General features: G+C 40.2%; 2 protein-coding genes, 1 long non-coding RNA gene and 1 pseudogene across 4 annotated transcripts in view; 1 reads left to right on the forward strand and 3 right to left on the reverse strand.

Moving 5' to 3' along the window:
• Positions 1-3960: 3960 nt before the first annotated feature.
• Positions 3961-15303, forward strand: NUDT15 (nudix hydrolase 15). The gene is made up of 3 exons (XM_027589851.2): positions 3961-4183; positions 8309-8505; positions 15022-15303. Exons 1-3 carry the CDS (start codon positions 4026-4028, stop codon positions 15180-15182), a joined length of 516 nt encoding a protein of 171 aa, XP_027445652.1. The 5' UTR covers positions 3961-4025; the 3' UTR covers positions 15183-15303.
• Positions 15304-24243: 8940 nt separating this feature from the next.
• MED4 (mediator complex subunit 4) lies at positions 24244-43735 on the reverse strand. Its single transcript, XM_027590084.2, has 7 exons — positions 43570-43735; positions 39319-39385; positions 33167-33337; positions 30659-30716; positions 29359-29445; positions 27165-27296; positions 24244-25338 (listed from the first exon to the last, which is right to left on the reverse strand). The coding sequence occupies exons 1-7, from the start codon at positions 43692-43694 to the stop codon at positions 25166-25168; spliced, it is 813 nt and encodes a 270-aa protein (XP_027445885.1). The 5' UTR covers positions 43695-43735; the 3' UTR covers positions 24244-25165.
• Positions 33344-35949, reverse strand: LOC113919996 (annotated as a pseudogene).
• Positions 43736-71117: 27382 nt separating the features above from the next.
• LOC113920230 overlaps positions 71118-72089 on the reverse strand; it is a 2497-nt gene continuing 1525 nt past the window's right edge. For both annotated transcript variants that reach the window (XR_003519265.1, XR_003519264.1), the window contains exon 3: positions 71118-71889. This is a non-coding gene — a long non-coding RNA (uncharacterized LOC113920230). The remainder of the gene's footprint in view (positions 71890-72089) is intronic.

Below are 72089 nucleotides of genomic sequence, written 5' to 3' on the forward strand. Positions count from 1 at the left end.
AGATCATGCCTTTGGTGTCCTATCTAGGAAATCTATGCCTAACCCAGATCACAAAGATATTCTCTTATATTTTCTTATAGAAAATTTATACTTTTAGGAGTTTTTATTTAGGAATAGTCTATTTTGAATGAAATGTTGTATGTGGCATCAAGTATAAATGATCTTTTGTTTTTGTTGCTCTAGCACCATCTGTTATAAAGTCTATTTCTGGCTTCTCCATTCTGTTCCACTGATTTATGTGTCTATGCTTTAATAAATACCACACTCTCCAGGTGCCTGGGTGGCTCAGTTGGTTGGACGTCTGACTCTTGGTTTCAGCTCAGGTCATGATCTCAGGGTCCTGGGATCAAGCCCCATGTCAGGCTTTATGCTGGGCATGAACCCTGCTTAGAAGTCTCTCTCTCCCTTTCCCCCTGCTCTTCCCCACTTGTGCTTGCTCTCTCTCTCTCTAAAATAAATACATACATACATACATGCCACAGTCTCTTGATTAGTGTGGCATTATCCTGGGTCTTGAATCAGGTAGTATGAATCCCCCAAGTTTTTCTTTTTTCAAAATTGTTTTGATTATTCTATTCCTTTGCATTTCTATGTACATTTTTAAATTGGTCTGTCAATTTCTACTGGGAAAAAAAAAGCCTTCTGGTATTTTGGGTGGGATATCATTGAATCCATATAAATCAATTCGAAGAGACTTGACAGTTTAATAATATGTAGTCTTCTGATCCATAATCATGGTATTTCTCTCTTTTTATTTAATTTCCCTCAGTAACTTTTAATAGTTTCCAGTGTACAGGTTTTAACATCTTTTGCTAAATGTATCCCTTAATATTTTATATTTTCCATGATAGTTTTTTAAATTCAGTTTCTGAATTTATTAAATATTATTTACTATTACTTATTTTACAGTAAAGCATTGAAGATCTCCTGTAATTTCTTGAATACTGTACTGGAAGTGAAAAGCAGAATGGTTGTATACGGACTGGGAGCTGTATCTCACTGCCACCGACCAGCATCATAAGAGAGTACCACATTGCATGTTGCTACCCTGGGAAAACATAAAAATTCAAAATTCAAATTATGGTTTTTATTGAATGTGTACTGTTTTCACAGTATCATAAAGTCAAAACACTGTAAATAGAACCATCGTAAGTTGGGGACTATCTGTATATGGAAATATAATTGATTTTATATATTGACCTAGAATCCTATGAACTTGCTAAATTCACTTATTTGTTTTAGTAGCTTTTTTGTGGATTCCTTAAGATTGTCTGTGATTAAAGACAGTTACTTCTTCCTTTCCGATTTAACTATCTTTTACTATTTCTTGATTTTATTGGTTGCACTAACTAGGACCTCAAGCAATGTGATGACTTAAAGTGATATCTTTGCTTTTCTCAAATCTTAGTCTTTCACCATTGTCTTAGTCTGCTAAGGCTGCCATAAGGAAGTACCACAAACTAACTGGCTTAAATAACATTTATTTTCACACAATTCTGGAATCTAGAAGTCTAAAATCAAGGGGGGGTTGGCTTTTTCTGAGGCCTCTCTCCTTAGCTTGCAGATGTCTGTCTTCTCCCTGTGTTTTTACATGGATTTTCCTCTGTCTACGTTTGCCTTAATCTCCTCTTAAGGACACAAGTTATATTGGATCAGGATTCACCCTAATGACCTCCTTTTAACTTAATTACCTCTTTAAAGGCCCTATTCTCTAAATACAGTTATATTCTGAGGTATTGCAGGTTAGGACTTCAATATACAAATGGGGGGGGGCCATGACTCAGCCCATAACAACCATTAAATATGATGTTAGTTGTAAGTCTTTGTAAATGCCCTATATCAGGTTGTTAAATTTTTCTTTTTTTTTTTTTTAAGATTTTATTTATTTATTTGAGAGAGAGAATGAGATAGAGAGAGAGCATGAGAGGCGGGAGGGTCCGAGGGAGAAGCAGACTCCCTGCTGAGCAGGGAGTCTGATGCCGGACTCGATCCCGGGACTCCAGGATCATGACCTGAGCCAAAGGCAGTCGCTTAACCAACTGAGCCACTCAGGCACCCTAAATTTTTCTTTAATTCTAGTTTGCTTAACTCTTTAAAAAATCATTAATAAGTACTGAATTTTCTCAAGTTTTTTTCTGCATCTATTAAGATGATTGTATGTGTTGGGGCACCTGGGTGGCTCAGTGGATAAAGCAGGTGACTTCCACTCAGGTCATGATCCCAACATCCTAGGATTGAGCCCCACATCGGGCTCCCGGCTCATTGGGGACTCTGCTTCTCCCTCCCCATGCTCTTGTGCTCTTGCTTGCTCTCTCTCTCTCTCTCTCTCTCTCTCTCTCCCCCTCTCAAATAAACTCTTAAAAAAATGATTATATGTGTTTACTTTTTCTCTTTTAATATCGTAAATTACATGGATTGATTTTTCAAATATTAAGCCCACCTTGTATTTCTGGGAATAACTCCATTCAGTTATGATACGTTATCCTTTCTATATGTTGCCAATTTTTATTTGGGAAAATATTATAGAACATCTTTGTGGTGCATAACATATTAAAGGGTGTATTTGTGGGTGGAAGGAAACATGCTGTACAAATGTTTAGTCATTTATCAGAACATGAAGAATAAACATATTACTTGAAATATGTAGACAAATATCAGGAATAATAGTTCAAAGAGCTAAAAGTGAAGGAAAGCAGGACTAGTGGATAAAGTCATCCCTACTCATCCTTACTTGTTTTTCTACCATTTGAGTTTTTAAATCATATGCACATTACTTTGGTAGAAGTAAAACCTGATTTATATTAATGAAGAAAAGTAAATCCTCCCCATCCAGAGACTAGTCATTTGTTCATTTTTAGTTCGTTTTCATTACAACTCTGATTCAGCTGCGATTTTTTTGGTCGGTGCATGGTGTGTGAACACCTGGAACAGGTTCTCTCTTTCCTCCCAAATAACTAGCTACTCCCAGCACAATTTATTGATTGCCCTTAATTTTTTTTCCATGTTAATTCTCTCAATAATTTATACCAGGTTGTTTCTATACCATTTGTCCTTGCCCTGGTACCATATTGACTTGAGCTATAGCTAGAATGAATTTACTGTGGTGGAGAAGCTCATCCAAACAAAAAAAGGAATAGGATGTGCACGGCACAGAGGTTTATAGAAGCAGGTGCCTGGTAAAAGCATAGTTTGGAGGAATCTGAGAGTAGATACTGATGTAGAAACTGGAGTTCAGAGCAAATGGTCAAAAAAGAACTCTTGGTAAGTCTTTGGTGGTTTTATTAAAGCAGGAGGACAGGACCTATGGGCAGAAGGAGCTATACTGGGGTTGTGAGGTGTGACTGATTATATACTTTCAAATTGGGAGGTTAGGGACAGCACAAACCTCCAAGATATTTTGCAAACAAGGTTTCCAGGATCCTGAGGGGGCTTGTTAGGGAAAGGTCATTTACTATGGTTTAGTAAAAACTCTGTCATGAGACCCTTCAGAAGCCTACCGGTGGGCCATATGCTCGGGGGATGATTACCAACATACATCTAGGGGGACAGAGATAAACGAAATTTCCAAAGGAATTTTTGTATCTTAAAGAAGACTTACAGGATGGCGGGCAGGGGGGAATCCTCAGGCTAAGAATGCCTCTTGCCCTTAGCAAAGTATTAACATTGAAGAAATTGAGTTCCTAGAGGAAAGTCACTCTGCCTGTTTCAAGGACTATCAGTGGCCTGTAAGTAGTACGGAAATTTCATTTTTCTTTTGCCTTGGTTTCCCATATCAGATATGTTTCGTAAATGTTGAAAGTGCAACAGTAAGTAGCATTACTTAAAACAAAGCCTTGAAAGGCAATCCTAGAAGAGGAATCACTAGCTTCATAAGCTGAGACCACCGAGTGAAGCACAGACAGGACACAAACGCAAGCCCCTGGACTCTGGCTTCGATTTTGCGCCAGCGCAGTCTCACCGAGATAGTGCCGGCGGCCCAGGGGGCGGTACAAACGTCACTTCCCCTGGCCTCTGGCGCTGGCGCGATGACGGCTCGCCTGGGGCCTCCCCAGCGGCGTCCTGGAGTCGGGATAGGAGTAGTGGTGACTAGCAGTCGGCATCCTCGTTGTGTCCTCCTGGGCAAGAGGAAAGGGTCAGTTGGAGCGGGCAGTTTTCAACTTCCTGGAGGTCATCTGGAGTTCGGGTGAGCAGCTACAGGGGTCACCCAGGGAAAGCCCAACGTGCAGGGGAAGGATGCACTCTTTGCGTGCGTCCGTGCGTCTTTGCGTGCGCGCTGACGCTGCGTCTTCTCGCGCGTTCCTCTGCTCTCCCCCTCTGGCTGATAAACCCCGCCCACCCCAGGTGCACGCTGGGAGCGGGGCCCTGAGCTAGGGAGGCTGGGGAAGTAGCTGGCTTAGGTGTTGCGTCCCGCCCGCACAGTCGTCTATTTTTCTGGTGTCTGCTTATAGTCACGGTTGCGGGCTGGTGTGTGCGGTGCGTTTTTCTAGTTTTTGCACGTAAGGGACGGAAAGTGGGTCTTTCTAACCCTCGAGCAGTCCAGTTTTGCCAGTGAAGGTATTTGCATGGTTTGGCTGTGCTTTAAACTTCCACACATGGACGATCTGTTTCCTGCCCCGAGCAGGTTTACTTGCACCCTGACCAAGCAGATGGGCTAGTCGAACTCTCTGGGCCTCTGTCTTCATCTTTCCACTGGGGAAGTTGGAACAAAGCCCTTTTTAATGTCCCTTTCTGCTTTGGCATTCTGTGGTTTGATAATGGATCAGACCAACAAAAGAAGTCGGGTAGTTAAGGGTCAAGTCTACCCAAGGGGGCAGAAAGCCGGGGATTGTGCTGAAAGGTGGGTTCTGAAGGGAGAATGGGGTTAAAGTCAACAGCAGATAAACAGCATCTAAAGCCTTCAGAGCCGGCACTTGTTTTTCCATTAGTGTAAAAGTTCGAAACATGCATAAAAGAGAAAATAGTTGGTGAATCCTCATATACGTGTTGCTAAGCTTGTTCTTGTTTCATCTTTATTGCTCCCTCTCAACAGACACACACATTGTTTTCTAGACTCTTCTAAAGGAAAACTCATTTGTTATACCACCCCTAAATAATTCATTATGTATCTGCAATAGGCTTTTTAAGAGACGTAAACACGGTTCCCACCTTAACAAAATACCATTTTCATACCTTAAAGTAATTCTTTAATAACCTGTGATACCCAGTCTGTACCATTTTCCCCAGTTGGCTTGAAAATGTCTTTTTATTGTTTTGTACCAATCAAGATCAAAGGAAGAGTACATATTACATGGACTTTAGGATTGATACATTTTCTTAAGTCTCCAAATCCAACAGTAATTCCCCCCCCTTCCCTTTCTTTCCGTGCTATGTTGAAGAATTTGGGTCATTTGGAGAATTTCATACATTCTGACTATATTCTTCTAATCCACCTATGTGTTATAAAGTGCTAGTTAGAAGTAGAGGCTTGATCCTGGTTCCCTTTAATCCGACTTTGTCTTTTATGATACATGGAATTCTTATGTTGTAGCACATGGAATTTTTTAAATAGTCTTCAGGATTTTAAAAAGCATCAATAAGGGCTCCTGGGTGGCTCAGTCATTAAGCGTCTGCCTTCGGCTCAGGTCATGATCCCAGAATCCTGGAAACGAGTCCCGCATCAGGCTCCTTTGCTCGGCGGGAAGCCTGCTTCTCCCTCTCCCACTGCCCCTGCTTGTTTTCGCACTCTCACTGTCTCTCTCTCTGTCAAACAAATAAATAAAATCTTAAATAAAATAAAAAGCATCAATAAGTTTATCATTTTTAGATAATTAAGCCATCAGTTAATAACGAAAAATTTCGGGCACACTATATTGTACTTGGTCAATTGTTGTAGGCATTAGGTCACAAACGAAGCACTAGTTAGAATGTATAATTAGTGGAGCAATGGCTAAAGATAGCTTAATAATAACACAATAAAGTATTGGAATCTTTACTCAGATACCAATGATAATAGCCAGAATTGAACTTTAATGAGCTTTTTACTAAGTGCTAGATATTATGCTAAGCTCTTCACATGTATGCTTTCACTTATCTTTATATGACTGGTACACTGGGCTAAGTTTGATGGGAAACAGATAGGAAATGGCTTTATTTTCTCCTTCCATTGTCTTTAAACATGATTTGTCTTTCCCTTCTCTGCTGCTCCAAGACATTTCCTGCAAATTCTATTGTTTTCCTATCACTTGATTATAAAAATAAATCACACTTCGGTCATTATGATCCACTTCCAAGCATTTCTGTCTCCCGTGTAGTGAGGAAAAGGAGAGAGGACAGGGGCCTCCTCCTCTTCTCACTGTTTCTGGTTTCCTTCCTTCTCCAGGATGTTGGGGAAGAAGGGAGGGGGCCAGACTTTTTACATTACTAGTGCTGCTGTGATCCACCCATGGGTACGCATGCTCCGGATGCAGTATTCACAGGTGTGCTCTCTTTCTCAGCATATATTTGTTCGTTGTTTGGAAGTCCTATAAGGATATCTATACTGCACAGTTCTCTGACATAGGTGACCAATTTAGCTTTTGCTTAGCACACTATCTTGCATTTTCTTTATGCTGGGGTCCCCAGTTGTCTCTTGTAGCATCTCTTGGGCCCAGAGGAAATTCGCAATGGAAAATAATGCCTTCACTGTCACCCTTTTTCCTTGCTCATTCATCATGGGCTTCTCTAGCCAGTCTCCTGCTTTCCAGATTCTCAAGGTGGGAATAAGCCTCAGTCTCTGTCTTCACATGCATCCCTAAACATCAAGGGACACATTTTAGACTTGCCGAAGAGCTCTTACCTTTCTACCACCCCTGCTCTGATGCACAGCCTGTGAGTTTCAGCAGCCCCATATGTCTTTAGGAGGGGAGTAACACACCAGTGTCTCCTTGGAAGTCACACCCAATCTCTGTGAACAGTTTTCTTGGAGCACCTCTCACTTGGCTTTGGGGCAGCATTGTCCCCTCATCAGGAGGAAGGGAAACATTGCTCCTATGCTTGAAAATTCCTAACTTTGGGGTACCTGGGCGGCTCAGTCGCTAAGTGTCTGCCTTTGGCTCAGGTCATGATCCCAGGGTCCTGGGATCGAGCCCCACATCGGGCTCCCTGCTCAGCGGGAAGCCTGCTTCTCCCACTCCCACTCCCCCTGCTTGTGTTCCTTGTCTCGCTGTGTCTCTGTCAAATAAAATCTTAAAAAAAGAAAATTTATAACTTTCCTTCCTCCCAAGAATCTCCTCTCTTTCTTATTATGTAGACTGGGTGGGGTGAAGGTCAAACGACTACTCTTTGGAAACCTTTGAGTTTAGAGGGCATCTGTTTGGTCTTTTGCCATACTCTTTAGAATTTAGAGGTGGGGGCGCCTGGGTGGCTCAGTCGTTAAGCGTCTGCCTTCGGCTCAGGTCATGATCCCAGGGTCCTGGGATCGAGCCCCGCATCGGGCTACCTGCTCAGCGGGGAGTCTGCTTCTCCCCCTTCCTCTCCCACTCCCCCTGCTTGTGTTCCCTCTCTCGCTGTGTCTCTCTGTCAAATAAATAAATAAAATCTTAAAAAAAAAATAGAATTTAGAGGTGTTTATTGCCTATTGTCCTCAGTTTTGAGGCTTAATCAAAAATTCTGAGACTGCAGGAAAAGACATCATCCACTTCTTGACACACCTACAACAACCCGGTGAGAGAGTGGCATTGTCTCTTTATTTGTCCAAGATAGAAAGTAATGGACTTTGAAATCAAACCTAGGTCTAGCTGACTCCAAAGTCTGTGCTCTTTTTTTTTCTTTTTTAAAGATTTTATTTATTTTATCAGAGAGAGAGACAGAGACAGAGCACAAGCAGGGGGAGCTGCAGGCAGAGGGGGAAGCGGGCTTCCCATGAGTAAGGAGCCCGATGATGCAGGACTCGATCCCAGGATCCTGGGATCATGACCTGAGCTGAAGGCAGATGCTTAACTGACTGAGACACCCAGGCATCCCAGCCTGTACTCTTAACTGGTATACCAAACTGTCTCCTGATTGCATTCAGCTTCCAGGCATGTGAACTAGTGCTGAATTGGCTAAATGTTCTTTTTTTTTTTTTTTTTTTGCTCAATATGAAGTCCTTTTGGTCTTCAGATAACTTCAAATACCTTATATTTCAGATGAAGAGAATGTCAAAGGCAGGGTTGTTGATTGATTATTTTAAAGCATGAGCCAATTACAGTTCTTTTTGCTTTACACTAGAAATTCCTAGCTAAGAATTTCATGGCAAAAAAGTAAATTACATAAACAGAATTGAATACAGTGGTATGCTTCTGTTTTCTAGTGAAACGTGGGAAGAATGTGCTCAAAGGGAAACCTGGGAAGAAGCAGCTCTTCACCTGAAAAATGTTGGCTTTGCCTCAGTGGTGAATTCCTTTGTTGAGAAAGAAAATTACCATTATGTGACCATACTAATGAAAGGAGAGGTGGATATGACTCATGACCCGGAACCCAAGAACACAGAGCCTGAAAAAAATGAAAGTAAGAGAATTATAATATAATCATGCATCTTCTGAGAGAAGCATATCATCTGAGTATTACAGTATGTTGCCATGGGAAGAGACTTAGAGTCTCTTCGTACAGAAATGTATATATACTTAAATCCTGAGACCATAAGGACACAGCAGGACAGAGACCTGGCTCCCGAGCCATACTACTTGACTTGCATCCCGGTTTTTCCACTTACAGGTTTGCAGCCTTGGGCAAGTTGTTTAAAGTCTCTGGGGCCTCTTTTTTCCTCTGTGATAAGAGTAACCACCTCAGATGGGTTGTTGTAAGGATAAAATGAGTTAATACGCATAAAGAACCAAGTGAACACCCTAAGTACTCAGTAAATCTTAGTTTTATTATTAGTGTTTTATTATATTTACTTCATTACTTCAATAAAATATTTATTTTATTTATTTTACTTCAGACTGATTTTAAGGAAAACATTTAAGGTGCCATTGTCAGTGTTCTCATCTGTAGAAAGGTATAAATTTCCTTGTATAGAGAGGGACTAACCCAGACAAAACAGTTATCATCCGTGTTGAGTCGAGTGCTCTGAAAGCTGTAACAGCAATTGATACTATTTACTGTGTGCTAAGCGTTGTTTTAAGGGCTTTGCATGTATCACCTCTCTTCAAGTTTCATAAAACTCCGCGACAAAGAGTAAAATATTGAACTTATCAAATATATTATTTGCCATATGAAACCTGATCCAAGTGGTCTTGTGCCCTGAACCTCCCCTGTAAACATTTAATTTATTCTCTAATATGGAAGAATCTTTTCATTCAATAAATAGTTCCTGAGTACTGTGTGCCCGTTAGGTACTGTTCTACGCACTAAAGAAGCAGCGGTGGGCAGAACAAAGTCCCTGCCCTCTCAGACGTGACATTTCACTGGGGGGGTGGGGGGAAGGCAACAAATTGGCAGGTGTTTTACAATGTAATTGTAAGAAATAAGAAGGCTAGGGACACATGGGGGCTGCATCAGATAGGGTGGTCAGGGAGGGCTCTGAGAAGGGGGCATATATGCAGAGGCCTGGAGGAAGTGATATTTCCAGGGTGAATAAATCATCACTGAAGTGTTTTGCAGATTGAATGGTTGCCCACCCAAAGGCCTGTTGAGTCATATATGATTTTTTCTTTATTTTTTATTTTATTTTTTAAAGATTTTATTTATTTATTTGACAGAGAGAGACACAGCGAGAGAGGGAACACAAGCAGGGGGAGTGGGAGAGGGAGAAGCAGGCTTCCCGCTGAGCAGGGAGCCTGATGCAGGACTCAATCCCAGGACCCTGGGATCATGACCTGAGCAGAAGGTAGACGCTTGACAGCTGAGCCACCCAGGCGCCCCTGACTTTTTTTTTTTTTAATAAAACAGATAACTACTGGAAATCATCTAAAGTGAATTAGTAAAGTCTGAGCCATTTTTACTCACTATACCCTAACACCAAATGTGTGGCTTTTCTGCTCACACCAAATAATTCTCCAGATATCAGTTGGGTGTCTTACAATTCAGTTTAATTCTTTTTTTTTATTTTTTTATTGTTATGTTAATCACCATACATTACATCAGTGTTGTTGTACAGGGTGTTGTACAGGGTACACCCCCCAGTGAAATGTCACGTCTGAGAGGGCAGGGACTTTGTTCTGCCCACCGCTGCTTCTTTAGCGCGTAGAACAGTACCTAACGGGCACACAGTACTCAGGAACTATTTATTGAATGAAAAGATTCTTCCATATTAGAGAATAAATTAAATGTTTACAGGGGAGATTCAGGGCACAAGGCCACTTGGATCAGGTTTCATATGGCAAATAATATATTTGATAAGTTCAATATTTTACTCTTTGTCACGGAGTTTTATGAAACTTGAAGAGAGGTGATACATGCAAAGCCCTTAAAACAACGCTTAGCACACAGTAAATAGTATCAATTGCTGTTACAGCTTTCAGAGCACTCGACTCAACACGGAAGATAACTGTTTTGTCTGGGTTAGTCCCTCTCTATACAAGGAAATTTATACCTTTCTACAGATGAGAACACTGACAACATTGATGTACAACATGTTCTTGATACAATTCAGTTGAATTCTTACACTGTCTAGAGTTAGTATCAGATCCCAAAAGTTAAGGAGCTCAGTCCCACAAGACTGCCCCCAGTCACTTGTCCTGGCCTCCTGTATTTATTTTTTTTTTTAATTTTTTTATTTATTCATGAGAGATAGAGAGAGAGAGGCAGAGGGAGAAGCAGGCTTCAAAGGAGCAGAGAGCCCGATGCGGGACTCGATCCCAGGACTCTGGGATCATGACCTGAATCGAAGGCAGATGCTTAACCATCTGAGCCACCCAGGCGCCCCGGCCTCCTGTATTTCTGACTGCCTGGCTACAATGGGCTTCCCATAACCTCCTCCTCAGGTTCAGTAATTTGCTAGAATGGCCTGTAGAACTCAGGAAAACACTTTCCTTACATTACCAGTTTATGATAAAGGAAACAACTCAGAACAGCCAAATAGAAGTGAGGCACTGGGCCAGGTAGGTGGGGAGAGGGAGGCTGAGCTTCCATACTCTCAAGGAGCGTGATACCCTCCTGGCACCTTGATGTGTTCACCAACCGGGAAGCTCTCTGAATTTGTTGTGTAGGGTTTTCTTGGAGGTTTCTGTGTAATGGGACTATTGCATATTATTATTGCTACAACTGATTAAATTATTGTCTGCTGGTGATTAACTCAATCTCCAGCTCCTCCCCCCTCACCTCAGGTGGGATGTGGGTGGTGGGTGGGAAGTCTTTCTGGTCACCAGCCCCCATCCTGAAGCTATCTAGGGACCTCCAGCGACCCATCATCTTATTAGCATAAACTCAGGTATGGTTGAAAGGGGTTTATTATGGATAACAAAAGTTGTTCCTCTCATCCCTATCACTTAGGAAATGACAAAGGTTTCAGGAACTCTGTGCCAGGAAACAGGGAGGAAGCCCAGATATGTATTTCTTATATCACAGTAACACACGCAAAAACACCCAAAAAGTGTCCAAAGGCCTCTGGTTGGCCTAGGGCACAACTAAAATCATTCATGTTTTAAGAAGGGAAAGCAGGACAGGTAGATGAGAAATGTACCAGGTTCCCTGGGGGAGCTCTCTACAAGTTCTGCTCTCTCTCCCAACCTAATTATCCTGGACAAATTGAGGACTAGGAGAGAGGACAGTCCAGGACAGTAACAGTGGGAACAAAACTCAATAGTCCAGATATCCTGAAGCTGTGGGGAGGAGCAGTTGATTACTTGGCTTTTTAACATCAACTTGAAGTGTGAATATGCGTATTTCCACATTAAAACTTTTTGTAGGACTCCATTTCCTACAAGCAGCATGTATTTCATATCCCTGAAGCAAAATATATTTCATATAACTGAATTTTTAAAATGAGTTTGAGGCATCATTTATTCAGGTAATAAATAAGCACAGATCACTGTTATCTAAAAACAGAACCCTCGACTTGGAAGAAGTGACCATTTCCTTTATTTTTATCTCTGCTACAGGCAAAAAAAAAACACCTGAGACAAGATGAGACGAAACAATGAAATAGTGGGCTTTTGCATACTTAGTGTCCTTCATAAGAAGCAGACATAGAAAGTATTCATTTGTAGAGAAGGGCCGAGGAGAAGACACCGGAGTGACTGACTGTCCCACCGGCTCTGACCAGTCGACAGTCAGCTGCCTGTGTCTCTCAGGCCCCCACCCCGCCTGGCCACCCTGCCCAGTCCCTGCAGGGATCTGCGCAGCTGAGCCCCCTGGTGCAGAGTGCTGGCCGCCTCTATTTCTAGTTACCTTCCCCTGACATCCAGAAGGTATCTCAGGTTCAAGTGTTCAGCTTCAAATCGTACTTAATGTTTTTCCTTTACTGAACTGTGCATACATAAAGGGCAGAATTTGGGCTTATTCACCTTTGCCTGGCTCCTATTCAGAGTACATTGTTCAGAATATGTTGAAGGAAGACGGGAACGAGGGAATGAGGTTCCCAAATAACAGTACCTAGACTGGCCTACTTTTTAACAACTTCTAAAATACTATTCTACTTTATTAAGTGCATTATTAGGGTTTTTGTTACTCTACTATTGTATGTATTGTTTTTCTCCTCCTAGGATATGGTAGTTTTGAGTCCTTTTTACATGCTTTGTGATTTTTTTTAAATTCATTTATATAACTTTTTTTTTGAGTTTGTCTCCCTTCATTTGGTTGACCCTCTCACATGCTAGTAATCTGAAATCAAACAGCATGATTTTATAAGGCCCAAGGTTACTAGCACCAAGTCAGATTTGACCAGAACCACTCATTCCACCCTATCCCTTAGTAACAATATAGCGGACATTATTTTCACTTTTTTCCCAGTTGAGAGCCCTTGCTGAGAACCAGCTGCAGCACAGCCAAGGTGCAGTGGTTCGGTGGTGGTGGTGGTTTTATTTATAGTATAAACATGCAGTCTCTCTTCCATGTTCACCAGATCCTGGATCTGGATTGCCTGCTTCAGGTTACAAGTTAGAGCATCTTTCCTCCAGCCAGTTATAATTAGGAGGATCAGCCAGATGCTTCATTTTCTCCAAGACAAGAGAAACTTTACAGACAGCTCTCTTGAGACTGTTAATCTGGCATCTTGCAGACCATTGCTGGATGACACCTCTCTGTCTCTCTCCTTCCCTCCCTCTCTCTCTCCCTTTCCTTCCTTCCTTCCCTCTTTCTTTTAGTCTGTGGTCACAGCAGCTGATCACTCCTTTCTGAACTTGTTCTAACTTTATGGATTCTCTGTCCCCTGCTTTCTCAGAGTGAAAGTACATACCTGTATTTTATAGGCAGAGAAATACTTAGTGGAAGTAACTGCACTTAAACATGTATACACATGTGATCATGAGGAAACGTAGTTTGAACATGGAGTGTATATCTCAATAATATAATATTTATATATTCATCTGTTAGGAGCGTCTGTGCTGTCATGTTATTTACATCTAAAGATTTAATTTATTTATTTGGGAGAGAGAGCACTTGTGTGTGAGCAGGCAGAGCAGAGTGGGAGAAAAAAGAGGGAAAGAATCTCCAGGAGTCTCTAACACTGGGCTCATGGAGCCCATTCTGGGGGCTTGATCTCACAACCCTGAGATCATAACCTGAGCTGAAACCAAAAGTAGGTTGTTCAGCCCAGCCACCCAGGCGCCCCTCATGTTATTGACATTTAAATCATCAAAGAAGGGGTGCCTGGGTGGTACAGTCCCTTGAGCAGCCAACTCTTGGTTTGGGCTCAGGTCATGATCTCAGGTCCCGAGATGGAGCCCCCTGTCGGGCTCTGCGCTCAGCGTTGGAACCTGCCTCAGATTCTCTCTCCCTCTCTCCCCTCTCTCTCTCTCTGCCCCTCCCGCTCATGCTCTCTCTCTCAAATAAATAAATAAATAAATAAATAAATAAATAAATATAAAAAATAACTCATCAAGGAAAATACTGTTCCCTACAATGTTCCTCTAGAATTTTATGGATTTCACAACTCATAGACACTGTTAAATCTTTCCTCTTTCAATGGATATTTTTTTTAAACTTGGTCCCATCCCTACTGTCTTACTACCTAAAGTGTACCGCAACACAGAGAATACTTTTTTTTTAAATGTTTTATTTATTTATTTGACAGAGAGAGAGCGAGAGCAGGAACACAAGCAGGGGGAGTGGGAGAGGGAGAAGCAGGCTCTCTGCTGAGCAGGGAGCCCAATGCGGGGATCGATCCCAGCACCCCGGGATCATGACCCAATCCGAAGGCAGCTGCTTAACCGACGGAGCCACCCAGGCGCTCCCAGAGAATACTTCTTATTCTCTGCACAGCTTCCATTACCTTTTAAAAAGATGGAGGATAGCTTAGAAATGTAATTTGCCTTATTCTATAGGTGAGGTAACTAGTTTATTTCAACGTAGTATTGTAACCTGTCGTATATAAAGTTCTGTGTGTTTCATTTAGCCAAATGTTTAAGCAAAAACTGAATGGTCCAAAAGCTGGGTTTTACCATAATGGGGCTCTTATAAACTTGGCTTCATGTTGGAATAACAGCATGTTTTGAATGATCACCATTCTGTTAAGATCATTCTAAATGCAAATTATGGGGCGCCTGGGTGGCTCAGTTGGTTAAGCGACTGCCTTCGGCTCAGGTCATGATCCTGGAGTTCCGGGATCGAGTCCCGCATCGGGCTCCCTTCTCGGCAGGGAGTCTGCTTTTCCCTCTGACCCTCCCCCCTCTCATGCTCTCTCTCTATCTCATTCTCTCTCTCAAATAAATAAATAAAATCTTTAAAAAAATAAATAAATAAATGCAAATTATGTTGGTACAGCAGGGCTAATGCATAGCATCACTGATTAGTAGCATGCTATTATTAGTGGCACGTCATTTTAAAATTTAATTAATTTCTTCTCAGGATAGGTTAACTTGCCAAAATAAATATTCTTTGTTTCCTTCTAGCTAAATTAATTGATTTGGTATCTTTCTTTTCTAGGTTGGGAGTGGGTTCCCTGGGAAGAATTTCCTCCACTGAACCAGCTTTTCTGGGCACTGCGTTGTTTAAAGGAACAAGGCTACAATCCATTTAAAGAAGATTTGGATCATCTGGTAGAATACAAAGGATATCATCCTTGGGGATACAAGAAGAAAACCTGATTTATTTTAAAAAGACAAAAGAAGGTCCTGTTAGAGAATGAAAAAAAAAATCTACATTTCGGGTGCCTGGGTGGCTCAGTTGGTTAAGCGACTGCCTTCGGCTCAGGTCATGATCCTGGGGTCCCGGGATCAAGTCCCGCATCGGGCTCCCTGCTCAGCAGGGAGTCTGCTTCTCCCTCTGACCTTCCTCCATCTCATGCTCTCTCTCTACCATTCTCTCTCTCTCTCAATAAATAAATAAAAATCTTTAAAAAAAAAGATGTTTAAAAAAATCTACATTTCAGAACAACTCCATTTTATTTAAAAAGTTGCATATGATTGTCAATTATTTGATCTCTCTTAATATACCCAACACCCTTTCAGCCAGTACTTGTGAAACATTTTCAGGCATTAGGTCATGAATTGCACTTCAGACTCAGTGTGATCAATGGTGATATTGTGGCTCTTCTGCTGTCTGTGCAGTTTGTCATGACCAGCTTACATGGGGGGGAGAGCAGTAGGATTTGCCTTAGCGTTTCCGTCCAAGTTCAGATGCAAACACAGCGTTGCAGAATTTATCCTGTCTGTTGCTTTTCCTCTTCTGTTTTATTTAAAGCAAAATCTGTAGTCCTGAACTATGGCAGTCCTTGCACCTAGAGCAACAGGATAGGTCATTAGGGTGTATTTCCCAGGGTTCTGATTCAGAACCTGCCTCGAGAGAAGTGAGACAAACCGCCTGCGATACTACCCTGTCATTAACGGGCCGTGTAATTTTGGATTTCTCACCTAATCTCTGCGAGATCCAACTTCCTTATATCTAAAAGAAGATTGGACTAGGGCACTGGTTCTCAAGGTGTGGTCTGGGGAGGTCTGTGAGACCCTTTCAAGGACACTCAAGTTCAAAGCTGCTTTCATAATACCAGGACGTTATTTGCCTTTTCCACTGTCATTCTCTAATGAGTGTACAGAGGAGCTGTCCAGAGGCTAAGGGACATGTGCCACTGTAACAGACTGAATGCAAGAAGAAACCAGGCAAGCCTCATGGATGAAACTCTTCATAGGTTTATCTCAAATATAGTTGATTGGGAATTCATTGATTCTTTTTTTTTAATTTAAATTCAATTAACGTATAATGTATTATTGGTTTCAGAGGTAGAGGTCAGAGATTCATCTGTTATATATATAACACCCAGGGCTCATTACATCATGTCCCCTCCTTAATACCCATCACCCAGTTACCCCATTCCCCCAACTCACTCCCCTCCAGCAACCCTCAGTTTGTTCCCTATGACTAAGAGTCTCTTATGGTTTGTCTCCCTTTCTGATTTTACCTTGTTTTATTTTTTTTCTCTCTTCCCCTATGATCCTCTGTTTTGTTTCTTAAATTCCACATATCAGCGAGATCATATCATAATTGTCTTTCTAGGATTGGCTTATTTCCCTTAGCATAATACCCTCTAGTTCCATCCACGTCATTGCAAATGGCAAGGTTTCATTTTTTTGATGGCTGAGTAGTATTCCATCGTATATATGTACATCTATATCCATTCATCTGTCGGACATCTGGGCTCCTTCCATAGTCTGGCTATTGTGGGGAATTCACTGATTCTTTAGGCTAGTACTTATCACCAAGCAGATGTGTTATAGCTTTGGAGACTTACCACAAACCTGTAGAGTTTTTCCACATCAGCTACTTTAAATTTTTGATAGACTCATTAGGAGCTTGTGAGATTGTTTGTTTGTTTTAAATTCACCCAATTAGACATGAAGGTTTATTGCAATGGAAATTGAAAACTAACCTGGGCTCTTATTTATAGGGAAAGGTGAAAGGATAAGTTTCATATTAGAAGGGGATTGCAATTATCCCAGTACCTAATATGCTCAGTTGGCATCCCATAATCACTCAGTAAATATTTCTCTAAATAAGCAGATGAATGGAGGAGGATTTAGAACTCTTATGTAAGCAGTTAATTCTTAGGTGGTTTAAGAATTGCCTTTAATGGAAAAAAACGAATGCTGACTACTAGCAATATTCTCTTAAGATTAAATGTCGGCTAGAGTTCCTGAGGTATACCTCACCCTGCCAAGACGCTGGGGAACCTGAAATCTCTCTTCATCTGTCTGCTAGATCAAGCACGGAAGTGTCCTGTATCCCCAGATAAGCAAGTGCAGTATCCTAGCAAAAGCATTCCCAGTAGAGCATGATGTGAATTCAGCCTCCCTTACCTCCACTTGGAAGAGACAGTTCCCTGATAGCTTAACTGCTAGCTTTCCAAATAAGGCAAATGCTTTCAGATGAAACATTCTCTTTGGGGCAGCAAGGATCATATTAACTGGGAACTGTGGAGAAGGAAAGCTCAGGGAGTCATCTCTATGGGAGAACACAAAGTCTTGTTCCAACATAAAATCAATCACATGTCAATGCTGCCTTTAAAAAAAAGTAACAATTAGATTATTTATGTTGTACCGAATTTGAACCCATCACACTTAATCCCAAATTCCCATTCTAGATTTCCTCCCATTTTTATGTTTAAGTATTTGGCTTTTTGCATAATATTGCTCAATGTTCAGTTAAATATCATTAAACACCTATCACAGTACTTGGCACACCCCTCTGGTTGGCTAACTGAGGTAAAATACACATGACAAAATTTACCCTCTGACTTATTTTTTACAGTATACCTAGAATGACTTTTCAAAAACTTGAATCTGATGGTCATTTGGCTTCTTTTCAATTGAGGCTGTTACAAATAAAGCTGCTGTGAGCACTTGAACATGCTTTCTTTGGGGTTCACATGTGTATTTATTTCTGTTGGATGTAAACAGCTGAGTGGAAAGGCTGGGTGACAGAGTACATATCTTTGCTAAAGAAATCTTTTTTTTTTTAAGATTTTATTTATTTATTTGACAGATAGAGACACAGCAAGAGAGGGAACACAAGCAGGGGGAGTAGGAGAGGGAGAAGCAGGCTTCCCGCGGAGCAGGGAGCCCGATGCGGGGCTCAATCCCAGGACCCCCGACCATGACCTGAGCCGAAGGCAGATGCTTAATGACTGAGCCACCCAGGTGCCCCTTGCTAAAGAAATCTTTTTTTTTTTTTTTAAGATTTTTATTTATTTATTTGACAGAGAGAGAGATAGCGAGAGCAGGAACACAAGCAGGGGGTGTGGGAGAGGGAGAAGCAGGCTTCCCGCCAAGCAGGGAGCCCGATGCGGGACTCGATCCCAGGACCCTGGGATCATGACCTGAGCCGAAGGCAGACGCTTAACGACTGAGCCACCCAGGCGCCCAAGAAATCTTAATGTGCTGGGTGCCTGGGTGGCTCAGATGGTTAAGCATCTGCCTTCGGCTCAGGTCATGATCTCAGGGTCCTGGGATCGAGTCCCGCATCGGGCTCCCTGCTCGGCGGGAAGCCTGCTTCTCCCTCTGCCTCTCTCTCTCTCTGTCTCTCATGAGTAAATAAATAAAATCTTAAAAAAAAAAAGAAATCTTGATGTGCTTAATTTATAGTTGCCTCTTCAGAACTTGCTGGGGGTATTATATAACATATGAGAGAGAGAGATCCTGGATATATATATAGTTAACAGGATATATATATCCTATTAACTTTCTAGAATATTTTAAGAAATCTAAATTCTGAAATACATTTAGACCCCAGGGTTTTGGATGAGAGATTGTAGGGCTGTATATATAAATGCCAAGTGAGCGTGTACATCGCAGTTTGATTTCTTTGAGGTACACGTGAAATTCCCTTTTCTTTTTTAATCCCCTGCCCCATCAACCCTCATAAGGAATCTACATCCCTTCATCTTCTCTATTTTTCTGTTTGGGTTTCTTTGTTGTCATGTTCTTTGTCCGTTTTGGTTTGTGAGTGAAACCACAAGCTTCCCTGAGGGAAGAGGTGCTAAGACCCTTGAATTATGAATGCCATGCCTGAGAAGGGTCCTGACAGGCTTTAGGGCCTGATGCTCAAACTTGGCTGGAAGGCCTCACACAGATTTCCAGTCAGCAGGTAACGAGCAGATTCCCCAATCTGCCTTCTAACAGCCATCCCGTGACTCTGAAACACTTGGATATGGCCACACTTTGAGAAAAATAACCACTTTCCAGATAGTTTGCAGTGTAACCAACATGGCCATTGTGCTTTGCACAAACCTAACATCCTTAATATGGGAAAGGCAGCTGTAGGATAATAATTTTAAACCTTGGACACTTTGGAATCCTATTGTAATAAATCTGACCAAATATCAACATTACTGTTTACACTTAATCAAAATGAAACCCAATTGTCACACAGTAGAGACTAGTACAGGATGTTCTTTGTGTGCAGTGTAGAAAAAAATTGAGCAGAGGGAATTTTGAAAAAGCCCATTTTAGAGCACTAAGCAGTGATTCTGAAGGATGTTTTCATACCAAACCTGTATCAAATTGTGTTTTCAATGACAGAGAAATGAGTGATGTTGGGTGAATGGGAATATGCTACCCCTAAATATGCCATTTTGGCATATTGATTAATTTTAATTAAAGTTACTTAAGAAAGAGCCAGTGCAGGGACATTCTGACCCTCCTTTGTCTGCCTGAAAGCAGGAAATAAATCTCTCATGTGACAGGTACCTTTCTTATATACCAGGAGTTAGAGACGCATGCTTATCACCAGAGATAGAGAATTTAGCACTGAGAAGACTGTATAAACAAATATTGTTACTTCTTCACTAATTTATTACCCCAAGCCCAAACCCCTTTGTCTTGTTAGTTCTGCACAAACTTATTGTTTCTTTGTCTAAAAGGTATAAAAGATGCCTGCATTGGGCACGTCTTTGATTTTCATTTTTTATGGGCTCCATATATACAAAATTAAATGTTTTTCTCCAATTAATCTATGTCGATTTAGTTATTAGATCAGCCAAAGAAGCTAGAAGAAGGGAAAATTTTTCTGCCCCGACATGGGGCATGCTCATTTTAATAAAGGTAAAATGTACATTGAGTCTCAGGCTTACAACAGGATCAAAGAGTTAAATTTTCAGTGTGGGAAAAACAGCAATCAAAAAGCATGACATTTCTTGTTTTTGTTTAAAAATTAATGCTAACTTTTGGGGCGCCTGGGTGGCACGGTTGGTTTCCACTCAGGCCGTGATCTCAGGCTCGTGAGATTGAGCCCCATGTTGAGCTCTGTATGTCAGGTTCTGTGCTCGGCATGGAGCGCGCTTGAGACTCTCTGTCCCTCTCCTTCTGCCCTGCCCCCTTGCTCTCTCTTTCAAATAAATCAGTCTTAAAAAAAATTAGTATAAGTAAATAATAAAAATTTAGGCAAACTTTGATGAGACCCAAGTGTTTGAATATAACATTTTTGGTCATAATATCTTTAATTGATCATAATATCTTTAAATTAACACCCATATATGTATTTATTGATTTTTGAAGACCATTCTGGTCTGTGCTACAAGTCTGGTAAGGTTCTTTCACCTTCCTTTGAGAAGTCAGGGTGTTGCAATAAGTGTTGAATTTTGAACTGTGTCCTTATGTTTTATTGTACTTGCCACTATTTGGATTTATCTTACTGACTTGTTTATGAGTGTATTAACTGTCGCCTCCCTTGCCCCTCAGCTTCGTCAAGTGCAGGAAGGCAGGCTCTCACTGTCTTATTCATTGCTGTACCCTCAGCACTTGGAAGATGCTCAAACACATGAGGAAGGAAAGCAAAGGACAAGATGCAGGGGAGGGAGAGTTAGCCATGGGGGCTCTAGACTACATTGCGAATAGCAAATATTCCTTCACACTGACCCATGTCAGTCTAGGAGGCTTTTTCAACACAGCCAGAAGCACCAGTCAATGGGAGATGAAAATGGTTGAAAACTATTCCATATGATCACTAATGCTAATATTCTTTGACTTTATATATCAGAAGGTAAATTAGCTAAGACATTTAAAATGGAAGTTTAGGCAAAAGATTTAAAAGACAGTATGCCTCATTTAAGGAATATAAGTACCCATTTTGTGGCAACAGATTTCATTTAAATGGCCATAAAGGGCGCCTGGGTGGCTCAGTTGGTTAAGCGACTGCCTTCGGCTCAGGTCATGATCCTGGAGTCCCGGGATCGAGTCCCACATCGGGCTCCCTGCTCAGCAGGGTCTGCTTCTCCCTCTGACCCTCTTCCCTCTCGTGCTCTCTATCTCTCTCTCACTCTCAAATAAATAAATAAAATCTTTAAAAAAAAAAAAATGGCCATAAAATCTGTTGTTACAAAGAAAATCATTTTCCCATACAAACATTGTAATTAGGGAAATATATCCTGGCCAAAGATTTGGTCTCATAAAAACTGCTGAAAAAACTATTCGTTAAAATGATGATACAACAAAATTGTTAATTAAAAATATTGATTAACCAAATACAGTAAAATGGTCTTAAGTGTATATATTGGTTATACAAGGGACCTTAGAAAGGACCTCATATATGCCAACTTGAATCTAAAATTAAAAAAGCAAGTATCTTACTAGGATAAACATTCATTAAACATTTGGTTAATAATGTTTATACAGGCCCTTGGGTGATGTAATGGGCCAAATTGTGTCCCCATACAATATTGTGATTTTGGTCATCTGAATTTCTCATATATATATTTGGTTTTTGTCCACGGTTCCTGGCATACAGCTTCCCAAACCCTTGTAATTTCCTAAGTATGGAGAGTGATAAAAAGTGTCTTTTGTTATGTTAATGTGGATTTGGGACCATGTCCAAAATGGAGGCTGGCTGCCAATGGAGCCAACTAAGTGATTACCGTGATTAGAGGGTTGGAATTTGCAACCCTCCTCTGGACAGGGGAGGGGCCTACAGGCTGAATTAATCACCAAAGGCCAACAATTTAATCAATCCAGCCAGGTAATAAAGCCTCCATAAAAACCCAAAAGGGCACAGTTCAGAGTTCTGGGTTGGTGAACACATGACTTGGGGAGTGGCGTGCCTGGGGAGGGCATGGACACTCAGCCCTTTCCCTATGCTTGCCCAGTGCATCTCTTCCATCTGGATGTTCCTGAGTTGTATCCTTTTATAACAAATCAGTAATCTAGTGAGTAAATGGATTTCCTGAGTTCTGCGAGCCATTCTAGCACATTAATCAAACCTAGGGAAGGGGCCTGGGGAATCTCTAATTTATAGCCTGTCAGTCAGAAATACATGTAATGACAACCTGGGCTTGCATGATTGACTTGGCACATGGAGGGAGGCACCGGATTCTAGAGCCAGGTAGTGTCAGAACTGAATTGAATTGTAGGACACCTTGCAGTTGTCCAAAAAATTGCTTGTTGTTGGGGGGGGACCACCCCCTCCCCCCACACACATACTGGATTGGTATCAGAACCCCAAATTCCAGTGTGCAAACCCTAAACCCTGATACCTCAGAATGTGACTATATTTGGAGATAAGGCCTTTAAGGGGATGACTAAGTTAAAATGAGGCCATTAGGGTGAGCCCTAATCCAGTTTGTCTGCTGCCCTTATGAGAAGAGTAAATCTGGACTCCCAGAGACACGGCGGGTGGGAGGGAGAGAAAATGTCATGTGAGGACACACGGAGAAGGCAAGCCAAGAGATTTGCCAACCCCCCCAACACTTTGATCTTGGACTTCTAACCTCCACAACTGTGTGAAAATAAATTCCTGTTTAAGCCAGGCATCTGTTATTTTGTTATAGCATACCTAACAAACTAAACTAACAGGTGGCCTAAATATCACGGCCTAAGGAACTGTAACAGAACCCACAAATGTTTGCTAGTGTGGGTTCCCACACACTTTCTGTGCCTGCCATCCTTGAATCAGACCTTCAGCTGCATCAAAGCCACCTTGAAGAAGAGTCCAAACTTTTCCATTCCTTGGCATTTTAAAACGGTGTAGTCAACTTCTGACACAGAAAACAAAAGAATGTTAACATGAAAAAAAACATACTAAAGCAGAAAACAGTACAATGAACTTCCATATACCCTACACTCAGATTCCGTTAAGTACCAAGACTTTGCCTTATTTGCTTTAGCTCTCTACTTTCCATCTCCTTTTCCTTGGCTGTATATCATCTATATATACATATTTTTTAATTAGGCAACCAATATTTTACTATACCACATAATAGACAGTTATGACTAATTTATGCATATTGGCATGCATTGAATTCACATTAATACAAAATAAACTGAACTGTCAGATAATTTATATTTTGTTAGAATTCCTAACTAGGCTACTCATTTCATTCCTTGTATTATTCAAGATACCAATCTAAAAACATAATTTTGTTCCCAGGAAAACTGCTGAAAATGGAAGACAAATGTTTTTCTACAGAGGTCATTTTATTTAAATACTAAAAAGGAAAAAAAGTTGGAAAAATTGAATTCTCAGTTCATTGCAAGGATGTAGATTACTAAAAACTATATAGCATCTCAGGAAAAACACATTATTTTAAAAAAATATACACGTGGATCTTTAAAAAAGACCAAGAACCTATCCGAATATATTAATTAATATGATCTCTTGGTAGAAGGCGTTTTATTTTCTCCTTTGTAATTTACTTATTTGCTAAATGCTCCACTATGAATGTTGTATTATTTTTGCAATCTGAAAAAAAATGTAGAAAGTACACAAAGACAAATCAAATTGTAGTTGTATAAGCATACTACTTAAACATGGAGGTTAACCATTAAGTTAAAGGTGGTTAAAAGTGATTCCTTCTGGAAAATGCAGGAAGAGGGAAGGTGAAGGCAAGAGACAGCTTTCCATTCTAAAACCTTTCAGACAATCCAATCTATTATTCTTAAGATCAGACATTATTATGGTAAGCTCTTTCAGTTATTTAAAAAAACAAAAAACTAGTGGGAAGACTAATGGAAAAAAAAACACAAAAAGCAACTTCATTTTATTTCTTCTAAGAATGTCAGTATGGGCCTTTGTGAAACCTACTAGTTGTGATTACTAGTTTAGCTGTATGCAGTACATCATGTTCATTCACACTCCAGAATTTTACTTATATATAAAATGCAACTGGATTTACAAAAATAATTTCTCACCTACACCGAAGGCATATTTCAATAAAAAAAAAGCATACAGAGTACAAACAACAGTGAGTTTACTTACACAAATTACAATAATTACAGATAGTACAAATTGAAACAATCTCCCCCGTTACTGTAACAGAAGCTACCAGCCTTCACTTTCAAATGAGGGCTTTGTTATTTCAAGATATGATACACATTCAGTGATCCACTGCCATTTTTCTAAATAATTCCAGGGGCTGATCAGTGGTATGTACATGGGTCTTTCCCTCAACTTTTGTTTCCAGAACTACTATGAACAAGTTCAACATAACTAGAATATAACAGGTAGAGCGGCACTGAGTCATTTTTTTTTCCCAACAGTCAATTTTGATTATTCTTTAAATATTCACTTAGTGGTTTAGAATTGAAACCATGATTTTTGGCTTTAAAAAGAAAGTCCAGGGGGCGCCTGGGTGGCTCAGTTGTTAAGCGTCTGCCTTCGGCTCAGGTCATGATCCTAGGGTCCTGGGATCGAGTCCCGCATCGGGCTCCCTGCTCCCCTGCTCGGCGGGAAGCCTGCTTCTCCCTCTCCCACTCCCCCTGCTTGTGTTCCCTCTCTCGCTGTCTCTGTGTCAAATAAATAAAAATCTTAAAAAAAAAAAAAAATCCAGTGACTTTTGATGGGTTGCACAATTCCACTATAGCCAGTATTATCTGGCTATTTTTTACAGGCTTGCAATTGTTTAAGAAACAGAATTCCATAGTATTCTCTTCTGTTTTGTTTTTTAGAGAGGAAGAGAGGTGGGGAAGGGGCAGAGGGAGAAAGAGAATCTTAAGCAGACTCCACACCCAGCACGGAGCTTGATGCAGGGCTTGATCCCACAACCCTGAAATCATGACCTGAGCCAAAATCAAGAGTCCAACACTCAACCGAGCCACCCAAGTGCCCACCCCATAGTATTCAATTCTGTATGAATTTTGTCTTTATGTTTTTAATCAGAGTCACTACTGCTGCTAGACGAGTCTGTTGACATAACTTCTACATCATCTTCATTTTCTTTATTATGCCCCGGAGGTTCCAACAAAAAGTCATTACTGTGATTTGGTGGTAACATATTCATTGACATGTCATTTGACTGCCATGGATATTGTGGAGCAAGGACATCTGGAGAAAAGAAAGAAGCACATGTAACAATACTTCTACCAGTAATTAATTTACTTCTTAATTATTCTTCCCTTAATGCATAAAATCTGAAGTAAATATTTTTTTCAAGGCCAGGAATCAAAATGTACATTTGGCTAAATTAACAAAGATCAAAGTTATCAAGGAAAAGCATGATGTTTTAATAACTAGAACCTTTTATTTTTTTTAAAAATCATGCTTCCATCTAAGTAACTTTATATATAGTCAGTTGACCTAATTTTTCTTTTGCAAGACATTGACAATGACAAATCAAATGTTTCTTATATATACCTATGTAAACGATGTGCAGATATATAGTACGTCATGTATATTATTCTCTCTATATATTTTAAATAGCTAACATCTACTACACTATGTATTACAAGTTTAAACTGCCTCTTAAGCTTTAAAACCACTCTTCTCCCTGGACTTGAAAACGTTTCTCCTTTGCCAGCAGCCACAATGCTAATCTTTGTCAGTAGAGGGCACTGGAGGGACTCTGCAAGGGGAACAGGACTGAGGGATCCGATGTTTCCCTTCTCTCTCCCGTGGTGCCTGGCTGGCAGGGGGACATCAAGTGGTGAGCTCAGCCCCTAGCAAGTTTCAGTGGTGTCTAAGTCTCACCATTACCCTAAAGGTGGCTTCCCAGCAAGGCTCCCTGGAACCCTAGTGGATAATTTCCTGCTTGCCGGCTCCAGCCTGTAATTAACCTCATCTAACTTCTCTGCCATCCCGTGAGCCACAGCTACACCCTCTTGAGGGTGCCTCGGTATGAACTGAGGATGGGGTGGGAGAAGCCTCTTCTCAGTGGGTCCCTTCCTTGGGTACTCTGCCTGGTCCTAGAAGTAGTAGCTGCTCCCCACTTCTCTTATTACTGTATTTTTTAAAGACAGTTCTCTTTACCCTTTAGTATTTAGTATCTTGTTACTAATTAATAATTTTAAAAATTTTCCTTGTTCATATTGCCTCCTGACTGGACTGTGACTGGCATGTAATATGGAATAAGCAAAATGAGAAAAATACAAAGATATCAAAGGAAACTAAGGCACAGTAAGTTCTGAAGTTTGTACTTTCGTTAAAATGTTTACAAAGCATTCTTAACACAGGAACAACTTTACAATAAAATGTGAAGCAGAAAAGCATTATCTAGAGCATGTTTTTAACACTGTAAAAAATAAGAGAAAAAATGAAATAGGTGAAATATTAAAAGTGATTGCTCAAAAAAACCAGTTTTTTGTTTTTTATAACCTTCTAAATACTTTTTAAATGTTCTACCAAATCAAAACAAGTCACCTACAAAAGATAAAAAGATGGGGAACATAAAATAAATCTAAGAATAACACAAAACTATATGTAAAACTTAAGGAAGGCTGAAGTTCAGAATGAACCAAGTCTCACAAAAGTGCTATTTAGTTATTGAAAAGCCCATAAAAAGCTGTTATTCATTTTGTTATTCAATTTGGGAGTTTTTCAGGAGTAGGTATTCTTTCTTATTCAGAATATTTCTTACTCTGTTTATACCGTATATTTCACAATTTTATTTAAAAAGCTGTTTAGATTTTAATAAAAGAGAGGCCTAATGCCCAAGGAAAATAACCTATTAACAAATGAGAGAAAAGTCAATTTATTCTAATTTCATGAACTCCAGCTAGAACAGTTTTTAAACTAGAGAGCAGGGTAATTGGCAGAAAACCCAGCTATTAAAACAAGCTGGGTCTAGAACCCAAACTTGTTCAACAGCCAGATATTCCATCATCATGTCTGCAATACCTTGGTCTGTTTGAGGGCCCCATTCTGATTAACATTACCTGGCAATCTGCCTGCTGCAAGTGCATCCCCTGGTAAATGACCATTAACACCATTAGTGGAAGGATTGTTCATTTGACCCAATAATCCACTTCTCATCTCTAAATCAGTTGGGTATGGTCTCCGTGGATCCCCTAAAAAAAGACTGCTTTTAACTCAATCACACACAAAATAAGCATTAATACATCTCTGAAGTACTGATTTTCCTTGATTCACTTTGAAAAACTCAAGACATCCATTTTCAATTTTGGAAGAGGAAGGTCATCTTATCAATTGTTACTAAGAGCACAAAATATTAAACTTAAAAATACATGCATTTCGTCTTTGAATCTGTATAGTAATATACTATTATCTATACAAAAAAAAAAAAAAAGAGGGGCACCTGGGTGGCTCAGTTGTTAAGCATCTGCCTTCGGCTCAGGTCATGATACCAGGATCCTGGGATCAAGCTACACATTGGGCTCCCTGCTCAGTGGGAAGCCTGCTTCTCCCTCTCCCACTCCCCCTGCTTGTGTTCCCGCTCTCTCTCTCTATCAAATAAATAAAATCTTTAAAAAAAAGAAAGAGAGAAAAGTCTGCCATTTTAGCAATTCCAGATGACAAATTAAGAAAATTATAATGAGGGCGCCTGGGTGGCTCAGTCGGTTAAGCGACTGCCTTCGGCTCAGGTCATGATCCCAGGGTCCTGGGATTGAGTCCTGCATCAGGGTCCCTGCTCGGCGGGGAGCCTGCTTCTCCCTCTGACCCTCCCCCCCTCATGCTCTCTCTCATTCTCTCTCTCAAATAAATAAATAAAATCTTAAAAAAAATAAAAAATAAAAATAAAAAAATAAGAAAATTATAATGATTTTCATTCTTCTAACTTACCTGCATTTCCTAGTAAGAAAATAACGATACATACTCTGAGAGAATAAATAGATCATGACACATTTTTTTTACAAGACAGAAAGGACTGGAATGCTTATTTGAAGGACTGTCTAAATTAAAACTTTTCCTAACCAACCTCTTTGATCTTGTCATTTAAAGACTAATTCCTAGATCTTTCCAGTGGAGGAATATCAGGAGCCAATGTTCATTTCTAATCATGAAAGCATACCATTTAGTTTTGGGATGATGAAAACTTGGCAGATTTGGACCAACTTTTTGGTAATATTTCTTACTCACGCCAGATCACTTACCCCCCAAAAACTGTAAGTTAACCTTAGTGTTTTTAATACAGTAAAATACCACCATCATAAATTACTGATGTTGAGATACTATCTCCCACTCCCCCCCAGAAGACTGCTGCTCAACCTCAGGTCCCTGTCTTATAAATGTTTTATGTACTGTCCATATGTATCGCAGTTTGTTACTCTTTTTTACTGTTTCTAATTACTCCAGCTATATCCAGTCCCATGTATTTGCTGTTGGGTGCTCAGTGCTTCACGTTTATCACTGAAGAGTTGGGATTGTCTTGATTCCAAGGCCAGAACCCTTGACAAAACCCCAATGGTCCTAAAAAGTGGGCTTCTGGCCAGCCTGGGTGTTACAGGCCTATAGCTTTAGAATCATCACATATCATCTTGTACTTTTAAACATTAATTTATGATTTTTCTTTAAAAAGGACAGAAACAGGGATGCCTGGGTGGCTCAGCTGGTTAAGCAGCTGCCTTCGGCTCAGGTCATGATCTCAGGGTCCTGGGATCGAGCCCCGCATGGCTTCTCCCTCTCCTCTCCACTTGTGCTCTCTCTCTCACTCTAATAAATAATAGCTTTAAAAAAAAAAAGGACAAGGGGCGCCTGGGTGGCTCAGTTGGTTAAGCGACTGCCTTCGGCTCAGGTCATGATCCTGGAGTCCCAGGATCGAGTCCCACATCGGGCTTCCTGCTCGGCAGGGAGTCTGCTTCTCCCTCTGACCCTCTTCCCTCTTGTGCTCTCTATCTCTCATTCTCTCTCTGTCAAATAAATAAATAAAATCTTTAAAAAAAAAAAAAAAAAAAAGGACAAAAACACAGTCCCTGTGGCAAAAGCTTTGTAGAAAACCAACCTAATAAGACCCATGGCCCATATTATTACTTATAAAAGATATGAAAATATATAGCAGATGTTCCTAAGGATAAATACATTCTATATTTAAATCATTTTCCTATTTTTAAGTACAGTCACCTAAGAATTTTCAAAACCATATATGTCTAATAAAAAGAGAAGTATTTTTACCTGGAACCCAGGTCAGTGGGGCACATACAGCATTACTTGCACTAATCCTGTGTGCATACTTAATTATTTCTTCAGAAGAGATGGCACCTGAGAGAGTCAAGAGGAGAGATAACATGTTAGTCTAGTGTATAAATGCATGCCTCATAGTCACACATCATATTTTATTTTAAATTACCTGAAAATAGGATAATCTGAGTTGCCTACTTTCCCTAATACCTAATAATATGTATATTGTTGAACTTAAATCATTTGGATTTCCCAACTAAAGAACAAGACATCTAGAAAAAACAGCTAACAAAGTGTCAAATTTGGGACATTAGCATGACTAAGTTCACTAATCCCAATTATTAACTACCATTAAATATTCTTACTGTTCTCAAAGCAACAATGAATACAAATAAAATAGAGGAAAGAGTGTTCTCTCTTCCAATGACATCTAAACTATTACATTAGAGCAGCAGTTCACACTATACCACTCAATTGTTGGCTGGATGTGACCCTACAATTATAAGTAGACCTAAGTAGAAACATGTCTACAATATATTCATTAGATTAAAAAAAAGTAAGCTGTTAAATAATATGTGTAAGCATGACCTGGTTTTTGTTTTAGAATATATGTACATATATGTATTTGTATTATTATATTTGTATTAAACATCTAAAAAAATGGACACACATCAAACATTAACAGTAGTTATCTGAAACAGGAAAAGAAGAAGAAAAATAACTTTGAGGTGATTAAAGGTAAATCATCTAAAACCATTAAAAGCAAGTTACCAAAGTTTTAATTCTAACTTTTAGTACCTAAACTAAAAAATCCAAAATGGAAGTCTTTTAAAGAGAGAAGGAAGAAAGGAAAAGAAGGCATGCTGGGCATCTGCACCATTAAAAGCCACATCTAGTTCGGACTTCAGGACACTCTAGTCCCACTTCAGTTGCCCATTGCACATTCTCTTTCACTCTCTGTCCTGTCATTTAAGATCCAACTCAAATCCCACTTGCTTCCAGCTCGCAGTTCTCTTCCCTTCTCCCAACAACTTTATAAACTCATTGTCTTTACTGCACATTCGGATACACAGCCATAACTTGCCTTATATTATTGCTTCTTAGAACCTGAAAAAGGTGTGATACCTCCCCAATAATACACAGCACAGTGTGAGCACCTAGCAGACACTTTACGATAAAAATTTAATGGAATCACTTCAACAGCAGCAAATGATTACCAATAATACTCTCATCCATTTCTTGAAACCAAAACGGGATTTTTCAGAAAGTCATTCAGTATTCCCACAGTACTTACCTTTTCTTGCTTTTTCTATTGATTTGAGTTTTTCTTTTGCTTGGTAAACAGCTGTTGCCTAATTTGAGTATTAAAAAAAGAAGTATGGTTTATTCTTAACTATATCAAGCAGAATTTTTGGCTTGGGTGCCTGGGTGGCTCAGTTGATTAAGCGACTGCCTTCAGCTCAGGTCATGATCCTGGAGTCCCTGGATCGAGTCCCGCATCGGGCTCCCTGCTCGCCAGGGAGTCTGCTTCTCCCTCTGACCCTCCCCCCACCTCATGTGCTTTCTCTCTCATTCTCTCTCTCTCTCAAATAAATAAAAATCTTTAAAAAAAAAAAAAGAATTTTTGGCTTAATTCACAAAATCATTAATCCTATAGGAGCAATATGCAAAAGCTGGAAATCCCCACAATTTGTTTGTAATGTTCTGAAACACCATTTGGGAATCATTTACTTCAGTTGGTTAAGGAAAGTAATAATATATATTCATGAATCAGTCTTCATTTACAAATTGTTAGAAACAAAGTATAAATTGGATTGTTTACTTTTTTTTAAAGATTTTTTGAGAGCGAGCGAACGAGCCCATGAGTGGAGGGAGGGGCAGAGGGAGAAGCAGACTTCCCGCTGAGCACGGAGCCTGATGCAGGACTCAATCCCAGGACCCTGGGATCATGACCGGAGCCGAAGGCAGACACTTAACTGACTGAGCCACCCAGGAGCCCCTAACATTTTTTTCTTTATGCCTTCTATCAGACATGCGTAAGAAATCCACACCACATACCATTCCCAAAGCATCATATTCTTGCATTTAGTTCAAGGATAAAATACCAAAATATTTTTTCTAGTTTGCAAGACACATTCCTGGATTGATAAGTCTTACTCATTTACACATTACTATTACCTCCATACTTAATAACTGCTATTATGAAAACACCCACAACCCCCCAAAACTCCCTGAAAGGTACATGAAAGGGTAAAATGAAGTTAAGCTAGTATATGCATCCTCAACTATAACACAGAGGTTAAGAGTATGGAGTCAGAGAGAATTAGGTTTAAGTTCCATCTCTCTACTTTTCACTCTTCCTGGGCAAGGTAGTTATTAATTTAAAATCTCGGTTTCTTCATCTGTAAAATGCAATAATGGTACTAACCTAGCATAACTGTTATGAAGACTGAGATAATACATGTAAGGTGCAAACAAGCACAAGGCCTGATGCACAAGTGCTCAATAAATGTTAGTTGCTATTACCTAACTCATAAAATTCAGTCTTCTTATGGTCCTTGTGTTAACTGTCTTTAACTCAATAATTACATTTTTGGAAATCAAATCTAAAGAATATAATCTGAAATGCAGAAGAAAAAAAAGACCTTTCTACAATGATATTCATCAAAGCATTATTTATAACAGAAAGTTGGAAAGCTAAACAAAGAGGATACAATATATGAAAAATGCTTAAATTTTAATAAATAGTAATAGAAAGACAGTTAGTAACTAATCCTACTAATTACGAGATAAAAAATGAAAACCTCTGGGAAAAAAAATCGCTTGTTGTACACCTGAAACTAACGTGACATTATGTGTCAACTAGACTTCAATTTAAAAATCAATTATAAGCCTACTGGAAAATGAAAAAAAAAATACGTCTAAGACTGAAATGAAATGCACAAAACTATGAATAAGGGCAATCTGAACACAGGTACTAACACAATCTTTTCCTCTTCTTTCTACTTTTCTGTATTTTCTGAATATCTTTTGGTTAAGTATTACTTTCTTAATGGAAAATCGATTTCTTTACACATTTTTTTAAAAAGCATTTACTTGGGGTCATTTCTTCAGCAGGAATGATTAATTTACCCTGAACCACTCAGGTTTCTATTTATTGGAGCCCATTTTGACACCTTTTGAAGATTCAACAGGGATAAAGTTTCCAGCAATGTCTGGTCCATATGAGAATCAAACTCAGCTGTTTCTGTAATACCACCATATAACAATTACATTAGTTAGCATTTAGTGAAATAACTGGGCAAATAAGAGCAAAGAAATTGCTTTTTTAAACAGTAGCCAAGAACAAGAAAAACAAAAAACAAAAAACTAGAGTCCCTGACATATGCCCAAATCCCACCTAGTTTAGAATGGAAGACTAAGTTAATGTAAATTTTAATCAATTTTTAAAATTGATACTTATTTCTACTGATTTCAAAATATTTTTAAAAGCTGAGGTAAAGATTTAGACTACTAGTAACTGAAAACTTCTAAAAGGACAAGATAAAAGTAGAACTTCCCAGTTCTATTAATTCAATCCTGTGAAATCTTTAAATAATGAAAATATGGTTCAAAAATAATGCAGACTATCTGAAAACATTAAGTAAAATAGGGAATGACATTGGCCTTTCATTTAACCAAATTGACAAGTTGTCACTTTTAGACTTGGAAAGTCAAGTTTTCTGCCACTTCAAAATACTTTCAGATTTCTTTTGCAGAAATAGATTAATATCCTTTTTTACCTTTTCTTCTATCAGCTTACCAGTATTTGTTCTGCTTCCTTTAGCTGTTTTTGTAGTTGCTGAATATCACTGTCTCTCTTCTCCACTTCCTTTTCTAAAACTTGCATTTCATGATGGATTTTTCCCTGATTCAGTGCCAATTTCATCAGTTCTTGAAATTCCCCATCTCTGTGAATTAACAACTCCAGGACCTGTCAGATAACAGTTGATTAAAGCAGACAGCAAAATAATGAAAAGTGACATTCCAATGAAGCAACAAATGCACATGTGAATTGGCTAGGCCATAAAATTTTAATACCTTCAAAGTATTATTCTAATCAATGTTAAGAATAAAAATAACCTACCTATGATTATTTTGGAAAACAGATTAATATCAAGACTTTCTACTTTTTCTAATTATATGCTATTCTTTCATACAAACCAGTCTTCAGAACTACCAATATGCCACAACGAGGTTTATTCATTTCCCAGGTAAGATAAAATTTTAAAGTTTATCCCTAAAAATATAATGTAATGGAGGTTTCCCCCCAAATCTTGTATTTGAGATGATTTTAGTTAACACCAAGAACTTTAAAAAATTTTAAAAAAAAAGTTTATTTGAGAACAAGAGTGAAAGCTTTTGCACATCTGACAAGGTAGACTCGTTTTTCTAACAGACGCCATCCGTATTTAGCTCTACCAATATTATCACAATGGAACATATTTGTTCTAACAAAGATATGGGCCTAAATCAAGGACTATGACTAGACAGCATCAAAGGAAATATGGGGCCCCAAATCTTAACCCCTAGACTGATTCGCAACATAGGATTTCAATCAAACACTCCTCATGCAGTAGTTCTCAACCTGGCTTCTTATCAGAATCCCAGGGACTCTTTGGACGGAAATCCCAGTCACTAGACTGCCCCCAGCCAGAATCTCTGGGGGTGGGACCCAGGTATCAGTAGGTCCTTAAGCTTCCCAGGTGACTCCCATGAGCAGCCGAGGTCGAGCACCACTCTAGAGGCAGGTAACAGTTCAACAAATCGGCAAGTTCCCCAGCCCGGCTGGCCCTGTGAGGAAGGGGGTCTGCCGGGCATCGCTAGCTCTCACAGATCCTATCTCTCCCTCTGCTCCAGAACTCCATAACGTTACCAGCTTTGGGTGCAATGTTGAGCCTTTCCATATGCCTTAATGATTTTCAGAGCAATGTTTAATCAGGCAGATACCAGCAAAGAAAGAAAAATGGAAAAAGGAAGAAATTTCCATAAGGCATGATACTACGAATAAATAAGTGAAAAAAATCTCAGGTTTAAAAGTAAAGCATGAGAAATCAACACCTGTGAAATTTTATTTATATAAAAGAATAAAAATATCTATTTTAAAAGGATTGATTTAAACTTAGGTTTTTCAGCTTTTCCTGTTCCTTGAACATGAAACTGCCTCCAACGCAGAAAGATTTAAGATAGGTAATTAATAAATAAACCCTCTTTACCTTCCCCCTGCAAAAACACAGAGCCAAGTTCCCCATTTTCTTTATGGTAAACCAGATTATTTTCAGTGAAGAATACTGGCAACTGCATGAAGCAGATGATCAGATATGTCGGCAGGAAGGTATGAGCTGTACAATGGCATTACAAAAAGTCCCCAAAGAAAAGAAAATGGTAAAAACAATAGAAAAATAATAAAACACAAACAAAATAAGAAAATGCCCAATATTTACAACCTCCCTCTGAAACGTGACCTATGTTCTACCTTCAGCATAAAACAAAACCAGAGAACATTTCTCAATGGGTATCACAAATGAAGCTGGTACCAGCCAGTTTGGGGGGACACATTCATTCCAAGAAGGGAGAAATGCTTGCTGGAATTATAACCATGTCTTGGTCTTCTTGCAGTTCTGTTACTAAAAATGACACACAGTAAATGATCCAATGTGGTCTTACAGAAATGACTTGTCACCACATTTCAGAACAGACTATTCAGTCACAGGCACTGGGTCTGGGAAAGCAGAGGTGGATGGATGGCCACGCACTCAGGTGAGGAATATGTATCTTTGTGAGGTTGGAGGAGGGAAGCAGGGCTCTACAGCCTGGAAGCTTCTGCCCTAATGAGTCTTCTAATAGTCAGCTCGTGGTTTTTTGTTTAACTTCAGATCAATCCTGTGTCGGTTTTTATTCTCTCGTTTTTTATGGCTGCCGTGATGACCCCCTGAGGAAGTAGAGGCAGCAGCCTTCTGAGGCTTCACTCCCTGCACAGATCCGTCCAGGTCCTCAGGGTCCTCCTGGCTGGGCTCATTCTCCTGATTGTGGAAGTCTGGAGAAGTACCACTTTCTGTCCCACTTCCTGGCTCCCTCTTTTCAATGAGCTTATCCTGAACTCCTACCAATGCACTTACTGCAGCTGCTGAAGTAACTGAGGATTTACTGAAGAGCCGCTCAGTTTCCCTAAACTTCCAGTTCCTTCAATCGTTTTTGCTGTTGGAGTTTTTCTGGTTGGTCAGACACCGATCCCAGCCACGAATAATATTGCCATACATCTGAGTGTCTTCCAGGTAGCTTCCTTCAAAAGCATAGATCTGTCTCTCCAAGTCAGCCAGTGTTTCCACCAGCTCCTGCTTCCGCTTCACAAGCTCTGCCAGCTCCCACCGGGTGTCCGGGATCTGCAGTAGCACTGCCTTGTTTTGCATCGCCATGTTGGGCTGAGGCAGGCGGCTGAACTTTAAAAAATTTCTACAAAGTCTGATTAAAAAATGGGCAAAGAAACTGAATAGACATTTTTCCAAAGACATACAAATGACCAAAGGTACATGAAGAGGTGCTCAACATCACTAATCATCAAAACCACAACTGGGTATCACCTCACACCAGTTACTACGGCTGTAATCAAAAAAACAAAATATAAGAAGATGGCGAAGATGTGGAGAAAAGAGAACCCTTGTGCACTGATGGTGGGAATGTTAACTGGTGCAACCACTATGGAAAAACAGTATGGATATTACTTAAAAAGTTAAAAAGAGAACTACCATATGATCCAGCAATTCTACTTCTGGGTACTTATCAGAAGAAAATGAAATTATTATCTCAAAAAGATATGGGCACCTGCACGTTCGCTGCAGCATTATTTACAATAGTCAGGACATGAAAGCAAACTAACCGTCCATCAATATATGAATGGATAAAGAAAAGGTGCTATGTATTTTTTTTCAGTTTTTATTTAAAATTCCAGTTAGTAATAATACAGTGTAATATTAGTTTCAGGTGTACAATATAGTGATTCCACACTTCCACATATTACCCAGTGCTCATCAGAGTGCATTCCTTAATCCCCATCACCTATTTCACCCATCCCCCCTACCCACTTCCCATCTGGTAACCATCACTTTGTTCTCTACAGTTAAGAGTCTGTTTCTTGGTTTCCCTCTCCTTTTTCCCCCCCATGATCATTTGTTTTGTTTTTTAAATTCCACAAATGAGGGACGCCTGGGTGGCTCCTCAGTCGGTTAAGTGTCTGCCTTCAGCTCAGGTCATGATCCCAGGATCCTGGGATCGAGTCCCGCATCGGGCTCCTTACTCAGCGGGGGAGCCTACTTCTCTGCCTGCCACTCCCTCTGCTTGCACGCTCACTGACAAATAAATAAAATCTTTTAAAAAAAACTCCACAGATGAGCAAAATCATATGGTATTTGTCTTTCTCTGACCGCCTTATTTCACTCAGCATAATACTCTCTAGCTCCATTCATGTTGCTGCAAATGGCAAGATTTCATTCTTTTTTTTATGGCTGAGTAATATTCCATTGTGTGTGTGCACGCACGTGTGTATGTGTGTGTATATACCACCTCTTTATCCATTCATCAGTTGATGAACATTTGGGCTTTTTCCATAATCTGACTATTGCTGATAATGCTGTTATAAATACTGGGTACCTATTTCTCTTCGAATTAGTAGAAAATGTGGAATGTATATACACACAGAGAGAAATAGCCATAAAAAAGAAGGAAATCTTGCCATTTGTGACAACATGGATGGATCCTGAGGACATTATATTAAGTGAAATAAATCAGACAAATACTGCATGATCTCACTTGCATGTGGAATCTAAAAAAGCCAAATTCATAGAAAAAGAAATCAGACTGGTGGTTGCTAGGGAGGGTGGTGGGCAAAGTGGGTGAAGATGATCAAAAGGTACAAACTTCCAGTTATAAGATAAATAAGTTCTGGGGATGTAATGTATGGAAACGATGACCACAGTTAACAATACTGCATTATATACTTGAAAGCCGCTAAGCTTAGCAACTTTAAAAAAGTTCTTAAAAATGTACAGAGAAATGGAATAGAAATATTCCAAAGACACCCAAATCACCAATAGGTACATAAAAAGGTGCCACGGTTTCCCTGTCATCTTAAAAGTTCTTATCACAAGAAAATGTACATTAACTAAACTTATCGTGATAATCATTTCACAATACATATATACACCAAATCATCATGTTGTATGTCTTAAACTAACACAGTGTTATATTTCTACTATATCTCAATTAAACTGGAAAATTAAAACAAAAAACGCTAAAGCACTAAACAGGACACAAAGACATTATGACAAAATGCACAATTTTTTTAAAGTTACAAAATTGTACATAATCAACTATGACAGCAAATAAATGACCAAAGTATTAAACTATAATGTAAGGAAACTTGACAATATAATTATAGTAAATGCTTCATAATGGCTGTCTCAGAGTTGAACTGATCTCAGAAATACTTTTATGGTAAATGTATGATGCTTAAAAAACTTTTACAGTTACACATTTGTGCTATTATGTTCAAGGAAATATATAACTCATATGAAACCTATGATGTCATGCACAGTATTGCTTTATGATGAAGACGGTTTAAAAAAGAGCAATTTCCAAAAACAGTAAATAAATTTTCAAATGGGCACGTCCCACTAATATTTAATAGTTTCAGTGAAAATTACACAGGAATTCACAGTACTAAGTATAAGGTTTAATTCTGTCCTGCGGTGGTGGTGATAAGAACTATCTATCAATAAGCTCTTCCTACGTGTACTTAACATGCAGTATCATAAATCCTCATAACAACCTTATGTGATAAGGCACTGTTATTTTTTAAGGACAGAACTGCTAGTCCTTACAAAGTATAAGAAAGGTTAGTGCTGATTGGGTAGGTCTTAGTTATGACCTACTGAATAATCTGTACCCCTGGCAAGCTTATAATAAGTGCCTAGGAAGTAAAGTCAAAACTTATATTTCATTTTGCTCATTTTGTAATAAATTCTTAATTTCACAGGTATTTATCAATAAAGTATCTGAGACTGGCATTCCTCTATTAACATATTTCTCTATAAGCTTTTTCTAAAAACAAAATAAACAACATACAAAAAACAACTTTAATATCCCTAAAATTACCAACTTTTACTACTTGTAGCCTTATCTAATCTCTCCTCTCCACCTGAGGGGATTAATCTTTGAAGAAAAAAGTTTTATGATACTTCTCTATTGACAATCAAATTTCTTGGCCCTCAAAACATATCATAAGATAAAATTAAGATAATGATGGGGCACAGAGCTGTCTCATATCATTAAAAAGGTTAATCCTTCCCAGCTGTTTTCTTTTAATTTTTTAAAAAATTATGGTAAAAAAAACACATAAAATGACATTTACCCTCTTAGTAAGTTTTTAAATCAGAAAAAAAATCTGCACACCTTAGAAAATTACAAAGCACAGAAAGGAATAAAGAAAATAAAAACTTGTAAACTTAACATCCACAAAATAACTTCTATCAACAGTTGCATGCTCTTTTATTTCTATTCATTTTCAAGTTGCATTAGGGGAACCAAGAGCCTAAAATAAAAGGTTACCTTATGAGAGTATTAATTTTTTTCTTTCAAGTATTGTTTTAATCTCCATTTAACAAGCTTTGTTGGTTAATTCAAAAGGCAAAAATGAATAAACTAGAACTGTAAGAGAAAATAATACTGCCAAACCCTTAGGTAGCTATTTTCTTTTTAAACAGTGTTACCTAATGTAAGTTATTCAAAGAAAATACCAATTTAAAAGTTGTCATTAATTTAACAGAATCCAATCTTCCTGTTCTCACACAAAGTAAATGTAAATAGGGAAACTGCAGAAATTATGGGGATTTGTTTGTAATTTAAAAAGAAGCCACTTACCTGGTTTTCCTCATCAGGTGGCAACAACTTTTGGTTTCTTGAAATTGCCAACATTTCTATAAGTTCTCTAAAAAAGAAAGACCAAAAACCAAAACATCATTGCAAAATAAACACAATAGAAACTATCAACTGATCTCTACCTAACTGACTTGCTGGATTCATGGTACCCACAGGATGCTGAGTATTCATAGCCCCTGCCCCACAGTGACTGTGCTCTTGGGCTCCCACCAGCAAGATTCAGTTGTGTTTGTTATCAGACCCATTTATGCAAGTTTTACTTACTACTATAATTACATAAACTAATATCCAGTACATAAATACCAATGAAATATGACCGTCAACAGAAAAGAGTTGTTTCCATAAAACACCCACTTAAACACTGGGTGTAGTCAGGGAAGGCTTCTCTAAGAAAAGCCAGCCATGAAGAAGAATGCTTGTAACTACATAGCTAGTTCAGGGGCCCAAAGATGGGTTTGAGGAAGTGTGGCCAAAATACAGTAGTAGGTACTGGGGAGCAGGATACAAACTGAGAACATGGGTAGTTAGGGAAGGGGCCAGATCATGTTAGGGCCTTGCAGGTCACGGGAAAGGACCAGTATTTCATTTCAGGTACAATGAGAAGTGACCAGATCTTTTTAAACAGGGAGATGACATGAACTGATTTATGTTTGGTTTTTTTTTTTAAGATTTTATTTATTTATTTGCCAGAGAGAGAGAGAGTAAGAGCACAAGCAGGGGGAGCGGCAGGCAGAGGGAGAAGCAGGCCTCCTGCTGAGCAGGGAGCCCGATGTGGGACTCGATCCCAGGACCCTGGGATCATGACCTGAGCCGAAGGCAGATGCTTAACCGACTGAGCCACCCAGGCGTCCCTGATTTATGTTTTTAAGCAAACTGCTAGGCTATCTAGAGAACGGATTTTAAGAGGGCTAGAATGGAAATCAAGTTAAGTGGCTTCTGTAGTGTTCCAGGCAAAAGATGATACTGGCTTTGACTAGATCCTTGTGACTAGGATTTAGTAATGCAAACAGGTGAAACATGTACAGACTCAGAATATATTTTGGAGGTAGAGCTCACAGGACTTGCTGATGGATTAAACAGACATTTTATGAAAACAGCATGTTATATTAGCCTTTTTCTTTACCCCATAGATGAGATATAAACAATTGAGAACCTCTGGTCTACATAAAGGCTAGTTTCAGGGGTGGGGGTGATGGGGATGGGAGGTACGGTGGAAGATGTGGAATGAGCCTTTTTCTGCCCTTCTTGCAAATCTGGGACTAGAAATCCACAGAAAACCTTAAAAGAGCTTGCCTTAGACACAAGAGTACAGTGGGAAGGAAAAAGCTATAAGACTTAGTGCTGTTCAGTAGCACTCTAGAACAAAGTGGAAACTTCTGTCCTCCCCAATGATAAAAAGAGGCTGAAGGAACCCCTGAGCCCACTCACTGGTTACAGGTATGGGAGATAGAGCCCTGTCCCCCTACAGAAGCTGTATTCCTGGCATATCAAATTAGAAGCCATCCACAATTCCCCATAGAAATATAATTTACATGGGGGTTAAATCCCATATTATTAATGGTACTACATTTCAGGTAAATTATAGATAAACAGATTAATAGGCTGGTGTGGAAACCTCAAGACTCCTATCAACATGGTTTCTGTAGGACAATTGAGTTCTGAGTCACAAACATGTTAAGAAAAACTCGTAGACTATAATTTGTGTTTCTCTGTTTAAAATTCCTCCAAAGACTACCTCATTCTATCACATTTTACAAAGTAATAAATATACTGAAAATAACCAGGTAACAGTAAAAAATATATCCTAAATTTCAAACCCACTATTTTCTAACGTCAAGAGATTACATTAGTTTTTCCAATTTTCATAAAAAATGCAAACGAGAAAAATTTCATTAAGAGGATAATGACGAATTTCACAGATCACAGAAGCAGTATATGCAGCTATATCTGATTGCTAGCATAATGGGATTTTTTTTGAAAGCAAATCACACTGGCATAGCCTCATTCTGTGAAGTCTCAGTCTTAGGTGGCCAAGCACAAAGTGACATCTCTTCCACTACCACCACCAACCATCTCTAGGGTCACAAAAGAGGTAAATTTTCACTCACTGTCACCCAGTCTTTCTTTAGAGATGAACAAATAAAATAACATGACAGATTAAGTCATGAGAAAATCAGAGGAAAAGAAAAGCAAACTTTTAAAGTAATGGTTATTCCCAGGCTGCAAGGACCCCAAGAAAGAAGAAGCTTATCTTCAATTTGTTAACAGATTCAGTGAGGACTGCAAATCAATGAGAAATCAAAGTGTTTTTCGCATTCCTGGGGAAAGGGCAAAAGAACTACAGCTTCTTTTAGAGAAAGCAAAAGAGAACTTAGCATATCAGCTAATCATGCACAGCTAGAAAGCTGAAGCCGGGAAGTTTCAGAAACAGATTCTTGATACATTTCATCAAACAGAAAATGCTACACTCAGGAATTAAGGAAACAATCAAAGAGGGAGAAAGATAAACTGGTCAATTTACAAGACAATTTCAATTTGGTCTCAAATTAACACAACTGATAAATTATTTAATTATGCTATCTCAAGCGAAGAGTACATGACTATCACGTATACGCACTCCTGCAGGTACCAACAGCAGCAGGAAAACACACCTCAGATACACAGAGCTATAGCCAAATAATCCAGAGGCAAGATCTTAAGGTTGACTACCAAGCTGTCCAATGTCAGAAGAAATTTTCAAAGACCATTACCCTATATGCGTAGGTTCAAAAAAACAGTTTCCGAACTTGGAGAGTATGAAATACATACCAGGGTCACAAAACAGACAAATTGTTACAGCAAGTAAACTCAGGAAAGAAACGAATTTACTGGGCTCCAGAGTAAAAGGGTGAGAATAGTTCACTGAATATACTAAGGCAAAGATTTGACATTCAAAGACCAAGATTCACTCAGAACAAAAGGCAGCAGACACTACTTCCCAAAGGGGGTGTCACTTCTTCCGAAGTAAACATATTTACAGAAAAGTGGCACACTAAGCTAGACATTTGGACTTTATCTCACTGGGCAGCGGGAACCTACCAAATATTTTAAAGCAGAAAAGTGATGAGAAGCCTTTTAAAAAAGAAAGCCCTGCTCTTGGGCAATATAGAAAGTGCAGAAGCATGGAGACAAGTAAAACTGTCGGGAGATGCATCAAAAGACGGTGGGCATGGGAACAAGAAGTCAAATCCGAGCAACATTTTCGAAGGAAAAATCAAAACAATTTCAACATCCAAGTGAATGTGAGAGATTTAAAGGGTTCAACTTGACAAACTACCATGAACGATGGCAGAATAAGAGGAATGACATCCCATTTCTTCTACCTCTTCCATACTCGCTGCGCTCCAGCCATCCCGAACTTGGAATTGCACCAAATGGCGCGTGCTCACGCCTCCAGGCGTTTGCACCTGCTATTCCAGCCACCTGCCGCCTACAGAGTGCGGTGAACTCAATCTTCCCATGCAGTCCTTTCTCCAGGAAGCCTGCCCTGACTAAACTGAGATAGGCATCTATAGTCCTCGAGTTCCGGTAACCCGGGGCGCACGCCTCTGATTAAAAACAGGCTCCGCACCATAGTGTCTGTTTACGTCTGTCTCTTCCCCTCGACGCTGGGCTGCTCTATGTCCGCATCTAGTGTCCCCCTCATTACTGTTTCCCAGCGTTTGGGTCCCGGGGGGGGTGGTCCTTAAACGTCTGTCGAGAGTCCGTGGACGAAGGTACTCACACCCGGCGACCTCTAAGGTCCGCTACGATTTTTTTTTTTTTTTAATTTTTTTGACAGAGAGCACAAGCAGAGGAAGCAGCAGGCAGAGGCAGAGGGAGAAGCAGGCTCCCCGCCGAGCAGGGAGCCCGATGTGGGGCTCGATCCCAGGACTCTGAGATCATGACCTGAGCCGAAGGCAGACGCTCAACCGTCTGAGCCACCCAGGCGCCAGGTCCGCTACGATTCTGACAGTGTCGGGGTTCCAGGGTCACTGTCATTACTAAAACGCGCTCTAAGGCGGGGGGGGGGGGGAATGCCGTCTCGGAGTCCCGTAGGGTTTTGGACGTCAAGTCCACCATACTCGTGCACCGTCTTTGGGAGCGCGGCCTCCCCCCCCGGAGCCCCAGGAACGAGCACCCAGGCAGGCGCGGCCGATCCAAAGTCAGTCCTCCCAGCCCAGCCCAGTCAGGTCCTCAGACCGACGGCATTACCTCGACAAAACCTCCAGATCTTCCAGCGCAGACAGCAGCCGCTCTCGCGTGCTGTTACCGCCTGCCGCTCCAGAGCCGCCTCCGGGCCGCTCCTTCTCCTTCTCTCCACTCGAAGACGCCGCCATCCTCCCTACAGGCCCGCAGCCGGAGACTGCGCAGCTGAGCACCGGTGAGGGGAGGCGGGCTCCGGAGGCGGAAGCAAGGGTCACAGAGGCGGGGAAGGGAAAGAGGCCAAGGCCACAGCGCCCCCTATGCGCTTGGAGATGCACTGCGGGCGGCGGCGCCATCTGATGGGCCAGCGAAGGGTTCTCAGGTCCAACCCAGGGAGGAGAGCCAGAGAACAGGCAGGCACAACGCGTTCGAGTTGCCCTGCGCATTATGGTTTTCAAGTAGGAATGGGAGGCTCAACGGATTTTAAGCATTTGAGGAAATTGCGTAATGACCTACGTCTTTTATCAGTTTGTTTGTGAAATGGGCTGGTGTCAGCATTAACCTAGCTTTAGTCTGCATTCCTATAATGCTAAACCCACCTTCCTGTTTGGCCTCTCTTAGCGGTTATAAGCACCTTGGGACAGGGACCATAATCTGTCTTTTTTTCTTTATTGTAGTAAAATATACATGCCCTAAAATTGACCTTGCTAATCATTTAAGTGTACAATTCAGTGGCATTAAGCACATTCATGTGATTATGCTATCACCACCACCCATAACCTCACCATCTTTCCCTCTTTCCCTCTTGCAAAACTGTAACTCTGTGCCCATTAAATAACAACTCCTCATTTCTTCCTACCCCAGCCCCTGACAGCCACCGTTCTACTTTCTCTCTCTATGAGTTTGACTACTCTAGGGACCCCAAATAAATGAAATGATACAGTATTTGTCTTTTGGGGATTGTCTTATTTCACTTAGCATAATGTCTTCCACTTTCATCCCTGTTTTAACATGTGTCAGAATTTTCTTCTTTTTCAAGGCTGAATAATATTCCATTATATATAGATACCACATTTTGCTTATCCATTTATCTGTTCACAGACACTTGGGTTACTTCCACATTTTCATAATCCATCTTTATAATCATATATCTCCCAACAAAGTGTTTTGCTCATTGATCAAGATGACTGTTGAAGTGAATAAATCAATATAGCACATAAGTGGTAGTTTATGAAAACAGTTTAAATAATCGATATAACATAGATCCTAAAGTAAAGCCAAAACTCCACCTTAACCCACTTTTCCTGGAGAGAACAATATAGTCGGGGACTTTCCCTGCCAGGAAAACCCAAAGTTGCAACAGTCTGGGGAATGTGGGTTCTGTATCAGGCCAGGTTGTAATTTTAAAAGATGAGATGGAGAGACATCACCTACAGAACAGCTAGGAGTGAGGCAGGAGAACCTTTCTCCAACAATCCATCATCCTGTCTTCTGGCCGTTCTTTTGGAGGTGCTGAGCCAGCTTCCTGCTGGGTACCCAGACTTGAGGATTTTCTCGAGGACTCATGCTATAAAAAAAAGCCATTCATAGGAACTGCCATATAATCCAGAAAGCTGATTCATTCACTTACAAGGAAAAGTAACAGTGCCAACCACAATTTTACTTACAAACTTGTATAGGAAGAAAAATTATCACCAGAATTTTGCTTGGTAAACTTGGATTCGAACAAATGAAGATAGATAAAGTATTAACTAATGCAACCATCAGAATTTGTATCGCCATAGCATAGGGATGTTTGTATCAAGGGATTGGAATATTTGTGTTCCATAGGTCAGGATACTTCTACCCCAGACAGTGCAAGAGAAGTGAGGACACCTTTTCTTTTCCAACCATCCCCCACTTCCGCTCTTTGCTAACCCCTTCTCTAAATAGAGTCAATTGTCAGACAACAGACTATATTAGATTTAAGCTTCCTAATGACACTTGTATTCTAAACATGCCACCCAGTAGCTCAGGTCAATAATTTCTTATGTTAAGTTTCAGAGGGGCTAAACTCCTGCAGTCTGTGTTGATTTTGTTTACTCAGTTCTCACAGGTTCATCTTGGGCCATGATTATACTGGGGGGAGGGGAGAGATCCTATTAGTGTTGCTTCCACATAAAAATTCTGGGAAGACTCTCATCAGTTAAAAATGACCAATTATAGGTCCTATTTTACAGGCATGGAGGGTCAGTAGATGGACAGTATATGTGTGTTGTGAACTCCACACCTCCTCAGATTTACTACAAAATCATATCCACATTGAACATTGTCCACAGACTGAAAAGTAATAGCATTTCCTACAGGTATGCTCTCTTGCAAACTGCAGATTCTGGTGTGATAAAGAAAATGTGAATTATTTTATATATATTATAATCAATATGAATATTATATATTTTAATAGTATTTAGATAACTAATTCATGGTAATTCTGAATGTAGTTTCTCAATCTATAGATTCAAAAGGGTAAATACTACCTTCTTGTGAAATGTTATGTATTTAACATGGCAGGCACTGGTCTAAGCACTTAAAAAAATGAACTCAATTAATTTTCACAACACTTTCTGGAGGTAAATACTGTTATCATCCCTACATTACAGATATTGAAGGTGAGGAGGCAGAGAAATTCAGAGACTTGCCCCAAATCATACAGCTAATAAGTGGCAAAGATGGGATCTGAACACAGAGTCTGGCTCCAAGGTCTATGCTCTCAGTCGCTGGTTATCCTGTCTCTCTTTTAATTTTTTTTTTACAAACTTTATTTAACACTTCACGAAGTGGACAGTCTTCTTTTGGAGAACTGCCTGTCTCTTTTTAAAGAAAGAGGTGTCTTTATGCATTGAAAAAGAATTGGGAACCTCTGGTCTAAAATGCAAGCCCTTGCAAATGCACAGTTTGGGATTTTGAATAAAAAACAGCTACAAACCTTTGGTGTGGAGGTTTGGGTATGCAGCAGGAAATTCAACTGACCTGTCCCTAAGAGTCAGCAAAATACAGTGGCTACATATATTATGTGTATTCTTTAAAATTTTTTTTTTATTTTTATCAAGCAATATATATAAAGGTCAAAAAGTCAAATACTGCTCAGAAGCTACCAAAACCCAAAAAGCTCTTGGTCACACCTCCTCAGCCCCCATATCCTGTGACATCCTGCTCTCCCCAGTGGCAACTACTCTGGACATTCTTAACTGTTTCTTCTATGCTTTGTTTCCCTATTTTAAAGTAATTTGCATATATTCTATATCTTTATTCAGCTCTTTTAGAAATTTCTTTCCTGTTATGTTGAATAAGGATTTCATATCTCTTTCATGCCCCTTTCCCCCCTTCTTCTGTCCTCTCAACAGATAGAATCCAATTTTTTGTTAAATCAATAGTTCTTTCCTTGCTATACTCTTATTTACATATAGTTATGTAATTATTATTTATTTGAGAGCCTAACAGATATTCTTGTAGAGATTTTGAAAAATAAAATGGAAAAGAACAGAAAATGTCTTGGACATCGAAGCACATTGCACTGCTTTGTGCAAACTTTTCAGTTACATATTTATGTACGTGTGTACTGGGTCAAATATAAAGTATATATTTTTACTGTGGATTGAAAAAGTTGGCAAGCATTGGAGAGTAAGGAGGACACCAGCCCTACCTCTTAGAAAAACAGCTCCTTCCACCTGAAGGGCCCCAAAGGGAGAATCTGTATAACTTTTGTATTCTGGGGGCAGAAAGGTAAAGCAAACATGCATTGCACAGATGGACAGTGTTATAGGCTAAATTGTGTGCCCTCAAAATTCATATAATGAAGCCCTCACACCCCAGTATCTCAGAATATAACTATATTTGGAGATAGGGCCTTCAAGGTGATTAAGTTAAAATGAGGCTGTTAGGGTGGCCCTTAGTCTAATCTGATTGGTGTTTTTACAGAAATATGTGAAGACAGCCAGAAGGTGACCTTCTGCAAGCTAATGAGACAAACCTCAGAAGAAACCAAACCAAACCTTGATCTTGGACTTCTCGCCTCCAGAACTGTGAGAAAATACATGTCTTTTGTTCAAGTCAATCTGTGGTATCTTGCTATAAGAACCTTAGCAAACTAACACAGAGAGGTTGCAAGTCAATGGACATCTGGAGATTTCTAAATACTGCCTTGCTTATACTTTTGACTTCCCTGAACGTATCTTGATTTGTCCTGCTCCCCTGGCAAGACCACACATTGGGTTAAACGAGCTGCAGATGGCTCTACATGAGACTGTGCATCCTTGTTCAGACGCCCTCCACTGTCCTCGACACAGTTTCCCCTCATTTCCTCGTTCTCCAAACCTCCAACACCTCCTTCCCCTGATTCCCACTCTCAACTTAGGACCTTGCTTTCTAACTCACTGAGAAAGAGGAGAAACCTGAACGTCCACACACTGTGGCCACCCCGAGTGCCTGGCCACCAGCGTCGTGCACCTCCGCCCTGCTGCTGGGCCGGCTACTGCCCGTGCCCTTTCCCTGCTCCAAGCCAGAGAACATTCGCTCTCTGTAGCTCTATCTCTCTGAAGGCATTGCACCAGTGGTCCACCCACCTTCCAACTGTCAGTGTTTCATCCTGTACTTATCATTCCCATCACCATATCTGCTGCTATTTTCCTACTTTTAGAACATGCTTATCCCACTTTCCTCACCAGCAACCGCTTCACTTCTTTGCTCTCCTCTGCAGCAAAACACCTACAAAGAGTTATCTAAATATTTTGTTTCCAATTCCATTCCTTCCTTATACCCATTTCAATTAGTTTTCATCCTCACTTCCCCACCAAAACTCAGATTGCAAAGGTCATTGAAAACCACCGTGTTGCTGAATGTAATGGTTGGCATGCATGGTGCTCAATGGCACTGCAGCTCTGCACCTGTCAGTCACTCCCTTATCCTGGAGAACACTGTCTCCACTTGGATTTCTAGCATTTCTCTCTTCTTTTTTCCTCCTTCCTCCCTGGTCTCTCCTCTCAATCTCTCTGGCTGGTTCCTCCTCTCAACCCTGACCCCTACACAGAGGAGCATTTGGGGGACTCTACTTAGTCTTCATTTCCACCAACTCACTTTTGGTCATCTCACCCATTCCAGGGGCTTTATTTTTTTATTTTTTTAAGATTTTATTTATTTATTTGAGAGAGAGAGAACACAAACAGGGGGAAGGGCCAAGGGAGAAGCAGACTCCCCACCGAGCAGGGGACCTGATGCAGGACTCAATCCCCGGACCCTGAGATCATGACCTGAACTGAAGGCAGATGCTTAATCCAGTGAGCCACCCAGGTGCCCTGAGGGGCTTTAAATACTATCCGTAGGCTGACTCCCAAATGTATATTTCCCACCTAGACCTGACCTCTAAATTCAGGCTTGTATATCCAGCTCCTACTACATACTTCTGTTACCGCACAGAGAACTGGTTCTGAACTCAGGTGGGGCTACACCCTGCTGGAAAATCAATACTCGAGACATAAGTACTGCGAGGAAAGGAACGGTTGCTCCATTCAGGAAGTGGGGGGCGACCTGGGAAGATGGTGGACTAATGTCCCAAAGACCATCCTCCCCATCCAGGTGAAGCTGGAGGGTTCTAAAGGAGAAGGCTCGGGAAATGGAGGGGGCTGCTCAATGCTTGAGAAGCAGGTGCCCTGACCGTTAGTCCAAGGTAGACATGACCCTGAACAGACTTGCTGGCATCAGCCGCGGCTGCTTTCCAATGCAGTCAGGCCTTATCTTCTGTGAAAGTCTGATCCTTCACTCCTCAAGGCCGGTGGTATGCAAGTCTCATGGGAAGTAGGTTAGCTCTGCTGCACACCAAGGGACTTCGGTCAGCCAGTGAGGCGTGCATAAGCTTGAGGCAAGTTAGCCCTTGAGACCAGTTGGAGGGCTGTTACACCTCCACTTGGGTGTCTCAAATACATAGGCAAAACCGAATTCCTGATCTACACCCCCCACCCCCAACACACACAACACTACCTGCAGCCCCCCCAACCCAGTTGATGGCAGCTTCTTCATTTTCATTGTCCAGGCAAGAAACATAGGGTTCTTCTGGACTCTTCTTGTTTCTCACACACCACATCCATCCAGAAATCAACATAGTTCTACCTTCAGGACACGTCCAGGACTGGTCCATGTCTCGTTTTTCCACTTCTAATCGCAGGTCCACATCTCCATCATCCTCAGCTGCGTTTACCTTCCCACTGTTCTCTCTGCTTCTCCCCTCACATCTGTGGGCTATTCCCAACATAGCAGTCACAGGGGTCTCTTTAAAGTTCAAGTTAGAGCATGTTATTCCTCTGCTCAAAGTTCTGCAGTGGCTCTCCTTCCACTCAGAGTAAAAACTAAACAATTGACCTATGAGGCCTGGCACCATCTGACCTGGCATTGCCCTTCTGACCGTTCCTTCTTTGCTTCCCTCTGCTCACTCTGCCCCAGCCATTCCAGTCCTCAAGCACACCAGAACAGTTCTGCCTGAGGGTCCCCCCACTGGCTAGTCTCCATGTCTTCATCTGTTGGTCCCCCATAGTCAAATGGCTAACTTCTCACTTCCTGCAGGCATCTCCCTTTTGCAAGGAGGTCCACCTGGTTGTCCTTTTTCCTACTTCAGTCTACCCCCACATTCCATTCTCTTTACCCTGCCCTGCTTTTTTCCATAGCATTTTTCATCTTCTAACATTCTATAAGTTAGTTGATGTGTATTTTGCTAATTGTCGCTTCCACTGGAATGTGAGCTACGTGAGGCCAGAATTTCTTGTCTTTTGCTCACTGATATGGCCCCAGTGCCAAAATGCTGCCTGACACAGGGTGGGCACCAATGACTGTTACTGGGTTTGTTGTTGACAGAGGTGCTAAAATCACCAAACAAACTGTCAATATCTGTAGTTTTGCCTCTAAATGGTAACAGTTTATTTTCAGTCTTTTCTGTCCATATTCTCCTTGGGAATTCTCAAAGGCAACTCCAAATAGTTATAAAATCCTCAACCAGAAATGGAATATTCCATTGACAGTGGTCATGGTTACTCTGCAACCCAACAAACACTAGTCCTAAAGCTTGTTTCCCCAGCCAGTTACCAAAGTAAGTTTGAAGGCTCATGTTCAAGGTCAAACCCACTAAAAGTGATGTAGAGAGTCAGATTCAGGCAATTCTCTCCCAGTAGTTAGGCCGTGAGAAAAGGAAAACAGGCTCAATACATCCATTAACTCTCTTCAAGAAGCAAAAACCTTGAAACTCTACTTCAGAGCATGGGCCTCAGAGCCTCTAATCCCAGGTGAAAATAACACTCAATTCAGGATCAAGCTTCCATCTCAAAAACACCATTTATGGTTTTTGAAACCATGAATTACCTCTCAAAAAGCTACTGGGGGAAGAGGTGGTTTCCCAGCAACTAGCTGGCTTTTAGGACAGCAACTTCAGTTTTTAAATCAATTGCAAAGCCTCAAATGTGCCATTTAAACTGCCCTTTTTTTTTAGAGAGGAGGGGGAGGGGCCGAGGGAGAGGGAGAGAGAGAATCTCAAACAGACTCAGTGCTGAGCATGGAGCCAGATGTGGGCTCGATCTTATAACCCTGAGATTATGACCTGAGCCAAAATCAGAAGTCACACGCTTAACCAACTAAGCCACCCAGGGGCCCCTAAACTGCTTTTAATAAACCAAGTTATTTCTGGTAAATCCAACTGGGGCTGCTCTACATCAAGAGAAGTTTCACAGTCTGAATAAAGCCTCTTATCTCCTTCACCCCCTTGTCCAAGTTACATCATGGAGCCTTCATCAGAAAAACTTAATCCTCCTCATTCTAAAACACAACACAACAAAAAACTTCTACTGTCCAAAATTTCTCAATGTTAGTTAAAATCACTAGCTCCATGGAAAGCATGGCATTTGTCTTTAACTCCCTACATCCTTGGTCCTTGAGAATAAAAAAAAATAAAAATTAAAAAAAAACAGTTTAGGTTAAACATCTTATTCTCTTTAAATATTTGTGGTGTGGTTTCAATGGAAAGGTTTTCTAGAATGAACAGACCTTCTATAAAGTCTTGTCTTCCTGAAATTCCCCAGGCATCATTGAAAACTAACTACTTCTTAGTAACTCAAAGGAAAGGTGGGTAACATTATTGGCCTTCTTTCATAGATTCATTTATTTTTTTCAACAAATATTTATTAAGCCCTGTTTACATGCCAGGGACCACACTAAATGCTGGGCCTATAAAGGTGAACAAGACAATAGTGGTCAAGGAAGTCTTCCTGGAGGAAGTGAAAGCAGAAACTCCTAAGAAAGCAGATGGGGCAGAAAGACTGGCAGGTATCGATAGAGGAAGGAAAAACTAGAGTAAGGAGTTAATGTCAGGTAGAGAATGGTTAAAATATCTCATCAACTTTTTTTAAATTTAATTTAATTTAATTAATTAATTTATTTGAGAGAGAGAGAGGGGGCAAGAGAGCAAGCTGTGGGGGGTGGAGAGAGGAGCAGAGGGAGAGGAACAAGTAGACTCTGTGCTGAGTGTGGAGCCTGGCGCAGGGCTTGATCTCAAGACTCTGAGATCACAACCTGCACTGAAACCAAGAGTTGGTCACTGAACCAACTGAGCCACCCAGGCGCCCCTGGTTTGTGTCAATTTATGACAGCAGTCCTAGGGAACTCATACAAGCTGGTTTGAATGAGTAGATGATTTCAATTCAATTCTAAGGAGATAGGGGTTCATTTCTTCTCATACAAAAAGCCACTTGCTAAGTGTTTCTTGGGCGCCTGAAGATTCATAAACTGAGTGCATTCATATTAGCAGCATTGATTTGTGCATCATGAGCTGAAACAATTAAAAACATGTTGTGCTCATTAATAGAAGCCCAGGTTATGGAACAAAAGCTGAAAGAGACCTGAGGCCATCTGCTCTAGTCTGACCCCAGCCTGGGATGAAACATTTTCTGGTGGAGGAATGCCTAGCCTCCTCACCCATCAGCCATTTTCATTTATTTTGAGCCCAAAGGTACATCAAGATAATTTTCACACATTGGGCTTAACCTGCCTTCAGAGTAATAAGTAATACATAAGTATTACATTTAATCTGTCTTTCACAGAACAGACTGTCAAGGTCTTTTTTGCTTTCTTTCTTTCTTCTCAATGTGAACTGTATTTATAGAATTAACAAGGGGAAAAACGGTTATGTTTTCAAATATGCATTTCGAAATTCTCAGTTTTAGATTTCAAAATAAAACCTGAATAATTCATTTTTTTAAAAAAGGGGCTAAATATTATGCTGGATATTTATATATAACTATTATTCTGTTCTAGTTTTATTGAGATACAAATGACATATAATATTCTATAACTTAAGGTATACAACATAATGATTTGATTTTTGTATATATTATGAAATGATTGCCAGAATAAGTTTAGTTAACTTCCATCACTCAAGTTTCTCTCTCTTTTTTTAAAAAGATTTTATTTATTTATTCATAAGAGACAGAGAGAGAAAGAGAGAGGCAGAGGGAGAAGCAGCCTCCCTGCTGAGCAGAGAGCCCAATGCAGGACTCGATCCCAGGACCCTGGGATCATGACCTGAGCCAAAGGCAGACGCTTAACCATCTGAGCCACCCATGCCCTCAAGTTTCTCTCTTAACTATGATCTCTTAAAGTGTTTATTCTTTTATTATAAAAGTATAAAAAATAAAGGCAACCCAAAAGAAAAACATGTTCGTCTTTAAAAATCTGGAAAACATAAAGAAAAAATAAAATTACTTGTTAACCCACCATTAATAGACACATATTGTCACCATTTTACTGTATTTCCTTCCCACCTTTTGTTTTCCATACCAATCATCCCTAGTTCCTTCAGTAGCGCCTCATTTAAAAGGGTTTCTAGATGTTTCAGCACTCTGATTACTGTCTCTTTCGCACGTTCCAGTTGGCCCTTCATAAAATGTAGCAATTCAAAGTGAAGATGATGCTCCAGCTAGTTTGTCTACAGCTGAATAAAATGGGACTTCTCTTATGCTCTGGAGAAGCACTGCAGTAAAGTTAAGGGATCAGAGCCTTTGCAATGTTGTAGGACTCAGTTCAAATCTTGATTCTATTGATTTATGGCCTGTGCATTTCAGGTTCTCCATCTATAAATGTTGATAATTTTACCCATTTGAAAGCTTGTTGGAAGGCATAAAATAATATATATAAAGTGCTTGTTATGTGATATGTGGAAACGTTGTAAGTTATAATAATAGCTAACGTTTATCAAGCCAAGTACTGTTTAATGCTCTATAGGTACAATTATTCTCCCTGTTTACAAGCAAGGACGCTGAGGCCCAGAACGTTTAGGTAACCTAGCCCAGCTCACACATCTTGGGAGGTCACAGTCCAAATTCAGAGCCTATGTTCTTCACCACTATGCTATATTGTACAGCAACTAACATTATAACTGCTTTACCTCTCTCAGTGCATACTAGAATTGCAGTAACTTTTTTGGAAGTCATAAAATTTTTGCTGACTCATTTTAAGTTTGCAATTTATTAAAACAATTTTTTAAAATTTTATTTATTTGTCAGGGAGAGAGAGAGAGAGAGCACAAGCAGGGGAGTGGCAGGCAGAGGGAGAAGCAGGCTCCCCAATGAGCAAGGAGCCTGATGTAGGACTCAATCCCAGGACCCTGGGATCATGACCTGAGCAGAAGGCAGACACTTAACTGACTGAGCCACCCAGGTGTCGCTAAAACAATTCTTAAGTGGAAACAACCAATATGTCTTTCAATATGTTGAATAAGCAATAGAATAAACAAACATTGGTATATCCATATAATATATTACTATTTATCAATAAAAAAGAATGAGCTATCAAGCCAAGCAATGACATGAAAGAATCTTAAATGCATATTGCTAAGTGAAAGAACCCAGTCCAAAAAGGCTACATTCTGTATGATTCCTTTTATATTACATTCTAAAGAGGCTTAACTATTGAGATGATAAACAGATCAGTGGTTGCCAAGGGCTCAGGAAGTGGGGAGGGTTGAAAAGGTGAAGCACCAAGGATTTTTTTAGGGTTACAAAACTATTCCCTATGATGTTGCAATGGTGGATACATGACGCTATGCTATTGTAAAAACTCATAGAACTTTAAGACACGAAGAGTGAACCTTAATGTATACAAATTTAAAAAGTTGTTTAGGAGGTTGGAAGACCCTAGGAGGGAATGCAGAATGTGATAAAATCATCTAACTACATTATAAATGTATGAAACAACCTCACTGAAGGGGGTGAGTATAAAAGGTGCTGATTTAAGTAACTTTCATCTGGCAAAAATAAATGATATATAAACACTGTAGTCTAGTTAATAAAGGCTTTTTTTTGTCAAGTGAGTATAGGTTAACAATTCTGATAGCACTATACACGTATATTGGAATTGAACAGGTAAGTAAATAGAAGGCAGATGTAGGAGCCAAATTTCTCACTATGGGGGTAGGATGTTATAAACAAGCAAGGTGACAAGGCTAGAATAATCCATATGGTAGTGGATTAGAGCGGGACACATCAGTGTGAACTCATGTTTACTTAACAGAGATACAGATGGTTAAAAAGAGCAATATTTATGTGTGTGTGTGTGTGTGTGTGTGTATGTTTGTGTGTGTATTCTGATTAGTACATACACATATATTTCCTTGATCCGTCAGCTGGAGAGGGCCTAGAAAGCAATGATCCCTTTCCCCTGGTAGCAACAAGAACACTTAGGGTCTAGATCTTGGTTCTTGGTTTACAATACCATTCTTCATTTCCTTGGAGAAATGGCTGATTCTAACACTGGGACAAGAAATATACAACATGAACCTGGGCATCTATTTAGTGCCAGAGGAATTGTTGAAAAGAAAAGAAAAGATCTACAATGGTGAGGTATGTCAAAGGGTCATAAGAGCCAACTGAAAGAGTTCCCAATGACGAAAGGTGGAAAAATTTGAGTAACAAAATAAGTAACACAGTACTGAGTTATAACCTAAAATATAAAATAAGTATCCATGAGTCCATGCTGATGTAAATAAATGATTGGATAAATAAATAAATTGGAGAGGATTGACAAATCTCTCATGTAGAATTCTAAGTAACTTACGTAGCTACTCTACCCTCAAGGAGTTGGTGCATAAACTCCCTGCTCCCTCAGTGTATGCTATTCATGGAAACTTCCTTCCAAACAGTACAGTAGGGAAAGGGTTGGGGGGGGCAGAAATCTCACAGTTGAGAAATCTGACAAATACTATTTCAGCCAGGTGATCAAAATTAATATCAGCAGTAATAAGTCGAGTAGGTAGTAAGTACCCTTGATATAATGTGATGAGAATGGCATTTTACTGTTGTGAACTTCCTCCAAACTCATAACCTCATCAAACAAATCCAACTGAGGGACATTCTACAAAGCAGCTGACTTCTCCAAAATGTCAAGGTCATTGGAACCAAGGAAAGTTTGAGATACTGGCACAATCAAGAGGAGCCCTAGGAGACATGACAACTAAATGTAAGGTAGTATCCTGGATGGATTCTGGAACAAAGAAAGAACACAAGGTAAAAACTAAGGAAATCTGAATAAAGCATGGGCTTTAGTTAATAATAATGTATCAGAATTGCTTCATTAATTGTGACAAATGTACCAATATAAGATATTAATGGTAGGGGAAACTAGTGTGGAATATATTGGAATCTCTCTACTTCTGATTCATAATATTTTCTGTTAGTCTGAAATTATTCTAAAATAAAAGTTTATTTTTAAAATTTCTGGTGGTGCCTGGGTGGCTCTGTCGGTTAAGTGTTCGACTCTTGATTTCAGCTCAGGTCATGATCTCAGGGTCCTGAGTCCGGCTCTGGCTGAGTATGGAACCTGCTTAAGATTCTCTCTCTCCTGCTCACTCTGCCCTTCCCTCCCCCCAGTCAGCGCCCCCAGGGGTGCTACTCTCTCTCTCAAAAGAAAATTTTTTTTTTCTGATGTTTTTCAGGTAAACTACCATTAAACCATGTTTAAGTGCTCAACAATGTTTACAATATCACAATTTATATAATTGTCACTCAGAGCAGAACAAAGCAGGATATTAATGTCATAATCTCTTCTTATACAGCTTTTAGTTTTTCCAGTAATTTCTATTTCTTTTTCTTCTTGTAATCTCTTACAATAATTCTCCATTTATTTTTACAGAAGTTCCAATGTATCAGATAGTTTTCATGCCCCTTTTTTTTTGTGGAAGCCTTGTCTCCCAGAGCCCTCTGGGGCCAACAAAGACAATTTTGTGAGAGGCTAACTTAATATAGTCTTCTGGTGGTATAACCTGATTTAAGGATAGAATTTAAGGTAGCTGGAGGAATGAATGAATTACATACACTTTAAATGTTCTTTCCTGCTTTTCTCAGCTAGTGTTTGCTGAATAAAGTCAATATAATTTCAATCCAAAGCAAAGATATGTGATATTTCAGTTAGCCTCAATAGCCTTAATGCATTCAAGAATCTTCTGGGATGGGGTGCCTGGTTGGCTCAGTTGGTTAAGTGTCCAACTCTTGGTTTCAACTCAGGTCATGATTTCAGGGTTGTGAGATTGAGCCCTGCATGTGTCGGGCTCTGGGCTCAGTGGGGAGTCTGTTTGAGATTCTCTCTCCCTGTGCCCCTCCCCCCCTTCCACACACACTCTCTCTCATAAATAAATAAATAAATAAATAAATAAATAAATAAATAAATAAATCTAAAAAAAAAAGAAGAATCTTCAGGGATGCAGCTGCCATCATTCAACAAACCAGTGCTGCTGGGTATGGCCAATTAACCAGATACAAATCCACCTAATTATACCATTACCCACATGGCTTCAGTTGTTACACAAGGAATCCATAATAGATTTTGCCAAATTCATGAACTTCAAATACAACATTTTTAAAAAATTCTTCTATATCTAACATCACTAAACAACAACAACCCCAAAAAAATGTTTGAGGACAAAGGAATATTTTTTTGCTTGGAATAATATACGTTTAAATTTATTATTTATTATGTTGGCCATGTCTTTTTAACCTCATAGAACCAGTACCTACCACATAGTAAAGTTTCAGTATTTTTATTGAAGTTGGTTGACTTTCCTAGTATCTTAATGTGAAGATCAGTTTTACATTCATTTTAACTTTTCTTTTCTCCAAGATCTAAATATTTGTTTTGGCTAGATTAAGGGAGATTTCCCAGAAAAGTTTCCTTTTTGGCTGTTACAAAGTTAGTTCTCTTCCTGTCTCTAACTGTGGAGACAATTCAGAAAAGATTAACTGTAATCTCCATGCTGCCGGTTTGTTTTTCATTTCCTTGCATTTCAAATCCTGTTCATTTTTGTGTGTTAGCCCCTCGTATGATAGGCAGATGCTTGATAAATATTTACTGATTTGATTTAATTTAGGAAAAAACCTTATGAGCTAAATCCTATAGTTCAATTGGCAAAACTGGCCTCAGATCACCTTAACCTTGTCTCTCTGAATGTTTATCACAATCCAGAGAGTACTGTATGACCCTGTGTGCAAATGAGTCACTGTATCCCCTGCAAAGGCAGAGTTAAATATCAAAGTGCCAGGAAATGAAGAATTGAATCCACCTCAAAACCACCAAATTTCTAGCCCGTTGAGCCTTCTTAATAGAACTACATCATCATTCTTTCCCATTTTTCCATTTACGTTCAAGTACGTTTATCCTTATATTATCTGATTTCAACCCTGGCCAGAAGATTTTTACCATTAAAGGCATATGGATGAGTTTTCTGCTAAATGTTTGAATAAAAGCAATGAGGTTAAAGGAGGTTTCTTGGCTACTCATCAGGGCAGAACAGTAGCTTCTTTGTCTTTTCAGATTCTCTGGTGCTTGGCCCTTGCCTCTTCTTGGATAACTTGTTGCTCTTGGACATGCTGGGCCTCAGCCAGGTCTGGTCCTCAAACCAACCCACAACTTATTCCCTTCAGGCAGCCCAAAGCCGGCCATGAGCACAGAGACCCTCTGTCCTCAGCAGTCAGGCTTCCAGAGTGGCCGGCCCATTTTGTGAATCTAACACCTGATATAAAATTTCTAATTACAGACACCAAATTCTCTCGCCTAGGAGATCTGAAAACGCAAGCTCCGCTCTTTGTTAGGACGTTTTATTTTCATTGGAAAGCCCCTGCCAAATGTTGGCCACATTTCACTCTGTCTGATCCATGCTTTTTATCTCTTCTCAACCAGACAAACACATAATGCTTCATTTGCTGGATGACCAGGCAATCCATCCATTTCCGAGATCAACTGATCTCGGAATCAGTTGATCAGTTTTGCCAATTGAACTATAGGATTTAGCTCATAAGGTTTTTTCCTAAATTAAATCAAATCAGTAAATATGCAGAAATACGCAATGCTCCTGCCGGGCCACTGTGCTGTGCAAAGTGCTCCAAAGGTATTTCTCAGGTTCTGGCAGGACTATCATTCCTCAACAAAGGCCTTACAATTTCAAAGGGAATTGAGATCATTCGGTTTCAGCTGCATCAGTGGTTCTTCCCTGAGTCTTTAGACACCAATGCTAGATTTAGAGATAAATGGTGAAATGGGTTTGATGCCGGATTTAGAGATCAAATGGTGGAATGGTGGTATATAAACATTTGACAAGTGGCCATTCTGACACATGCATATTTAAATCTTTTTACAAAATTGTACCTTTTTGGATGGTTTACATCCTAAGATATTGGTCAGTCGACTTTCCATCCACAGTACTAATGGAGAGCCTGGCCCATGTCTGTGCATCAGGGACAGTGAGACAGGAAGAAGCCCAAGGATTATAAAGCTCTGACTAACCCTCTTTCTTATTCCAAGTAATGCTTGATATTCATGCAGCTTCTGTTGCACGTGCACCCCAGGAACCTGGGTAGTACTCAGAATGGCCCCAGCCAACGGGAAAAAAGAGCCTGCTGAGGTCTGACACTGCCCTGGGCTGTCAGGACAGAGGGTCAAGGTCAGAAGTGGGTCAGGGAGAGATGAGGGATCCTGGAGGAGTCTGCTGGGAAGAGCAGATAGTGTCCAGGCCTCTGTCTGGGATAGCTGGCATACATTTGGCAAGACTGTCTCCTTCTTGTGTTTCTTTTGGGAAACAGTATAGTAATGGAACGCTGAAGAGGATTCAGATAAAAAAAAAAATCCTGCATCAACTCTGGGCCCAAGCCTTCACATTCATCCATTCATTCGTTCATTTGTTCAGTGATTTATTGAGCAACTATGGTCATAAGTACTATTCTAGATTCTTACAATACAGCAGAGAATGAACCAAATGAGTCCCCTGCTCTTTTAGAGCTTACCTTCTAAATGGGGATGGCAGAGAACTGACAAGCAAACATACCAGATAATTTTAGTTTATGATAAGTATTATGAAGGAGTGGGGGCCATTTTACAGGGAAGGACTCTCTGAAGAAGGTGATGTTTTTGGTAAGAACCAAAGGACATAAAGGGGGACCTCACTGTGCAGTGATCTAAGGAAGAGAGCTCTAAGCAGAATGAACAACAAGTGCAAAGGCCCTGAGATAGGAAACATCTGGGGTTATTTGAGGGATTGAAGAGGCTGGAGCAAGCATAGTGAGTGAAACCGTGGCTGGGATGAGCTGAGAGTGTCACACAGAGGCCTCATCTGGTGAGCGCTTGCAGGCCATGGCAAGGAGTTGGTATTTTAGTTTTGTTACAATGGGAGGGCAGAGGGCAGTCACTAAGCTGCTTTGGGTTGAGCTTCCCAGGATTCCCACAACCTACTAGTCGTTTAATCTTCTGGGTCACAAAGACAAATTAAATTTTGCGTAACTGTGTTAAATGTTTCAGTCATGTTGTCTAACAGGACCACAGCCCCTACTAAGGGAAGCTCCCCTTCTCACATACCTGCTTAAGACACATTAGTTAGAATAAAGGTACATCCATATGTCATGAACTGACCCTGCTCCCAATAACTGATAGTATCAGTTACCTGTGGTAGGCCCTACACTCATTTATCGAATGTTTATTAAGTGACTGTTATATACCAGGAATACAATGGTGAGCAAAACTGACACATTCTTTGCTATCATGTGTCTTACACTTTACCTAGAAAGCCTGACAATTAAATAGGCCAGACATCAATTGTTCTGCTATGATAGGGAAAGTTATGGGAGCATCTAGCAGCATAGTCAAGTAACCTGATCAAGGAAGACTTCCTGGAAGAAGTGATGTTTAAGCTGAAGGCTGAAGACTAAGTAAGAGAAGGACAGCTGGAGAAGAGGAAGAGTTTTCCAGGTGGAAGGAAGAACATATAACCAGAAGTAAGAGAAAACACAGCCTATTTTAAGCAACTTAAATAATTTCAGTACCAGGTGAGGGACAGTACAAGATTGAGAAGTAAGACATGAGGCTGGTGAGGTACCTAGGGACCAAGTCATGAAGCTAGAACATGAAGTGTTTTATAAGGATGTTAAAGTAGCTGTACTTTATCATGTAGGCAATGGGAACTCTCTGAAGGATATGGAAAAATGGATTGGGATTGGAGGAAGATACTGGCAGGAAAATCACTGTACTGATTCAGGTGAGAAATGATAAGTCATTTGGCCAAAAATAGTAGTCATAGAGATGGAGCAAAGTTGACTAATTACAGATACATTTATCCACAGCTTAAAAAGATAATGGGGCACCAACTCTCTTTCTGAAAAATTAGAGGGAAGTGAGCAGAGAAAGAAAGTGAGAGAGAATGAAACTAACAGAGAGAAAAGCTGAAGAAGCCATGATAGATTGTGTAAGCCAAATTTATAATGCAGTAAGAATATGTGGATGCTATGAAGAAAAGGAAAGATATGCAGAATATAGGGAAAGAAAAGTACGTGTAACCCACGAGAGAGGGAGGGAGGGCTGGCCCAATTCCTGACAGTTCCCTGGTTCAGTTCCCAAAAGGTTCAGCTTTCTCATAAGCTCTGTTCCATGAATTCCCATGATCTTCAGATCCCTTAATGTTGCACCTAAAGGATCCTCCTGCTGCCCCCCACACAACCTAGTTTGATTGAGTTATAGTTCTTGCAACTTAAGGAATCTGAATAAATCAGAAATGGTTATACAAACTAATTCTTCAAGGGGCGCTTGGGGGGGCTCAGTCAGTTGAACCTCAGACTCATGGTTTCGGCTTAGGTCATGATCTTGGGGTCCTGGGATCGGGCCCTGCACCAGGCTCCAGGATCCATACAGATTCTGCTTGTCCCCCTCCCTCTGCTCCTCCCCCTGCACTCTCTCTCTCATAAATAAATAAAAAATCTTTTAAAAAACTAAGTATTCAAGAAGCTAATTAATTAATACAGAATACAAATTAATGCAGTTATAATGAAAAGTATAACTTCTGAGTGATCACAGATGTTCTTTTTTATGGATCAACTACTTTTCAATATAGTAAATCCAACAACAATCAAAACGTGGCTTGAAGAGCATAGATTCAGAACAAAAAGTATTGAATGGCCACGATGTCTGATGGGCCCATCTCTCTGCCACTCAGTCTCTAAGGGGTGATGCTGAATCACAAGAAATCACTTCTGAGGCAAGAGAACACAAACCCTGAGCTGGTTACTCACAGAAGATGAGGCAAAAGAACCTGGATGAGAAGCTACCTCTTGGTTAAGAAGCTCTCCAGTTTATACTGGAGAAGTCAGGTCAAACATCCAGGGCGAAGTGAAGGGATGATGGAAACCCAAGACGATCGATCATGTTGGACATCAGGAGGATGGGTTAGAATGGGACAAGGCTCCAAGTGTGGTGACCACTGGGAGTCCAGTTTGGTTGGGTACAGTACAAGAAAATTAAGTATACTACCATGTTTCAGGCCTGTGTGGGAACAAAAAAAATGTGAAAATCTGGCCCATGCTCTTTTTTTTAAAAATATTTTATTTATTTATTTGACAGAGAGAGACACAGCAAGAGAGGGAACACAAGCAGGGGGAGCGGGAGAGGGAGAAGCAGGCCCCCCGCTGAGCAGGGAGCCCGATGCGGGGCTCGATCCCAGGACCCTCAGATCATGACCTGAGCCGAAGGCAGACGCTTAACCGACTGAGCCACCCAGGCGCCCCGTGGCCCATGTTCTTAAAGGACTTACGGTCTAGTGAGAAACACAGACATGTACACAGATAACATAAGGTGGGAAGTGAGAAGGCAGGTAAGTACAGGTGGTAGGGGTTTACAATGAGGTTCAAGATAATAACAGCTGAGCTCAGATAGGAAGGTCGAGTCATAGTTATGTAGGAATGTCAGGAAGTGCAAAATTTTAAGTATATTTGGAAGGAGCTGAAGCACCAGAAGCAGGCTGTATTAGTGGTATGTAAAAAGAAAAGTAGGGACTAGCAGAAGAAAAGCCTGGAGAGTTAAAGGGAAGTCATATCATGAAAGACATTTTTATTTCCAAGACTTTTTAAAAAAAATAAACAATGGTAAAAATTTTTTCAACAAAGAAGTTTGCTCAGTTGCAAAAATGAATGCTTAAAATATATCTAAAAAAACCTAAAAAACAAAAACAAACCAACAAACTAGAAATATAAGGAAATTGACAAAACACCATTATAACATAGCCGTTGGTAAGTAGATTTTTGAATTCCAAATATCAAGTAAACACAAAATAACAAACATTCTGCTGAAAAAAATAATCGAACTCAATTTAGTAGAAACATGTTAAGATATGGACACTACAAATAGGGAATATAAACTTTTCTCTTTGTGAACTGGAGACAAAAAACATACACTCTTTCCTATTTTGATGTAGCATCTCTTAATATTGGTCATGTGTTTAGCTACAAAGAAAATCTTAGCAAGGTATCTTACATAGAGATTTTATAGATTTTTTTTCTGATTAGATTCAATTAAGCTAGATATCATAATAAAATTGGACTTGGTTTTATAAGAAGTCACTGAAAGATTTTTAAGCAAGAGAGTGACACAACCAACCATGTAGCAATGGGTTGGAGGGGAGTTAGGAGAGACTGGAGGAGGGAAATCAGGTAAGGAAATACTGCAACAGTCCTGGAAAGAAAGAATGTGGGTCTGAGGCAAGATAGAAGTAGTGGGGAATGGAAAGAGTAGACAATTTAAAATACATTCAGTAGATAAAGAACAAGGACTGGCTGGCTGATTGAATTTAAGAGAGAGAGAAGTGGGGGTGGGGGGATGGAGAAGAGTTAAATGATTAAATTAGGTGGTGACCTGGTAGAAGTAGTGTCATTAATTTAGATGAGGAAGACACATGAAGGAACAGGTCTGGGGAAATGGGGAGTTCGTATTTGGGCTTGTTGGATTTGAGCCCATAGTCCAGTTTAAGGAGACAAAGAAAATTGTAAATTGACATTACCAGGAAGGTTATCCTTTTTCATAGAAGAAATTCAGAACTAAGGCCATGATAGATGGGAAAGCATCAGGGTTCCTCTTTTATTTGGTGCCCAGTAGGGGATGAGGGTGGCTTATCAATAGTATTTAATGAGACTTAACACCGCCTACCTCTTACACCCAGGAACAGTTAAGACATGTTTAGGAGTATCTTAAGATGGGACAAAAAATGTCCAGTCCAGTTGGGAAGACAAGACTAGGGACTATACAGCCAGTGCCACAAATGTCCACTAAAGCAAATGTCCACTATTGGAAAAGGGGGCAGGACTGTAAGTGAAATGAGAAAAGGCCTTGCTTTTAATAAGTCATGGGGAGAAACCGACCGCTCTGCGCGCGCGCGCACACACACACACACACACACACACACACACACACACACACACACACACACACACACACATGAGTCATGGGGAGACACAGAAGTCTTTCAGGTGTGGGATGGATCATAAACAATGGCCCACAGATAACAATACACTGAGGGGGAGCAGTGGAAGGCTCAGGACACAGAACGGGCATGCTGGGGAGCAGGAGGGAGGGAGGAGGGACCTGAAGCCTGGGAAGGAGTTGGAGCTCAACAGGGCAGACAAAGGGCAATGTGGCAAAGATTGTGTCAAGAAGCTAGAGTTACTTCATGGCTCTTACGTAAATTAAAGCCATTAAAACTAATTTTGCCCTGTAAATTTTCCTGAGAATGTTTCTACACTTCTTTGGATAATTGATATCCAAGACCAATGAGGTTCAGGAGAGACTTTTATCTAACACAGACACAAAGATAAAGCCTAACTTTTTGCTTTCACATTTGAGGATTACAGGATTTTGATTACTTGAGGGGGCTTAGTAAGTGTTGATTACAATGATTTAGAAAATCCTTAGGGCGTCAGATGGTGATGCGACATAAGCCTTCTCAAAGAGTATATTTAACGACTTACTGGTCTAAAGCACGTGCTACAGAGGGCCCGGACAGGGGAGAGGCAGACCTGCTTGGCCATTAAGTGGTCTCGAAACGACATGACCTCTTTCATCTGTGGTTTTCTGACTGTCTTAGGGTCTGTTTTCTGACTTTCTTACTGTCTTTTTCTGACTGCATCTTTCTAGACTGTAAGATAGGAACTGTAATTTCTTCATTCATTCAACAAGTGTTCTATGAGTGTCCACTGTGTACCAGGCACTATTCTACTTACCTTATAATATTATTTTGAGAATTAAATGAAATAACATAAGTGAAAATACTTAGCAGAGTGTCTAGAATCTATCAGGTGCTAATTGTACTCATTCTTCTATACAAGAGGATTTTTTTGGGGTATTTGAGCCATTATTGGGTCAGGCCAACAATGGGCCAAGACACTCAGGGCGTTTATTACAAATACCAGGGTGTTTTGCAGAGCAAAAGAAATGACTAAATCGGGGATCCCAGAATGAAAAGACATTTAACTTTATACATTTTTGAAGCAGTAGGATGAAGAGCAAAATTTTGCCCTTGGGAAAGTGAAGCAGGTTTAAGTCAAGGCTATTCTGGGAAACCTGTGGAGGGTGCAATGAAGCAGCAGGGGTGCTCCAAGTTAAAATCCATTGGAAATATGAATGCCCTACTAGGTCTAGAACATTTAGAAAGAACTACAAGGTAGTTTGCTTCATCAACATGTTCAGAGTTAAGGTGCATGACAAAATAATTGAGACATCTTTAACTGTAAACACTGCAATGCACCCACCGAAGCCTGGAATGTGAATTTGCAATTCAGGATAAATATTTTGAATTGACCGAGTAAGGGCCTTGATAACTCAGATATTAGCATTTCCCAGTGCTCCAAATAAGTCATTTGAAAAAAGAAAGGAAGACAGGCTGACTCAAGCTGGAAAACATGTTTTCTCTCAGTATTACTTTTGCTTTTGAAGTGAGCTGGTTTCATTATCAAAGAGTGTAGCATTTGCCACTTCCCTTTTATAAATTGACCTTTAGCCCTGACCTTGAAGAGCCTAATAAGGTTGGTCAGAAGTCACAATGAGATGGAATATGCCTGATTCCCAAAGAGAAAATGGCAAGATTAAGGTTATTTACATGTTCCCCCTTAGTGCCCAGAAAGGCAATAACATTACTTATTACAATATGTGATAACTATAACTGTCTATTTATTTTTCAGTCTTTTCCAAAAGACTAGAAACTCCTTAAGGGCACAACCTGTGTATTATTAATCATTGTAACCCCAACTGCTTGAAAATCTCCTTGGAGGAGAGGCTCTGTAAATGCTTTATAGTAAGCAAGCAGATCAATGAATGGAGAGAAAGAGGGAAGGAGGAATGAATGGATGGATGGATGGTTGGATGGATGGATGGATAGAAGGATTCCTGGCTGTAAAGAAAAATGCCATAAAAATACAGGAAATGGTACTGAAGTAAGGGGAAGACAAGATAGCCTGATTGACTTAGACCCGTAAGAATCACTGATGAGGGATCTCATCCTAGAGTCATTGGGAAGAAGAAAACTTGGATTCGTTTTTCCTGTAGTTTCTCCTAATCCATCATCCCAAAATTCTGCTCTGTTCCTCCAGCAAAGCAAGATTCTATTGGATAAATAAGGCTACCTTGTGAGGCCCAAGAACACGTAAGAGCATCAGGACTCTCTGAGAAGGGCACAAAGTCTATCTATCTCATTCCTGTCCATGGAGTAGCTATCCTGAGAGGCAAGGGCTCCATCTGCCTGAACTAGACTGGATGATGGGTGTCTTGGGCCACTGAGATGGATAGACTCATAATGGATAGACTATGGGGGAGTGAGGGGTGGAGGAGCTTTAGGAATGGAGTCAGCGTAGCCTTGCTTGCAGATTTCAGAGTGTCAGTGGTGAGTTCCAGGGACCATATTTGCTATTTAGGGATTTGGTAAGGTCAGCACCATAGGACACCCACAGCAAAATCCATCTCCTGCCAGGGCAACTCAGACTGAGACTGACAATATTATTCCATCTTGGAATAATAAGAGAACAGTTAATTCATTGACCCCCTCCAAAAGATGGAGAAATGGCTCCCTGGCAAAGGCCTCTGCAGACGTATGAGCAGCCAGGAGGAGACAGCACATCCAGGAACTGAAAGAGCTGGGGGGATGGAGGGGCCTGAGGTTCCCCTCCCTGAGCAATGCTGACCTTCGGGAGGAGGTTGTAGCACAAGAATGGTCATCAGAGAACATAGTCTTTGCCATTCTACTGGCCTGTGGAATTTGGGAACTCTCAACTAACTGCATGGAAAACAGCCCAGGGACTCACTTGCACAAGGGTGCCACCTGGGGACACGATTCACACAAATTCCAAGCTTATAATTCAGGCATTCATCAAGGTGGGTATGTTGGGAGGGAGGGCCAAACATATGGTACAAAGGGAAAGCTTGACTCGTAGAAGATTATTCTGCAGCAATTGCCTCTGACTGTTAAGGAGGTAGCAGAGCAGGGTGTTAGGAGCATGGACTTGGGAGCCAAATCCTAGGGCTTCAGTCTTCTCTTGATTTCTTTTGCTCCAAGACTTTGAGTGAGTTTCCTCATTCCCTAGGTCCCTGCTTCTTCATCTGTTGAAGGGGATAATAAGAGCACTTACGTCACAGAGTGGGTAAGAAGATTAATTAAATAATCCAAGTCAGAGCTGTCATATAAGTACTTGATAAATATTAGCATACATGCAAAGTATAACCTGACTTATAAAATGTGAATCATATCTTATGTGTCCAAACACAGGGAAGGTTCCTACGTAATTGCCTGTAGAGCAATAGTTGGGTATGGAGTGGTGACTGAAGAAGATGAACCGGGACATGAATCAAAAGCATACTTTGTGATACACTCTTTTTTTTCTAAGATACTAAAAAATCCCTTGTTGACCTAAAGTATTTAAGGAACATAGTTTGGAAACCATTGCATTATTGGACCAAAAATAAAAGCTATATGTCCTAGGGGCGTCTGGGTGGCTTAGTTGGTCAAGTGTGTGACTCTTGATCTTGGGGTTGTGGGTTGAAGCCCCATGCAGGGTGTAGAGATTGCTTAAAAAATAGAATCTGAAGGGGAAAAAAAAGCAATATATCCTAAACCGATTATAGTGAGGTCAGGTGTACTGCCCATTCTTGCTGGAATAACCAGAGGCAACGTTTAGAGCTGGGCCCACTGAAGACATTCCTTCTGACATTTGGGGCCTATGCCAACAGGTGTGATCTTGATTTTATTTAAGGGGTTTATGATTGACAATGCCAAGGAAAACATTTAACAGGACCCCAGCTTAAAGGAAATAAAAATCTGTTATTTGGGGTTAGTGAATACACACAGAAGCTTCTAAAACATGTATAATAGGACGTTGGTGAGATAGTGAGTAAAAAATCTAAATCTAAATGCCTGTGAGTTTCACATACTAATACAAATAATAAAGTTTTAAACAAAGGACACAAAAAGAGTAAAGAGCAAGTTAGGAAACATTGACTAAGAAATTAACAATCACCTCAAATTTGCTCCGCGCCATAAGAAGTGGCCAGGGTTTTTGTTAAGTTATTTAGGTCATTTAAAACTGCCACATGAACTGTAATTTCCATTTCTGTTTAAAAAAAAAAAAGGCTTTGAAAGGTAAATTGTCATTCGAAGATGACTAGAGCTTAAATCTGAGAATCATTAATGTTTATGGCTTGTGGTTTTTTTAAATATTACCCCTAGGTGGTGACGTTGAGGGAAAGGCCTGGGGGAAAATGATCTCTGGCCTCTGGGAATTCTTTGTCTCATCTACCCTCCCCTGGTCCTTTCTCCTCTCCATTCCTTACCTTTATCTCCCCGGGGTAGCAAAGGATTAGGAGTTGAGTTTCATGTATTTAATTACACACACCTGGCAGGAAAAATGCCATGGACAAGGCTGTGATCAAATGATAAGGCTACAGTCAGCGACTAATTAAGAATGCCAAGCATGGGGCGCCTGGGTGGTTCAGTTGCTAAACGACAGCCTTTGGCTCAGATCATGATCCAGGATCCAGTCCTGCATCGGGCTTCCTGCTCAGCAGGGAGTCTGCTTCTCCCTCTGACCCTTCCCCCTCTCATGTGCTCTCTCTCTTTCTCAAATAAATATATAAATAAATCTTAAAAAAAGAAAAAGAACACCAAGCATATGAGATAGTTTCATTATTTCCGAATAGTCTAATAAAGTCAATGTTTTATATATTTAATAATATAAACTCTATATGATTATGCCTATAGAGAACGAGGCATAACTGGTATATGCAAGTTATACTTTCAGAGTTTAAATCTTCTCACTTTTGGTCTGCACAACAGTGTCATCAAGGCAAAGCAGAGTTGGGGCGAAGAGAACCAAGGCCAGAAATGGCTGATGGAGCAGAAGACACATGAAAAAAGGCCCTGCGTTCCTGGTAATTAAAGGTCTTGGTGTAGAGTAGGAGGAAATAAGGATAAAATACTAAGGATGAGTAAAGGAAAAGTTGTTCGTGTTGAGATGAGAAGGAACAGAATAGGGATGGAGATGGATTTTAAAAGAAGGAATGGGTTCTGGTCAAATAGGTAGACCTGTTCTTAAGCAGAAGACAAGCTGTAAATACTTACACGCAGGTTCCTTCATATATTTTTGAGGCTAACTGAGATTTTTCCTGTTCTCATCTCTCACCTTCCCCTACTCCCTCAAAATATTTATGGTATCCGAGCTTCTTTGAACCGAGAATCAAGTTTTCCATTCCACAATTAGAGACAATGCTTGATAAGCAAACTAGCTGGCCCAGGTAACATGAAACTCTTTCTCACTAAAATGTTAATAGCTGATACTGGATCCTTTGCTCTTTTGATAGGAAGAGGAAGTAAGAATGGGAAGGCCCTGGCATGAAAAGCCTTCCCAAAGAAGGAGAGGAAAAACAAGAGAAACAAGTCATGTTTATGACATACTTATGTGTCAGGTGTTCTAAGTGCTTTGCATGAATTAACTTGTCTAATCCCCACAGCAACATATCTGAGGGACATCCTATTACTAATCACCATTTTACGGATGAGGAAACTGAGTCATAGAGAGGTTAGGAAACTTGCCTAGGGTCATACTGGTAGGGCCAAGGTTTGAATTCTGGCATTTCTAGTCCTAGTACCCATACTCTTGGCCATGGTTGAAAAAAAATTGGCTCAGAGAGAAGATGGCCCAGGAAGCAAAACTTTCCTATGTGAATGATGTTCCCTAAAGTCAGCTTGTTTACTCCTAAGTGTCAGGGGTAAGGAGGAGTCCAGTGCAGAGGTGGTTTATGTTGCCACAGCATTGTGAATCTGCTACTTACAGGAACACCAGCAGAGGTTACTACATTCAGTCCTATGGAACATTGTGACACCCTCTCGGTCCCATGTGTGTACTGGTTTGCCACCTGAATTAGTGATCCTGTTGCAGTTATTAAAGCTTCCTGTGCCTCTGAGTCCACATTTGGAAACTGGGTTATTTCCACTTGTTAGCTCTCTGACTCAGGGGAATGCAGAGGGCTAATGGGCTGATAACATGCAAAGTGCTTTGAGCCATAAACCAGGACTAACTGAACTTTTAGAGAATAGTATGACTTGGAAGTGGTATTTAAATTGACATAAATGGCAGAATATTCTCCTAGTAGCTCCTTTGGATGTTCTTGGTTGAGCTGCCTGGTCCACCATGGCTGCCTGAGTTCTTCTCTAGACTTTCACACTGAGCAGCGTTAATGGAAAACTGTCTGGTGGACCTGGACAATGCCCCTACGGCCTGGGATTGTACAAATTATGTGGAGATAAGGATTCCTAATTCAAAATAACAATCTTCCAGTCAGGACCTTGACAGCCATTGCTTATCAAAAAAGATAAAAAGAACTGGATCCACTCCAAGGAAACATTTAACTTAATTGCAAACACCATACCTTAGCATTTAATGCAAATGAGAGTGATCTAACTGACACCACCAAGGGCAGAACCAATTGCAAAACTTTAAAAAAAATAATGATTTACAAAGAGATGTGGGTAAGGAGATACCTGAGACTAAATGAATGGGGAGAGAAGGAGTCTCAGCTGTAGCTATGATTAAGGACCAACAGGCACAAAACGAAATATAAAGCTAGGGTTTTTTAAAAAGAAAAATGTGTCTGATTAATCCACACCATCTAATGGAATTTCCGTCCCATTTTTTTACAGCATAGAAATATTAGTTGTCAACCTATGTTTTCAAATAAAACAAATGACAACAGAAGGGTGATCAAAATATTTTTAATAGATGCAGTCACCAACTCAATGATACTTATGTCTTGTATTCATGTTTTTTAAGGGTCAGAGTCATACCTGAGCACAGTTATGCCCTTCCAGACCTGAGAAAGGAAGCAATCACTGTGAGCCAATAAATAAACACGACCAGCGGGAATCAAAGGGGAAATTCAGGAGCAGAAATGGGACAGCTTAAAATAGTTTACAAAAGAGTTTGAGAGCAAAGAGAGGACATTGAACAACGAAAGGAAGGTGGTAGACGGTCAAGACCGTACAGTATTTAAGAAACTACAAATCCAAAACAAGGAAAATAAAAGACCATTTTCCAGAGCGCAGTTGTGATTCAAGCCATTTCAGATAAAAGCTATGACAAATTTCCAAAAAAATTTAGGAGCAAGAAATTTGATTTTAAGATGCTAAGCCTTCCTTTTTGGCAGCATTTTCTCATATCTGCAGACACTTCCTTTTAAGTACTCAAGGCCCTACCTATTACTCACCAAAGGGAAAATATTGATGCGGATTCGTTAGTGTGAGAGTTAAGACAGGCATAATATTCCCAGGAGAATTTACAGATTAAAGCTCATCTCTAAATGAGAAGGAATTTTTAGATGGAAAGCTTGTGGAAGAGGCATGAGACCCTTCCTCACGTCCCTTCTCCCAAATCTCACTGAAGGTACATTTTGTGTTTGCCTCTGTCTTCCTTGGTCCCATTTATGACAGTGGTTGTTATCCCATTCATAAACACATCTTCACGTTGTCTTTGCCCGGATGGAAAGGGTTTCCTTTCAACAAAGAACAATGGGATTTGTGTAAGGAAAAAGTCATTTGGGTAAAATTGTGCTGTGATATTTTGTTATGTCCAATCTCTGATAAGGTCACTGAAAACCCACTAATGAGCCATAAAGTGTAAGGGAGACCAGTAGTCATTTAACAGTCCCATTTCATGTACAAATGTTCATTGCTTTTGCTGAGAATTGGGGCG

This window comes from Zalophus californianus, chromosome 3, assembly GCF_009762305.2.
Source record: "Zalophus californianus isolate mZalCal1 chromosome 3, mZalCal1.pri.v2, whole genome shotgun sequence".
Lineage (NCBI taxonomy): Eukaryota > Metazoa > Chordata > Mammalia > Carnivora > Otariidae > Zalophus > Zalophus californianus.

Bases quoted from the DNA above. Each gene is read 5' to 3' on its own strand.
- NUDT15 (XM_027589851.2), top strand. From the start codon at position 4,026: ATGACGGCTCGCCTGGGGCCTCCCCAGCGGCGTCCTGGAGTCGGGATA. The intron at 4,184-8,308 runs GTGAGCAGCTAC...TCTGTTTTCTAG, and splicing joins GGAGGTCATCTGGAGTTCGG to TGAAACGTGGGAAGAATGTG. The intron at 8,506-15,021 runs GTAAGAGAATTA...TTTCTTTTCTAG, and splicing joins AGAGCCTGAAAAAAATGAAA to GTTGGGAGTGGGTTCCCTGG.
- MED4 (XM_027590084.2), bottom strand. From the start codon at position 43,694: ATGGCGGCGTCTTCGAGTGGAGAGAAGGAGAAGGAGCGGCCCGGAGGC. The intron at 30,717-33,166 runs GTAAGCTGATAG...TACTCAAATTAG, and splicing joins AGGAAGCAGAACAAATACTG to GCAACAGCTGTTTACCAAGC. The intron at 29,446-30,658 runs GTAAGTACTGTG...TGACTCTCTCAG, and splicing joins AATAGAAAAAGCAAGAAAAG to GTGCCATCTCTTCTGAAGAA.